At 37.4% G+C, this 72,089-nt stretch overlaps 1 protein-coding gene, 1 long non-coding RNA gene and 2 other non-coding genes across 4 annotated transcripts; all 4 read left to right on the top strand.

The window, feature by feature from the left end:
• The first annotated feature begins 27,933 nt into the window (after nucleotides 1–27,933).
• Nucleotides 27,934–28,037, top strand: LOC130462258 (small nucleolar RNA R71). The gene has a single exon (XR_008922358.1). It is a non-coding gene; the product is annotated as a small nucleolar RNA R71 (small nucleolar RNA).
• A 23-nt stretch (nucleotides 28,038–28,060) lies between these two features.
• Nucleotides 28,061–28,167, top strand: LOC130462180 (small nucleolar RNA R71). The gene has a single exon (XR_008922311.1). It is a non-coding gene; the product is annotated as a small nucleolar RNA R71 (small nucleolar RNA).
• An 8,606-nt stretch (nucleotides 28,168–36,773) lies between these two features.
• On the top strand, nucleotides 36,774–38,603 carry LOC130461046 (uncharacterized). Its single transcript, XR_008921348.1, has 2 exons — nucleotides 36,774–36,820; nucleotides 38,377–38,603. It is a non-coding gene; the product is annotated as an uncharacterized lncRNA (long non-coding RNA).
• A 9,684-nt stretch (nucleotides 38,604–48,287) lies between these two features.
• LOC110796436 (multiple RNA-binding domain-containing protein 1) lies at nucleotides 48,288–69,395 on the top strand. Its single transcript, XM_022001496.2, has 16 exons — nucleotides 48,288–48,478; nucleotides 48,926–49,037; nucleotides 49,435–49,542; nucleotides 49,669–49,783; nucleotides 55,966–56,633; nucleotides 56,724–56,855; nucleotides 57,300–57,389; nucleotides 59,672–59,792; nucleotides 63,178–63,501; nucleotides 64,934–64,998; nucleotides 67,004–67,169; nucleotides 67,603–67,707; nucleotides 67,794–67,895; nucleotides 68,016–68,186; nucleotides 68,782–68,913; nucleotides 69,089–69,395. Coding segments are annotated over exons 2-16 (2,439 nt in total). The 5' UTR covers nucleotides 48,288–48,478; nucleotides 48,926–49,035; the 3' UTR covers nucleotides 69,227–69,395.
• The last annotated feature ends 2,694 nt before the right edge of the window (nucleotides 69,396–72,089 follow it).

The following is a 72,089-nucleotide window of genomic DNA, read 5'->3' as shown; positions in this document are numbered from 1 at the left end:
CAAAAAAAATTAGTTGGCGAGCATAAAAGCATCATCAATATACCCCTCAGTCCCTCACCACTTTGGTCAAAAGTTGGCTCGGAATCAACAACAAAGCCAGCTCCTCTTTCTGTTTCGGCATAAGCTGTTTGTAATAGCTAAAGCTATGTTTTTGAAGAGTTGCGCTAACGCGTCGTGTAACACCCCGACAATTCTCCCCTTTCTAGAATAACCTTTTTAATAAATATAACTATAGAGAATTATCAAAGTATTATCGCCCGTGTGAAAACGTAACGGTTTATTCAGAATTTTGCAGCGGAAAACATAAAATAACTTCAAATTTATAAATAGTCGACTACGGAATTAGTTCCAAAACCAAACAACGAAAATAAAGTCGAAGTAACTAATTCAACAAGTTTAAAGTCCAATTAAACAAACGAAAGTTGCTTTAGCAAATCAAAACTAAACTACAAGCTCTCCAATCCCGAACCCAATGATGCATCATCTTCAAACTTGTAGATGGACAATGCTTATTGATCCTTAGAGACTGCTCACCAAAATGGGTCATCACATGATCAATAAGGCATAGTCATGATCAACACACACAAACAAAGCACGTAATCAGCAAAGCTGAGTACTACATACTAAATCAATGAATAGATATTCCTAACATGATACTAATAAAACATAAGTAAGGACAAACAAAACAAAATAGAACGAGGTACGGGCGCGAGTAGACTTTTACAACATGACAACTTGAAGATCACACTTGACTAAACAAACAAACAACTTGAAGATCACACTTGACTAAACAAACAAACAACTTGAAGATCACACTTGACTAGACTAGACTTTTACAACATTAATATTATTTTAATTGGAATAGTCAATGGACCGAGTTGTCTAACTAGAAGCCTTCACTAAGGAAGACGAGGTACGGGCGCGACTCCGTAACCCAAGTGACCTGCGATATCGATGAACCTTTTAAATAAAATAGAACGCGGTGATCAATCCGGTCGCAGAAAAAGCCATGGGCTACCACCATGAACCCCAACTCCTTATTGTTCGTCACTTCAGACGTGCACAGTCTAAAGCTATTGCTATTCAGTTTCACTTTACATGATTTACCAATTAATACTTTGTTACGACTCGTCAATCACATCAATCATATAATCAATAAGTATTCACAATTGTATTTATCTTGGGATTAAATAAGTGATCACAAAGCTATTAATCAAGAACTCATTCCAATTAATTCAACATTTCCTTTACAATGGTTAACCACCTTTATATAGGTGTAAAGTATCAACTTACTAAACAAGGTCCTTGACCCTCATAAAGTAGTGAAATGCTAAAAGGGAACAACGATCAATCGTTCTAAACCGATATATAAAATAATATGAAGTTCCCAACTGACATGCTTGCACCAATCATCCATGCTAACATGTTATAATTCTTATAATAAAGTTCTATGTGAAGGAAATAATGCCCTTGGTCCAAGTATGCATTCAATGTTAATTCTAATAAATGCGGTTCAGTATTAATTAACAAGTTAATAATTCAGTGAGATCAACTGAGCTGAATGCCTAGCTAGAGGCCGCTTCAGTTCAAGTGGAATTAATGATATTAATCCACAACTTGCTCTTGACTGAACCCGTAGGGTCACACAAATAGTACGTAAACGGATCAAGTATTTAATGGCATTAAATACTCCATCTATGGATATTCGGAATCGACGGATCTTGATTTCAGTGGGAGCTGAGATCGTCACAAGCAAGAAATGAATACTCCGGAAACGATGATATTGCCGGAAACGGAAATATGGATCGTATCGGAAATATAAATATTATCCAAGTCGTAGATGTTGCCGGAAACAGAAACATGGTACGTATCGGAAAATATTATCGGAAATGGAAAGATTGCCGGAAACGGAAATATTGTCAGAATCGGAAATATTATCGGAATTGGAAAATAATTCCGGAAACGGAAATATTAAATATTTGTTCGAAACGGAAATTAATTCCGGAATGGGAAATATTAAATATTGTTCGTATCGGAAATGAATTCCGGAATCGGGAATTTAATCGGAAGCGTATCGTACGAATTAGCATCGGACGAGGCCCGCTAGACGAAGGCCCAGCACGAAGCCAGGCCATCGCCCAGCGAGCCACACGCACCATCACACGCCAAGCCTCGACCATGCCCAGCGCAAGGCCAGGCCCAGCCAAGGCCTGGGGGCGCGCGCGCGAGAGCACAGCAGCAATGGGCCGAGCGCTGTGCGCCTAGCGTGGGCCGCAAGGCTTGCGCGGGTGTACGGTGGTCGTGCAATGCTCGTGCGGGAATCCTAAAGCAATCGGGATTCGAAATATGATTAAATCCTAAAACTATTAGATAATGATTATTTAATAGAGTCCTAGCAGGATTCTAATTAAACTAATTAATATCCTAATAGGATTATAATTCCTTTTCCACACCTCTATAAATAAGTGCCTAGGGTCATAATTTATAGACATGATTGAAGTATTCAAAGGATACGTTTTTGAAAGAAAAATCAGCCATACACTTGCAAACACAATAGCCGAAATTCCTAGTAACCTTAAGGGCGATTCTAGTTGGTCTAACTTGAGGCGGATCCGGACGTACTGTGGACTATCTACGGAGGGACGATATTTGGAGTCCTAAAGACTTGTTCTTGTTCGGTTCGGGCGCAGCTAGGGAGGGCACGCTACAAAGTGTATGCTCCTAAATTATGCTAAATGATTATGTGTAAATAATATGTTTCCTGGCATTAAGGTTTTTCCGCATGATTTATGTATTGTCATATGTATCATAACCTAACAGTGGTATCACGAGCCTCTTATTATTTTCATAATCTAAATTGCATAAACATGGTTAAATTTTACAAATTTGCAAGGAATTAAAAGGGGTGATTAATTTTCGTAATTGTTAATTAATTGCAAATTGCGTTTATTTAATTATATGTACGCAGTTTTTCGGCAGTTTCTTCGTTACTCATCCAAATCGAGTGATTTTTGTGTCAATTCCGCATGTAAAAGGCATTCTAAATTTTTGACAAAATTACTATTTTTCGGCCGAACCCAGAATTCCCAAATTCGAAGCCTAACTATGACTTTTCGGAGGTTTTAGTTTTTCGAACGCAAAATTTTGTAAATTTAAGATGTTAAATTAAATATTTGCGATTCTTGTTGATAAATATTGAATTTTTGATTGACCTACTGTATATGTTTAACAAGTTTGAATGCCTAGCCTTGTTAATTATGAATTCTAATTTGTAATTATGATTAATTTGTTGAAAATTGGAATAATTTAGAATTAATTTGATTTTCATAATTAATTAATAATTTAATTAGATACCTATGGTTAAAAACCACCATAAAAATTGTAAATTTGTGTTAAATTTTAAATTTTTATGACCTAGACTTGAATCCATGTTAATCGGAAATCGATTAATTAATAAATTTTCTATTTTTCGCCCTAAAATTATGAAATTAATATGATTTATTAATTTGTCATTAATTTTGAAAATAAAATTTTTAATTTTTATGCGATTCGCTCATATAACTTGCACGCACAAAGCAATGGACGCTACGTGTTACCCTTAAGGGGTGTTGTATAGTGCGGGCATGCGACGACGAGCAAGGGAGCTCGTCGCCCATGCGGTACGAATGCAGCGAGCAAGGCCATGGTGCACGAGCACAAGGCAGCAGCCCTGCCTTGTGTCGTGTGCTATGTGCGATGGGCGAGTGGGCAAGGGCGAGGAGCAAGGCAGCGAGCAGTCGAAGCCTCGCGCGCAGCGAGCGCTGGCTCACGTGCGACGAGCGCTACGCCTGCATCGAAGCCTCGCGCGCAGCGAGCGCTGGCTCGCGTGCGACGAGCGCTGGCGCGCGTGCGACGAGCGCTGGCGCGCGTGCGACGAGCGCTGGCGCGCGTGCGACGAGCGCTGGCGCGCGTGCGACGAGCGCTGGCGCGCGTGCGACGAGCGCTGGCGCGCGCCCAGCGATGGTGAGCAGCGAGCGTGCTTCGATGATGCCTTGCGATGGTGAGCAGCAGCAGATGCGACGCAGCACATAGGCTGCGCGCACATGGCCAGCAATGGCTGTGTGCGTGTGGCCTATGGCTGTGCGTTGCGTGGTGTTGTTGCGTACCTTGTGTTACGATTAGATCGTTTTAAAAAAAATTAATTTGAAATTTTCAGTTTATGTAATTTTAATTAATTTTAAAATTAATAATTTAAATTGTTTTCTTGGATTTTAATTTTAATATTATAATTATAATAAATTTCATTTATTCTAATTATTTTACTAAAATTAAAATCATGAATTAATTTAAATACGACTGAAAATAAATTAAATAAGCGGATTCAATTATAAATTTATATGAGCTTTAAATTTTAATTAAATTTGTATGTTTCCGGTTAGACTAGAAATACTTTTTTATGTTTAAAATTAGTAAAGCATATGAATTTATTGGTTTTAGCGGGAGAATTTTTAGTCATAAACTCTTGATTAGGTCTACAAATCCCTTAAGGTTAAACAACTTGATTAGAATTAATAAGGACTGAATAATTGGTAGATTATTGGTGCCCTTGATTAATTGCTGCAAATATTTATGTGATGCATAACGTGTTTTACTAACCAGCTATGTGGGCCATTCATGATAATGAATGGGTGAATGGTATATATTGTATATGTACTGTTTTGCAGGTTATGAAGTGAATAGTATGGCCCAAATAGGATAGAAAATATGGTATGCGTACCATTAATTTGAATGTAATTGGTCTAAAGTACCAAAATTGTTTTTCAATTCAAATATGGTGTAATCCCCCGTAAATTTATAAATTTTATTAATATATTTTAACGTATATTATTTATATTTAAATAGAATTTATGAATTTTAGTAATAAAAATATAATTAACGTACATTTATTTTATTTTAAGTACGTTCTAAATATTTTACGATTTTTGAACTTTATTATATTTATATATTTAATGCATATTTAATTTTATTTAAATATATTCTAAATATTTTAACGTTTGTGCAATCAAGAATAATTTTAGAATTTTATGTTGAAAAGAATTTGAATTAGGAAAACTCGTTGAATTCGGAAAAACAATCCTATTCGGTTTGACTCAAACACTCAAATACTAAAACTAAATCCTAATGCTAGCCCAATTGGGTAAAGCCCAAATAATATGACCCAAAACATGTTACTCCTTTCCTCCCTTCCTTTTTTTGGTTATTTCTTAAACCCTAAGTAACTAATTATTTTAATTTTGTTTATTAAATTAATTTATGTTTCTTGAATTAAATTTATAATTTTTATGATTAAGTTATGAAATTTCAGATTATATGTTGTTGAAACTAATTTAATTATTTTCAGATTTGTTAATTACGTTAAGTTAGGGTTTTAATGGAGTTTTAATAATTTAATTCATGTTTCTTGAATATAAATTATAAGTTTTATGATTAAGTTAGATTTTCAGATTATATATTATGCTTAATTAATAATTTAATTTTCAGATTACATAATTGAATTGAAATAAGAGTTTTTAATTATTAAAGTGTGAATTTTTAAGGTTTTAATGATTTAAATCATAATAGAATGACTATATATTATTAAAGCTATTATTTTTAAGATTTTAAGAACGTGGATTATGTTTTGTGGACGTTTGAAATTATTTTATATTGCTGGAAATTTTAAAAAGGAACGTTTGTTGGAGTTTATGATAATTAGGGATCGTTAGGGAATTAATCACTATTCTAGGAAATTAATTAATTAAGTTTCGATATTGGGGAATGTTCTAAATATGTTTAGGATGTGTTTAGAGTACGTTAGTGTTGCTGTAAATTATTAGGAATTGATTTGGGTACGTTTCTTGATTATTTTAGGCGGAGAATTCTTTGTGGGCGACTTTTGAATTCGTTAAAGTGGCCTATCAGTTTGTTTACACAAGGTACGTACATACCTGTGTGCTTGGATGTGTGTTGTATTGAGAATATGATGAATGTATTTATGAACTTGTTTATGTTGGAATTTCATGTTCAATGTCGTTGAATTAATGCGTTGAGCATAGAACTTTATTTATAAGAATTGAATCATGTTAGCATGGAATATTGATGCAAGCATGTTGGTTTTGGGGAACTTTATATTATTTAATATTGGTTTAGATCTTTATTGATCGTTGTTCCTCTTTAGATTTTCACTACTTTATAAGGGCCGAGGACCTTGTTTGGTAGTTGAACCTTATACCTAATAAAGGTTTTTAAATATGGATAAAGGAAGGATTAAAATAGTTGGAATTGACTCTTGGTTGAATGTTGCGATCACTTGTTTAATTCAAAGATAAAATAAGTTGTGTTTATTTGTTGAATATAACATTTATGTTTGATGAGTCATAACCAAGTATTAAAAGTTAAGTCATGTAAAGTGAAAATGAGTAGCAATAGCTTTAGACTGTGCACGTCTAAAGTGACGGACAATCAGGAGTTGGGGTCATGGGTAGCCTATGGCTTTTTCTGGGGCCGGATTGATCACCGGTTCTATTTTTATTTAAAAGTCCCTCGATATCGCAGGTCATTGGGGTTTACGGAGTCGCGCCCGTACCTCGTCTTCCTTAGTGAAGAAGAAGAAGTTTCTAGTAGACAACTCAGTCCATTGACTATTTCAATTAAAATAATGTTAATGATACAAAGGTCTAGTTCAGTCAAATATAGTCTTCAAGTCAATATATCTTGATTATCCTTGCTTATGTTTTATTTAGTACCATGTTAGGATTGTTCGTTTAATAGAATCATGTTAGGATTTATTGATTTAGTATGTAGTACTCAGCTTTGCTGATTACGTGCTTTTGCTTGTGCATGTTGATCATGGCTATGCCTTATTGATCATGTGATGACCCAATCTTTGGTGAGCAGTCTCTAAGGATCAATAAGCATTGTCCATCTGCAGGTTTGAAGATGTTGCATCATTGGGATCGGGAATAGAGAGCTTGTATTTAGTTTTGATTTGCTAAGTTGACTTTGGTTTGTTAATTGGGACTTTAAACTTGTCGTACTATTTATATTTCTTTATTTTCGTTGGATGATTTTTGGGATTAAATCTGTAATCGATTATTTATAAACCTAAAGTTAGTTTTATGTTTTCCGCTGCAAAATTCTGAATAAGCCGTTACGTTTTCACACGGGCGATAATGCCTTGATAATTCTCTACGTTTTATATAAAAAGGTTATTTTAGAAAAGAGAGAATTGTCGGGGTGTTACATATGGTCTGCGTACCATCACATAGTTGTAATTAGTTTAATTATAGCTTATCCTATTTGAAGAAAATGGTGCCTCCCATGGAGATTTTCAAGACGAACTTTGAAGTTGAAGCTTCAAGATGAAGTCGGGCCATACTAGATCACATTTATCTTATGCATGTTTTAAGTTATTTATTGCTTTTAAATATGTCTTAAATATGCATGAGATCAAAGCTTGATTATGTTGCATGATTAAGGATTTTAGTTCACTTAAAATCTAACCAACATAGTAAGATCCTTAAGTTCCAAACTTAAAAATTGAGTTAAAAGGTGCCATGCCAAAATAACACTTACTTGGATATCCTTTCTTCATCGATCTTAGTAATAGTTTTCCGCCATAGCGAGGTGTTACTTATCGATACTAAAGGGGTAAGGTACACAAATAATTGTGAGTACATGTTAGTTTTGGTGAAACTCAACGACATAAGTAAGGAGTCCTTTTATGTCGTGGCAAAATCGATAGGTTTACCTAATAAGTTCTTAGACGTGCCTATCAACCAAGAATAGTTTCTAGACTATTAGCAAATGGCTTTTGCTTACCTAAAAGATTTTAGAATTAAGTCTAAATACATAATGTGCTTAATTCTTCGATGGATTTTAGGATCTTGGAATCATTTTATTCACACCTGCCGGAACACATAATTTGAATAAAATGCTTAATGAACATTGAATTATGCATGTATGCTAGAATTTAAGTTTATTAAGAGAAACTGTGAATGGTTATTTATTTGTTTATTCTTTTCAATTGTAGTTTTAACTATGGAAAACAACAATCAAAACATCATCATGGGTTCTGAGCTTATGGTCAAGCTGAACCTAGCAAATTTTCTTGAATGGGAAGCTAAGCTAGTTGAAATAGTCAGACTCAATGGACTTGAGTATGTACTGTTACATCCCATGCCAAGCTACTATGCCAGAGACATGACCCTTGAAAGATTTTCCGCCTGGGTTGCGGATCTCAAAAAGGTTATGAGTCTCATGCTGAACAATATCCCTGATGAATGGGCTAGAAGGTTTGTAGCTTATGAACCTTTTACGCTCATCAAGAATCTGAGGGATATCTGTCGTGGAAGCACGGAGGACAGGGACCTGAACGTCCATGAGTTGATTAAATCAATGTCTGGTCTAAAGGTTAGTTCTCCCAACAGGTGTTATAGGATGGAAGTCCAAGAAACACATGTTCAGCTCCTTCGCACTAAACAAAGGGTAGGCGTCCCACTAAGGTTCCATGTGGATCTTATGCTTTCATATTTTGATCGCCTAAGTCTGCTAGGAACACCAATAAGCGAAAGGATGGCAGTCTCTATCTTGCTCAATTCACTGCACAGTGGGTTTGGTCGCTTCAAGCAACTATACCTATGTGAACCAAGAGAAGAAACAGTTGCAGAATTTGTTCACCTTGTCAGAAAGGCTGAGATAATACTGGACTGTGAAGCCAAAGATTTACTCAAGGCTAAAGGGAGACCGTTCAAGAAATGTGGAAAGTCCAAGGGCAATGCTAAATCAAAGCAGGACAAGTCCACATCAAGCTGTCTTTATTGTGATGGAATAGGCCATTACAAAAGATGTCCAAAGCTAAAGGAAGATCAGAAGAACGGAACAGTTGTTCCATCTTTAGGTATTTTCGTTATAGACTGTACACTTGTTAATTCAACTTCTTGGGTATTAGATACAGGTTGTGGCTCACACTTATGTTCCAATTCTCAGGGACTAAGAAGAAGTAGAAAGTTAAGCAAGGGTGAAGTCGACCTACGAGTGGGAAATGGAGCACGGATTGCTGCATTAGCTGTAGGAACTTATTATTTGTCGTTGCCCTCTGGGCTAGTTTTGGAACTGGAAGAGTGTTTCCATGTTCCAAGCCTTACTAAAAACATCATTTCAGTTTCTTGCTTAGATGCTAAGGGATTTTCCTTTTTAATAAAAGACAATAGTTGTTCGTTTTATTTTAAAGAGATGTTTTATGGATCTGCTAGATTAGTCAATGGACTTTATTTATTAGATCACGACAAACAAGTTTATAACATAAATACCAAAAGGGCCAAAAAGGATGATTCAGATCTCACTTATCTGTGGCATTGTCGATTAGGCCATATTAACTTGAAACGCATGGAAAGACTTCAAAAGGAAGGAATTCTAGAACCATTTGACTTAGAGGATTATGGTAAGTGCGAATCATGTTTACTTGGCAAAATGACAAAGCAACCTTTCTCTAAAATTGGAGAAAGAACAACTGAACTATTGGGTTTAATCCATACAGATGTATGTGGACCAATGAGTACAAATGCTAGGGGTGGTTTCAGCTACTTTATCACTTTCACTGATGACTTCAGTAGATATGGTTATGTCTACCTAATGAAGCATAAGTCTGAATCCTTTGATAAATTCAAGGAATTTCGGAGTGAAGTAGAGAATCAATTAGGCAAGAAGATTAAAGCACTGCGGTCTGATAGAGGCGGTGAATATCTGAGCTATGAATTTGATGACCATCTGAAAGAATGTGGAATTCTATCAGAATTGAATCCTCCTGGAACACCACAATGGAACGGTGTGTCGGAACGAAGGAACAGAACTGACAGGCTAAATCGCACTCCTATCAAAGATAAACCTAACGTTCACCAACTAAAAATATAGCAAGGGAAGCAGGGATCGTATCCACAGGGAAACAGTGTTCTTTCTACTATTAAAAGACTAATCTAGACTATTGGTAACAAGAATTGGATTGGTTTGTATATTAAACTAAAGCAAATAATCAAATCGGAAGATAACAATATTAAAGGAATCTAGGGCAGCGGTTCACCATAAATGCAGACCGGGATTGGACAACGGACAATAACAATCAATTAACAATCATAACTAGGAAAACATGCATCTCTCGAATCTTATGAATTCCTTAGGATAGAACAACTAGCGGGCTCTCGCTACGTACTAGAAATAATTCCTATCTAATAGCCACAAACCAAAAACATCAGATTTATACCTCTCGGCGCATAATCTAAGGTTAATCAAACTCAAATCAAAATAGTCCGGCCGAACAGAATTGACGAGCAATAATAATAAGCTATAGAAATTAATCAATCAATCAAATATCACGTCCACATATAATCCCAATCATGCATTCATGGATCCCCTAAACCCTAGAAATTAAACTACTCACTCATGATAATAAATAACAAAGCAATTAATATAATAGAAAACATGATTAAAGCAATAAACTAAATTAGAACAAGAAGCAATACCTAATTGAAGAACAATGAATAATGAAAGCTTGAATTTTTGATTGAAAATAAAACTAAGTATTGGAACAAATTTGAGAGAATAATAAGCTAAGAAAATAAACTCAAGGTTCAAAACTAAAAATAAAAGGTGTCACTAAAAATATAAGGGGCTAGTATTTATAGTTTGCCCAAAATAGAGCCCAAAATCGGAAATAAAAACTCGCGAAATATGCTGGAGGTTGGCGTCGCCCGATCGGGCGACGCTTCGCCCGATCGGGCAATGTGCTCGATAGTCGGCCCGATCGGGCGGTTGCAAATTGCCCAGAACAGCGCCCAGAATGAACGCCCGATCCGGATCGGGCGAAGCCCGCCCGATCGGGCGCTTGTTGAAACTGCACGATCCTCTATCTTCAAAACGTCATATCTCCTTCGTTATTCGTCGGAATTAGGCGAGTGACCACTTGTTGGAAAGCTATTGAAGTCTAGAATCCAACCCAATTAGAATTACATCATTTAGGGTTGTAGAACTTGAGTTATGCTTAAAATAGTGGACTATAGTCATTTTTGTACTTCCTTCGTTATTCGCTTTGCTTCAAAACTCTTCAAACTTAATGTTTGTGCTCTCGAAAGTACATAATTTCTTGTATTGATTCAAATGAGTAGGAAATGCACAAAAATATGCTAATTCCTTCAATGATGAACCTGAAACTACAAACACACTACAAGGAGCACATTAGTACTAAAAATCGCTCCGAAGAGCTCATTTGAGATCAAAAGTACTAAGGGACGGGGGTAAAAACTCTATATAAAACACACATATCAAACTCCCCCAAGCTAGATCCTTGCTTGTCCCTAAGCAAGAAAATCATCGATGAATACAAGACCAACTTCACCCCCACCATATTTCAAAATGAAAAACATAATTCAAGGCAAAATCTAACGAGCATGCATCAATGTCAACCAATCAAATCCACCCAACCACAAATCCTCCCTAACAATCGTCACGCAAAGCGAACCACAAGTGCACAATGGAATTCAAGACTAGTGCTCACACACTCATCACTCATTTATGTGGCGGGTAAAAGATGTACCCGTTCGCTCTCCTCCCAACATATAAGTGAACAATGCCCTCCCAAACTCACAACACTCGTGTGTCTAGAAAAACATACACTCAACCTAGTAGTCGACTTGAAATGTGTCATGTCATAACTTGCATTGATAAACAACTATTTTCACATAAGTACGACTCTATGCACAAAGGTCGGAAGGTCTTCAAAGCTTGTAATGTTAGGCTTAGGTAAGGGTGCGGTAAATTTGGGTATAATGTGAGCTTTAAAGCCTTGGCTTTGGGGAGCATAAATCCTAAAAACAACCGTGATCAATCAACATAATGACCCTAATCTCCCACTCAACACATGACAAAACAACAAATAGCCAACACCATACTTTCTTGCCTTTTTTCACAATTGTAACCAATCACTCATAAGGATATGAATTTGCAGAACTTGATTGAAACAACACTTTGAACTTTTTATGAGAGTAATAGATTTTTCTCTTTCTTTTCTTTTTCAATCTCTCTTTTTTTTTCTTTTTTCTTTTTTAGCAACCTTCACATTTGTTTTGTTCTTTCATCTCTTTTCAATTTCAACTCATTTTCAACAACAAACATGATAAGACGAACTCCATTTTCAATACCCACTTTGTGCTCAAAATGTAGCACACTACAACTCCCTCACCTCACTACTATTAGCTCCCCCAAGCTAGGCTTGGGACTAGTAACCAATGGGGTTTTTTCATGGGCTTGTAATATGGCTAGTCACCGAATAAAAGGGCACAAGCAACAACATGGGTAGAAAAGGAGGGGACAAATGTATCTAATTTCATCTGAAGGCTACCTAAATAGAAAAATGCCTTCGTCCTCCACAATGTGCATGTATATGAGTCATAAAACACTACTAATAGTTGCACATCAATACTCAAAATCAATGACACACCAGGAAGCTATCACAGATCCTAACCAAATCAACTAGTCAAGCACTAAGTCCACAAATAGTTAGTCGGAGTTGACTCATGTTAATGTAACACCCCAACAATTCCCATTTTCTAAAATAACCTCTTTTTAAATATAACTGTAGGGGATTATCAAAGTATTATCGCCCGTGTGAAAACGTTACGGCTTATTCAGAATTTTGCAGCGGAAAACATAAAACTAACCTTTAGGTTCATAAATAATCTATTACATATTAGGTCCAAACCAATTAACTGAATTAAGGAAATACGAATAGTACGACAAATTTCAAATCCAAGTTAACAAATTAAATCACTTAATTAAACGAATAGAACTACAAGCTCTCTAATCCCGATCCCAATGATGCATCATCTTCAAACCTGTAGATGTTAGGTTATGATTCATATGACAGTTCATAAATCATGCGGAAAAACCATAAAGCCAGGAAACATATTATTTACACATAATCATTTAGCATAGTTTAGATGCATACTCTTTGTTGCGTGCCTTCCCTAGCTGCGCCCGAACCGAACAAGAACAAGTCTTTAGGACTCCAAGTGTCGTCCCTCCGTAGATAGTCCACAGCACGTCCGGATCCGCCTTAAGATTGACCAACTAGAATCGCCCTTAAGGTTCTAATATTTTCGGTTAGGTAGGCAAGAATATTGGCTGATTTTTCTGCTTAAAAATCTTAGTTTTGAATACTTAAAACTTGTGTATAAATAATGACCCCTAGGCCTTTATTTATAGAGTTATGGAAAAGGAATCGTAATCCTAGTAGGATACGAATTAATTGAAATTAGAATCCTACATGAATTCTATTTAATTAATTTATCCAATTTAGGAATAGGAATTTAATCATACACTAACTCTTGTAGATTTAGGAATCACGCATGAGCACAAACTCACACACACACGGCAGCCACAAGGGCTGCCCATGCGCGTGCGAGCAGCAGCCCACGCAGCGCGGCCCACGCATCCGTGGCCTTGGCGCGCGCTGGGCCTGCCTTGCGGTAGGCCTGGGCGCTGCCTTGGCTGGGCTTGTGGCGCGCGTGCTTGCTGGGCGATGGCCCGGCTTCGTGCTGGGCCTTCGTCCGGCAGGCCTCGTCCGATGCTAATTCGTACGATACGCTTCCGATTAAATTCCCGGTTCCGGAATTCATTTCCGATACGAACAATATTTAATATTTCCGATTCCGGAATCAATTTCCGTTTCGAACAAATATTTAATATTTCCGTTTCCGGAATTATTTTCCGATTCCGATAATATTTCCGATTCTGACAATATTTCCGTTTCCGGCAATATTTCCGATTCTGGTAATATTTCCATTTCCGATAATATTTTCCGATACGTACCATGTTTCCGTTTCCGGCAACATCTACGACTTGGATAACATTCATATTTCCGATACGATCCATATTTCCGTTTCCGGCAATATCATCGTTTCCGGAGTATTCATTTCTTGCCTGTGACGATCTTAGCTCCCACTGAAACCAAGATCCGTCGGTTCCGAATATTCATAGATGGAGTATTTAATGCCATTAAATACTTGATCCGTTTACGTACTATTTGTGTGACCCTACGGGTTCAGTCAAGAGTAAGCTGTGGATTAATATCATTAATTCCACTTGAACTGAAGCGGCCTCTAGCTAGGCATTCAGCTCACTTGATCTCACTGAATTATTAACTTGTTAATTAATACTGAACCGCATTTATTAGACTTAACATAGAATGCATACTTGGACCAAGGGCATTATTTCCTTCAGTCTCCCACTTGTCCTTAGGGACAAGTGTGCATTTCCTAATTCCTTTGTCGCTCGATGCTTGCTCTTGAACATAAGGTAAGAGTTGTCATCCTTATTATGTCCAGAGGCGTTCCTCGGTTTCAGAGTTTAACTGATCAAATAAACAGATAATCATAGCCTATGATTCATCCGAGCACGGCCATGCATTTCACAGTTTCTAGCTCTCCGAGTGGCCTTGTACAACTTTTAAGCATCTCATCCCGATTTATGGGAGGACAATCCCTAATCTTGCGATCTTGAGATTAGACTTCGTTTGATAGGTGATTACCTGAGCGTTGCCTTTATAGCCTCCTTTTACGGTGCGACGGTTGGTCAACGTCAAAGCAACCAGTTCTCAAACAAGTAATCTCAAATCACTCAGGTATTGAGGATTTAGTGTCTAATAATTTAATGAAATTTACTTATGACAGACTTTCATCTCTTACAGTAAAGTTTCATAGGTCTTGTCCGATACTAGTCTTCCCAAAGTAAGTATCTATGCAAATGATTATGACATTGCCATGTCCACATAGTTCAAGAAACAGAACTACTAGTCATCTTGCATTCTAATCGTCTAACGTTTTCTATGCGTCCAATTTTATAGAAAACTCCGATTAGGGACCATTTTCAACCTTTGACATTCAAGTTCACTTGATAGACATTTCTTAGTCACAGGACTGGTCCTGACAGTCTATCTTGAATATATCGTCAAGTTGAAGGGACTCATCATTTAATAAACCACAAATTAAATGGAAAAATGAATTCCTTTCATTTATTGTGAATGATTAACCAATAATGTTTTACAAAGATTTAAACTCTAAAACTTTAAAACATTAAACAGAGACATCAAAGCCATTCTCCAATATGCTTGATTCCCATAGCTGCAGTGTGCGAGTTGTGCTTCGCTTGCGGCAGAGGTTTAGTTAATGGATCTGATATGTTGTCATCAGTTCCAATTTTGCTTATCTCGACTTCTTTTCTTTCAACGAACTCTCGTAGAAGGTGAAATCTACGAAGTACATGCTTGACTCTCTGGTGGTGTCTAGGCTCTTTTGCCTGTGCAATAGCTCCGTTATTGTCACAATACAGGGCTATTGGTCCTTTAATGGAGGGGACTACACCAAGTTCACCTATGAACTTCCTTAGCCATATAGCTTCCTTTGCTGCTTCATGTGCAGCAATGTACTCCGCTTCAGTTGTAGAATCCGCAATGGTGCTTTGCTTAGCACTTTTCCAGCTTACTGCTCCTCCGTTGAGGCAGAAGACAAACCCAGACTGTGATCTGAAATCATCTTTGTCGGTTTGGAAACTTGCGTCCGCATAGCCTTTAACAATTAATTCATCATCTCCACCATAGACCAGGAAGTCATCTTTGTGCCTTTTCAGGTACTTCAGAATGTTCTTGGCAGCAGTCCAATGCGCCTCTCCTGGGTCTGACTGGTATCTGCTCGTAGCACTGAGTGCGTACGCAACATCCGGGCGTGTACATATCATAGCATACATTATTGAACCAATCAATGATGCATATGGAATCCCATTCATTCGTCTACGCTCATCAAGTGTTTTTGGGCACTGAGTCTTGCTTAGAGTCATTCCATGAGACATGGGTAGGTAGCCTCGCTTGGAGTCCGCCATCTTGAACCTATCAAGCACCTTATTGATATAAGTGCTTTGACTAAGTCCAATCATCTTTTTAGATCTATCTCTGTAAATCTTGATGCCCAATATGTACTGTGCTTCTCCTAGATCCTTCATCGAAAAACATTTCCCAAGCCAAATCTTGACAGAGTTCAACATAGGAATGTCATTTCCGATAAGCAATATGTCGTCGACATATAATACTAGGAAAGCAATTTTGCTCCCACTGACCTTCTTGTATACACAAGATTCGTCCGCGTTCTTGATGAAACCAAAGTCACTGACTGCTTCATCAAAACGTATATTCCAGCTCCTGGATGCCTGCTTCAATCCGTAGATTGACTTCTTTAGCTTGCATACCTTTTTAGCATTCTTTGGATCCTCAAAACCTTCAGGCTGTGTCATAAACACAGTTTCTGTTAAAACGCCGTTTAAGAAAGCAGTTTTGACATCCATCTGCCATATTTCGTAATCGTAATATGCAGCGATTGCTAACATTATTCGAATAGACTTTAGCATTGCAACTGGTGAAAAGGTTTCATCGTAATCCACACCGTGGACTTGCCTGTAACCTTTTGCAACCAATCTAGCTTTGAAAACTTCAAGTTTCCCATCCTTGTCCTTTTTCAGTTTGAAAACCCATTTGCTTCCAATGGCTTGGTAGCCATCTGGCAAATCGACCAAATCCCATACTTGGTTTTCAGACATGGAGTCTAATTCAGATTGCATGGCTTCTTGCCATTGCTTGGAGCTAGGGCTCGTCATAGCTTGCTTGTAAGTCGCAGGTTCATCACTTTCAAGTAATAGAACGTCATAGCTCTCGTTCGTCAAAATACCCAAGTACCTTTCCGGTTGAGATCTATATCTTTGCGATCTACGCGGGGTAACATTTCTAGATTGATCATGATTCTCACCAGATTCTTCTAAAGATCTCTGAGTTTCATCCTGAATGTCATCTTGAGCATTCTCTAGAGTTTGTTGTTCGACTCGAATTTCTTCGAGGTCTACTTTTCTCCCACTTGTCATTTTGGAAATGTGATCTTTCTCCAAAAAGACACCATCTCGAGCAACAAACACTTTGTTCTCAGATGTATTGTAGAAGTAATACCCCTTTGTTTCCTTTGGATAGCCCACAAGGATACATTTGTCAGATTTTGGATGAAGTTTGTCTGAAATTAATCGTTTGACGTATACTTCACATCCCCAAATCTTAAGAAAAGACACATTTGGAGGCTTTCCAAACCATAATTCGTATGGAGTATTTTCGACAGCTTTAGACGGAGCTCTATTTATAGTGAGTGCAGCTGTATTTAGTGCATGTCCCCAAAATTCTAATGGAAGTTCGGCCTGACCCATCATTGACCTGACCATGTCTAGCAAGGTTCTGTTCCTCCGTTCTGACACACCGTTCCATTGTGGTGTTCCAGGAGGAGTCAATTCTGATAGAATTCCACATTCTTTCAGATGGTCATCAAATTCATAGCTCAGATATTCACCGCCTCTATCAGACCGCAGTGCCTTGATCTTCTTGCCTAATTGATTCTCTACTTCACTCTGAAATTCCTTGAATTTGTCAAAGGATTCAGACTTATGCTTCATTAGGTAGACATAACCATACCTACTGAAGTCATCAGTGAAAGTGATAAAGTAGCTGAAACCACCTCTAGCATTTGTACTCATTGGTCCACATACATCTGTATGGATTAAACCCAATAGTTCATTTGCTCTTTCTCCAACTTTAGAGAAAGGTTGCTTTGTCATTTTGCCAAGTAAACATGATTCGCATTTACCATAATCCTCTAAGTCAAATGGTTCTAGAATTCCTTCCCTTTGAAGTCTTTCGAAGCGTTTCAAGTTTATATGGCCTAATCGACAATGCCACAGATAGGTGAGATCTGAATCATCCTTTTTGGCCTTTTTGGTATTTATGTTATATACTTGTTTGTCGTGATCTAATAAATAAAGTCCATTGACTAATCTAGCAGATCCATAAAACATCTCTTTAAAATAAAACGAACAACTATTGTCTTTTATTATAAAGGAAAATCCCTTAGCATCTAAGCAAGAAACTGAAATGATGTTTTTAGTAAGACTTGGAACATGGAAACATTCTTCCAGTTCCAAAACTAGCCCGGAGGGCAACGACAAATAGTAAGTTCCTACGGCTAATGCAGCAATCCGTGCTCCATTTCCCACTCGTAGGTCGACTTCACCCTTGCTTAACTTTCTACTTCTTCTTAGTCCCTGTGGATTGGAACATAAGTGTGAGCCACAACCTGTATCTAATACCCAAGAAGTTGAATTAGCAAGTATACAGTCTATAACGAAAATACCTGAAGATGGAACGACTGTTCCGTTCTTCTGATCTTCCTTTAGCTTCAAGCAATCTCTCTTCCAATGCCCCTTCTTCTTGCAGTAGAAGCATTCGGATTCAGAAGTGGGTTGACTGACCTTTCTCTTTGCAGATTTGGCGCCAGTTTGCTTAGTTGGGCTGGCCTTGTTGCCACCTTTCTTAGCATTCCTCTTCTTTCCAGATTTCTTGAACTTGCCCCCACGCACCATAAGCACATCCTGCTTATCACTTTTGAGCGTCTTTTCAGCGGTTTTCAGCATACCGTGAAGCTCAGTGAGCGTTTTGTCCAGACTATTCATACTGTAGTTCAGTTTGAACTGATCATACCCGCTATGAAGAGAATGGAGGATGGTGTCTATAGCCATTTCCTGAGAAAATTGCTGATCCAGCCGACTCATATTCTCAATGAGTCCAATCATTTTGAGAACATGTGGACTTACGGGCTCGCCTTTCTTAAGCTTGGTCTCAAGAATTTGCCTATGAGTCTCGAATCTTTCGACTCGAGCCAGATCTTGGAACATGTTCTTCAACTCACTGATGATTGTGAAAGCATCTGAGTTGATGAACGTTTTCTGCAGATCCGCACTCATGGTGGCGAGCATTAGACATTTCACATCCTTGTTGGCATCAATCCAACGATTGAGGGCTGCCTGAGTGACCCCGTCGCCTGGAGCTTCGGGCATCGCCTCATCTAGGACATACTCCTTTTCTTCCTGCATAAGAACTATTTGCAAGTTCCTTTGCCAGTCAAGGAAGTTTTTCCCGTTCAACTTCTCCTTTTCGAGAATTGATCGAATGTTGAATGAATTGTTGTTTGCCATATTAAAAACTACAATTGAAAAGAATAAACAAATAAATAACCATTCACAGTTTCTCTTAATAAACTTAAATTCTAGCATACATGCATAATTCAATGTTTATTAAGCATTTTATTCAAATTATGTGTTCCGGCAGGTGTGAATAAAATGATTCCAAGATCCTAAAATCATTGAAGAACTAAGCACAGTTTGTCGACTTAATCCTAGAACATCTTAGGTAAGCAAAAGCCTTTTGCTAATAGTCTAGAAACTATTCTTGGTTGATAGGTACGTCTAAGAACTTATTAGGTAAACCTATCGAATTTGCCACGACATAAAAGGACTCCTTACTTATATCGTTGAGTTTCACCAAAACTAACATGTACTCACAATTATTTGTGTACCTTGCCCCTTTAGGACCAATAAGTAACACCTCGCTGAGCGAAAACTATTACTAGATTGATGTAAAGGATATCCAAGCAAGTGTATATTTTGGCATGGCACCTTTTAACTCAATTTTTAAGTTTGGAACTTAAGGCTCTTACTATGTTGGTTAGATTTTAAGTGAACTAAAATCCTTAATCATGCAACATAATCAAGCTTTTGATCTCATGCATTTTAAGACATATTTAAAGCAATAAATAACTTAAAACATGCATAAGATATTTGTGATCTAGTATGGCCCGACTTCATCTTGAAGCTTTGACTTCAAAGTCCGTCTTGAAAATCTCCGTGGGAGGCACCATTTTCTTCAAATAGGATAAGCTATAACTAATTACAACTATTTGATGGTTCGCAGACCATATTTGAATTGAAAAATAACTTTGGTACTTTAGACCAATTACATTCAAATTAATGGTACGCAGACCATATTTTCTATCCTATTTGGGCCATACTAGTCACTTCATAACCTGCAAAACAGTACATATACAATATATACCATTCACCCATTCATTATCATGAATGGCCCACATAGCTGGTTAGTAAAACACATTATGCATCACGTAAAGATTTGCAGCAATTAATCAAGGGCACCAATAATCTACCAATTATTCAGTCCTTATTAATTCTAATCAAGTTGTTTTAACCTTAAGGATTTGTAGACCTAATCAAGAGTTTATGACTAAAAAGCGCTCCCACTTAAACCAATAAATTCATATGCTTTACCAATTTTAAACATAAAAATGTATTTCTAGTCTAACCGGAAACATACAAATTTAATTAAAATTTAAAGCTCATATCAATTTATAATTGAATCCAAAAATTTAATTTAATTTCAGTCGTATTTAAATTAATTCATGATTTTAATTTTAGTAAAATAATTAGAATAAATAACATTTATTATAATTATAATATTCAAAATTAAAATCCAAGAAAATAATTCAAATTATTAATTTTAAAATTAATTAAAATTACGTGAACTGAAATTTTCAAATTAAACATTCAAAACGATCTAATCGTAACGCAAAACACCCTACGCGTTGCACGCCCATGGGCCGTACGCACACAGCCATTGCTGGCCATGTGCGCGCAGCCCATGCGCTCGTCGCATAGCTGCTGCTTCCCTATCGCAAGCCTCCGCACGCATTGGTGCTCGCTGCGCGCGCCAGCGCTCATCGCACGCGAGCTATCGCTCGCAGTGCGCGCGCGCGACATCGCTCGCTGGGCGCGCGACATCGCTCGCTGGGCGCGCGAGCCATCGCTCGCTGGGCGCGCGACATCGCTCGCTGGGCGCGCGACATCGCTCGCTGTGCGCGCGAGCCATCGCTCGCTGGGGCGCGACATCGCTCGCTGGGCGGGCGACATCGCGCGCTGTGCGCGCGAGTAATGCTGGGCGCAGCGCTCGTGGCACGCGAGCTTGCGCTCGCTGCGCGCGAGGCTGCGCGCTCTTGTGCGAGGCAGCGCGCGTTGTGGCGCAGCTCGCTTGCTGCCCACACGCGACTGCCTTGGCTCGCCCTTCGCCCATGCCCATTCGTTCATTGCTCGTGGCACACGACACAAGGCAGGGCTGCTGCCTTGTGCTCGTGCACTACGCCCTTGCTCATTGCATTCGTGCCGCACGGGCGACGAGCTCCCTTGCTCGTCGTCGCATGCCCGCATTATACAACACCCCTTAAGGGTAACACGAAGCGTCCATTGCTTCGTGCGTGCAAGTTTTATGAACGAATCGCATAAAAATTTAAAATTTATATTTAAAATTAATGACAAATTAATAAATAATATTAATTTCATAATTTTAGGGCGAAAAAATCGAAAATTTATTATCCAATTGATTTCCGATTGTTATGGATTCATGTCTAGGTCATAAAAATTTAAAATTTATCGTAAATTTACAATTTTTATGGTGGTTTTTAATCATAGGTTTCTAATTAAATTACAATTAATTATGAAAATCAAATTAATTCTAAATTATTCTAATTTTCAACAAATTAATCATAATTACAAATTAGATTGCATAATTAACAAGACTAGGCATTCAAACTTGTTAAACATATGCAGTAGGTCAATCAAAAATTCAAGATTTATCAACAAGAATCGCAAATATTTAATTTAACATCTTAAATTTACGAAATTTTGCATTCGAAAAACTAAAACCTTCGAAAAGTCATAGTTAGGCTTCGAATTTGAGAATTCTGGGTTCGGCAGAAAAATACTGTTTTTGTCAAAATTTTAGAATGCCTTTTACATGCGGAATTGACACAAAAATCACTCGATTTGGATGAGTAACGAAGAAACTGCCGAAAAACTGCGTACGTATAATTAAATAAACGCAATTTGCAATTAATTAACAATTACGAAAATTAATCACCCCTTTTAATTCTTGCAAATTTGTAATATTTAACCATGTTCATGCAATTTAGATTATGAAAATAATAAGGGGCTCGTGATACCACTGTTAGGTTATGATTCATATGACAGTTCATAAATCATGTGGAAAAACCATAAAGCCAGGAAACATATTATTTACACATAATCATTTAGCATAGTTTAGATGCATACTCTTTGTTGCGTGCCTTCCCTAGCTGCGCCCGAACCGAACAAGAACAAGTCTTTAGGACTCCAAGTGTCGTCCCTCCGTAGATAGTCCACAGCACGTCCGGATCCGCCTTAAGATTGACCAACTAGAATCGCCCTTAAGGTTCTAATATTTTCGGTTAGGTAGGCAAGAATATTGGCTGATTTTTCTGCTTAAAAATCTTAGTTTTGAATACTTAAAACTTGTGTATAAATAATGACCCCTAGGCCTTTATTTATAGAGTTATGGAAAAGGAATCGTAATCCTAGTAGGATACGAATTAATTGAAATTAGAATCCTACATGAATTCTATTTAATTAATTTATCCAATTTAGGAATAGGAATTTAATCATACACTAACTCTTGTAGATTTAGGAATCACGCATGAGCACAAACTCACACACACACGGCAGCCACAAGGGCTGCCCATGCGCGTGCGAGCAGCAGCCCACGCAGCGCGGCCCACGCATCCGTGGCCTTGGCGCGCGCTGGGCCTGCCTTGCGGTAGGCCTGGGCGCTGCCTTGGCTGGGCTTGTGGCGCGCGTGCTTGCTGGGCGATGGCCCGGCTTCGTGCTGGGCCTTCGTCCGGCAGGCCTCGTCCGATGCTAATTCGTACGATACGCTTCCGATTAAATTCCCGGTTCCGGAATTCATTTCCGATACGAACAATATTTAATATTTCCGATTCCGGAATCAATTTCCGTTTCGAACAAATATTTAATATTTCCGTTTCCGGAATTATTTTCCGATTCCGATAATATTTCCGATTCTGACAATATTTCCGTTTCCGGCAATATTTCCGATTCTGGTAATATTTCCATTTCCGATAATATTTTCCGATACGTACCATGTTTCCGTTTCCGGCAACATCTACGACTTGGATAACATTCATATTTCCGATACGATCCATATTTCCGTTTCCGGCAATATCATCGTTTCCGGAGTATTCATTTCTTGCCTGTGACGATCTTAGCTCCCACTGAAACCAAGATCCGTCGGTTCCGAATATTCATAGATGGAGTATTTAATGCCATTAAATACTTGATCCGTTTACGTACTATTTGTGTGACCCTACGGGTTCAGTCAAGAGTAAGCTGTGGATTAATATCATTAATTCCACTTGAACTGAAGCGGCCTCTAGCTAGGCATTCAGCTCACTTGATCTCACTGAATTATTAACTTGTTAATTAATACTGAACCGCATTTATTAGACTTAACATAGAATGCATACTTGGACCAAGGGCATTATTTCCTTCAGTAGATGGGCAACGCTTATTGATCCTTAGAGACTGCTCACCAAAGATGGGTCATTACAGGATCAATAAGGCATAGCCATGATCAACACACACAAACAAAGCACGTAATCAGCAAAGCTGAGTACTACATACTAAAACAACAACAATCCTAGCATGATACTATCAAACCAACAACCCTAACATGATGCTAATAAATATAAGTAAGGACAGACAAAACATAATAATTTGACGATTATACTTGACTAGACTAAGCTAGGCTTAATAACCATAATATTATTTTAGTTGAAATAGACAATGGACCGAGTTGACCATCCAGAAGTCTTCACTAAGGAAGACGAGGTACGGGCGCGACTCCGTAACCTCAGTGACCTGCGATATCGAGGAACGTTTAAATAAAAATAGGACACGGTGATCAATCCGGTCCCAGAAAAGGCCATGGGCTACCACCATGAACCCCAACTCCTGTTTGTCCGTCACTTCAGACGTGCACAGTCTAAAGCTATTGCTATTCAGTTTCACTTTACATGATTTACAAATTGAGATTCCGTTATGACTCAACCATTACCTAAGACAGACAATTCACATTTGTTCATAACTGCTTTTATCTTGGAATTAAGTAAGTGACCATAAAAGCATCAATCAAGACTCATTCCAACTTAACCAACCTTTCCTTTAACCATGAGCAACCCTGTATATGGGCATAAAGTTTCAACTTACTAAACAAGGTCCTCCGCCCTCATAAAGTAGTGAAAAGATAGAAAGGGAACAACAACCAATCGATCCAACCCAATCATATAGAATAATCTAGTGTTCCCAACCAACATGTTTGTATCAATCATCCATACTAACATGTTACAGTTCTCATAATGCAAAATAAGTTCAATAAGTTTGTCCAACAGTATTAAACATGCACATTCAATATAACCCAGTTCGTCCATAATATCAACATCACCAAGTTCAACAATAATATCAACATAACCAAGTTCAACAACAAGATTCAACATGGTTTCAACAATTAGCACACATTCCAAGCACACAGGTATGTACGTACCTTGTGTAAACAAACTGATAGGCCACTTTAACACTTTCAAAAGTCGCCTAAAGAGAATTCTCCGCCTAAAACAACCAACAAGTAATCCCAATCAATTTCTAATCATTGGCAACCATAATAAAGCATTCTAAATGCATCCTAAACATGTTTAGAACTTTCCCCAATATCAAAACTTAAGCATTTGATTTCCTAGCATCATAATTATTGAACTAGTGATTGAAATTCGTTGAAATCTTTTTGCAAACATCGTACTTTAAATTTTCAGCAATATAAATTCATTTAAAAGCTTCACCAAGGTCAATCTACGTTCCTAGTATCTCAAAACAACAAACTTAATAATCCATACTCAACCTACCATGATTTATAATCATAAAAACCTTGAATTTCATACTTTAAACAATCAAAATTAATATTTCAAAGTAATTTGATAATCTGAAAATTAATAACTTTATTATTAATTTGCATAATCTGAAATTTATAACTTAAATTACAAAACCATAACTTTAATTCAAGAAAACATAATCCAAATTAATAAATCATAAATAAGCCATAATTTATAATGGGGCATCAAAGCAATCGAATATCAAATCATGGCTAACACATCTACATTGCCCATCATCAAATACCAAGAATCAAAACAATTTTCGTTCAAGGGGCACAGGGAAGCATGATATTGTATTCATCGGAACGTATTTTTGTATTTTTTTTTTTTCAAAGCAATAAACTACTCTAGAAAACATTAAACACACCAAAATAAACACACAAAAATAAGTAAATGCAAAAATAAAAGGAAAAACATACCTAATATGTACAAGTGAGTGAAACACCCCCCAAGCTAAATCAGACAATGTCCTCATTGGCTCAAGGGGTATCATGAGGAAAGTGAGCAACCCGTGGCTTATTTGTCGCTGAGTCGCAAATCGCCCGATCGGGCAGCAGATCGCCCGATCGGGTGAATTTCGAACCTTTTCGTTGAATTTGTGCGCGCCCGATCGGGCGCAACGCAATGCCTTGTTTTATTGACTTTTCTCAGCCCAAAATCCTTCCTTGACCTTTCTACGACGTCATCATCAACCGCCCGATCGGGCGGAATTTCGCCCGATCGGGCATTTCACTCGCCTTTTGTGTCGATCGGGCCACTTTCGCCCGGTCGGGCGATTTCCCAAATTTTTCTTTGTATCGACACGCGCCCGATCGGGCGCACTTCGCCCGATCCGGGTCGGGCGAAATGCAAGCTACTCCGTTTGGCTTTGATTCAACTTTTTCGAGCTTGGGGCCTTAGACCTGCATAACATTAAACACCAAAACCGTAAAATACACTCATCTCGCCTCTCCAATACCAAGGACTACACTGAATCACACACTTGATCAAAAATTATACTAAAACACACAAAACGAAAGCATAAAGTACACTACGGAAAGCAATAAATGGATAGTTAAGTACTCATCCCCTATTAGATTGGTTTAATGTCCCCATTACACAATCTCAGTTTATGCACAGACAACGAAAGGAAGGGGATAAGAGCCACGACAACTCATCGAATGGGGGCACCAAAGATGGTGCCATCTGGTGTCAAATCAATTGCCTTGGATGAGCTATGTGGCGCGGGGGGTGACAGACCACGACCCCGATCATGAATGCGATGCCCACCGTTCACCGAACTTTCGGCCTTTCGGGTCTCAACATCATCAAATCGTGCTTCCCTTCGAACCCATGCCGAAGAGTTCATACTCCGATTACCTCCACCTGCAAAACAATTTGAAACATGCTCTTTTTCCGAAGGATTGTTGGAGTTAGTATGAGTCAATTTAGTATTAAAATAATCATTAGAAACATTGACTCCAAAACATGACTCCTCTACCATAGGGCTCTTAGCAACATGGGTTAAATTGAAAGTAACCTTGTCATCCCCCACATTTAAGGTCAGCTTGCCATTCTTGACATCTATGATTGCCCCCGCAGTGTGTAGGAAAGGTCGACCTAAAATAATAGGAATCTGCCTGTCCTCTTCCATGTCCAACACAACAAAATCAACAGGGATAAAAAATTTACCTACTCTAACAGGCACATCTTCTAGAACACCTAGGGGGTATTTTACAGATCTATCAGCCATTTGCAGAGTTATGTTGGTAACTTTTAAATCACCCATGTTCAACTTGTACATACAGACAGGGGCATGACACTAACACTGACACCTAAATCACATAAGGCTTTGTCAATAAAAAGGTTGCCAATATTACACGGGATAGAGAAACTCCCAGGGTCCTTCAACTTGGGTGGAGACTTATTCTGTAGTAAGGCACTACATTCTTCAGTAAATGCAACAGTCTCCACCTCACTAAATGCTCTCTTCCTAGTCAAGATGTCTTTCATGTATTTAGCATATGCAGGTACTTGAGTAATTAATTCAGTGAAAGGGACCGTTACCTGCAGATTCTTTACCACTTTTAAGAACTTACCAAACTGCTTGTCTAGCTTGTTCTTTAGCTGACGATGAGGGAAGGGAAGTTTGATAGGTGGAACTTGTATCTCAACTTTCTTCTCAACCCTTGTGTCAGCTTCCTTATCCTTGACCACCTTCTCACTTTCTCTTGGCACAACACCACTAACAGATACTTCAACCCCTTCCTCTATAGTCATGGGTGGCCCATCATACTCATATCCACTCCGCAAAGTGACAGCATTTGCAGACTCTCTGGTCACAGGCTGTGAAGGGAGTTGACCCTTCGGTCTCTCTGCAAGAGCAGTAGCCATTTGTGCCAACTGTTTATCCATGATCTTGTTATGAGCAGTGAGGGCATCGATTTTGGCATCCTTTTCGCTCAGAGATCTCTGCAATTCCAACATCATATTCCTCATCTCTACAAGCATGGGATCAGGTTATGTGGGTTGAGGTTGTGGAGGAAAACCAGGTGGTCCACTAGGCTGCGGGTTGTAGTTACTCCGCGGTTGGTAGGGTTGTTGTGGTGGTGGTTGGTAAGGTTGTTGTGGTGGTGGAGGGTGTTGAATCTGGTGGGGGTTCTGAACATTAGTACTCCTATATGATAATAGGGGGTTGTTTTTATACCCCTCATTGTATGAGTTGGAGTACGGATTGTTCTGCTTGTAGGCCTGGAATGCATTGCATTGTTCAATAGAGCTCCTACATTCCGGTGCATAATGACCTTGAATCCCACAACTATTACAGACATTGGCCAACTGAGCACTCATTGCGGCGACACTAGCTTGTTGGGTGGCTTGGGAAGATGCGATCTGTATATTGTCCAGCTTGTGATGTAGGGCAGTTAGCTGAGCAGTAAGATGTTCAATAGAGTTCATCTCATGCTTAACACCACGATCGGCAAAACCTCTAGGATTCCCATATTGGGAACTATGGATGGCTATCTCCTCAATCACCTCTAAAGCTCTAGGCACCTCCAGTTGCATAAATCTCCCACTGGCAGCTGAATCCAAAAGACACCTAGACTCATTACCCAGACCATTATAGAACTGCTGAACCAGGAACCAGTCCTCCAAACCATGGTGTGGGCACTCTCTTTGCAAGTCCTTGAATCTTTCCCAAACCTCGAACAAACTCTCATCTGCTTGTTGAGAGATACCTAATACCATTATAGAACTGCTGAACCAGGAACCAGTCCTCCAAACCATGGTGTGGGCACTCTCTTTGCAAGTCCTTGAATCTTTCCCAAACCTCGAACAAACTCTCATCTGCTTGTTGAGAGATACCTAATATCTGTCCCCTTAGACGAGCTGTCTTCTCAGGTGGGAAATATTTAACATAGAATGCAAGGGCCAAAGAATTCCAATCGGTGATTTTCATAGCTGCGCGGTTGAGACTGTTAATCCATAGCTTGGCCTTCCCACTCAATGAAAATGGAAAGAGTATCTCCATAGTCTGCTCCGGTGTTAAATTCTTCTGCTTAATGGTGGCACAATACTGAATGAAAGACTGAATATGGAGATTGGGATCTTCACCCTTTTCCCCACCGAATTGGTGTCTCTCGATCATGTTTATCAGCTGGGGTTCAATCTTGAAATTCTCGACCGCAATGGAAGGCATGATTGCCTTGGGAAGCATAGACAGACTTGGTTTAGAATAGTCTGTAAGCCTTGGCACAAGTGGGGGTGGTGGTGCTTGGTCACCCATCTCTAAATCTGTATGGAATAGATTGCTAATCAGATAGTCGGATTCAGAGTCAGAATAGTCTCTCAACTGTTCAACGAATCTACGCCGTCTACGAAAGGTCCGTTCAGGTTCAGGATCGAACGAAGTCAGATCGCTGGTATGGAAAGTCCTGGGCATAAACAAGCAAGAACTAGAAAACAGTCGTGAGATCCGGTCTCAAGGAACGGGAGTCCCTTTAGAAGTGACAAACAATAATCTAGAAAAACAATTAATAACAGAAAATAAAACCGTTTCCCCGGCAACGGCGCCAAAATTTGACAGGCTAAATCGCACTCCTATCAAAGATAAACCTAACGTTCACCAACTAAAAATATAGCAAGGGAAGCAGGGATCGTATCCACAGGGAAACAGTGTTCTTTCTACTATTAAAAGACTAATCTAGACTATTGGTAACAAGAATTGGATTGGTTTGTATATTAAACTAAAGCAAATAATCAAATCGGAAGATAACAATATTAAAGGAATCTAGGGCAGCGGTTCACCACAAATGCAGACCGGGATTGGACAACGGACAATAACAATCAATTAACAATCATAACTAGGAAAACATGCATCTATCGAATCTTATGAATTCCTTAGGATAGAACAACTAGCGGGCTCTCGCTACGTACTAGAAATAATTCCTATCTAATAGCCACAAACCAAAAACATCAGATTTATACCTCTCGGCGCATAATCTAAGGTTAATCAAACTCAAATCAAAATAGTCCGGCCGAACAGAATTGACGAGCAATAATAATAAGCTATAGAAATTAATCAATCAATCAAATATCATGTCCACATATAATCCCAATCATGCATTCATGGATCCCCTAAACCCTAGAAATTAAACTACTCACTCATGATAATAAATAACAAAGCAATTAATATAATAGAAAACATGATTAAAGCAAATAACTAAATTAGAACAAGAAGCAATACCTAATTGAAGAACAATGAATAATGAAAGCTTGAATTTTTGATTGAAAATAAAACTAAGTATTGGAACAAATTTGAGAGAATAATAAGCTAAGAAAATAAACTCAAGGTTCAAAACTAAAAATAAAAGGTGTCACTAAAAATATAAGGGGCTAGTATTTATAGTTTGCCCAAAATAGAGCCCAAAATCGGAAATAAAAACTCGCGAAATATGCTGGAGGTTGGCGTCGCCCGATCGGGCGACGCTTCGCCCGATCGGGCAATGTGCTCGATAGTCGGCCCGATCGGGCGAAATTCCGCCCGATCGGGCGGTTGCAAAATGCCTAGAACAGCGCCCAGAATGACCGCCCGATCCGGATCGGGCGAAGCCCGCCCGATCGGGCGCGTGTTGAAACTGCACGATCCTCTATCTTCAAAACGTCATATCTCCTTCGTTATTCATCGGAATTAGGCGAGTGACCACTTGTTGGAAAGCTCTTGAAGTCTTGAATCCAACCCAATTGGAATTACATCATTTAGAGTTGTAGAACTTGAGTTATGCTTAAAATAGTGGACTATAGTCATTTTTGTACTTCCTTCGTTATTCGCTTTCCTTCAAAACTCTTCAAACTTAATGTTTGTGCTCTCGAAAGTACATAATTTCTTGTATTGATTCAAATGAGTAGGAAATGCACAAAAATATGCTAATTCCTACAATGATGAACCTGAAACTACAAACACACTACAAGGAGCACATTAGTACTAAAAATCGCTCCGAAGAGCTCATTTGAGATCAAAAGTACTAAGGGACGGAGGTAAAAACTCTATATAAAACACACATATCAAGAACCTTGCTAGACATGGTCAGGTCAATGATGGGTCAGGCCGAACTTCCATTAGAATTTTGGGGACATGCACTAAATACAGCTGCACTCACTATAAATAGAGCTCCGTCTAAAGCTGTCGAAAAGACTCCATATGAGTTATGGTTTGGAAAGCCTCCAAAAGTGTCTTTTCTTAAGATTTGGGGATGTGAAGTATACGTCAAGCGATTAATTTCAGACAAACTTCATCCAAAATCTGACAAATGTATCCTTGTGGGCTATCCAAAGGAAACAAAGGGGTATTACTTCTACAATACATCTGAGAACAAAGTGTTTGTTGCTCGAGATGGTGTCTTTTTGGAGAAAGATCACATTTCCAAAATGACAAGTGGGAGAAAAGTAGACCTCGAAGAAATTCGAGTCGAACAACAAACTCTAGAGAATGCTCAAGATGACATTCAGGATGAAACTCAGAGATCTTTAGAAGTATCTGGTGAGAATCATGGTCAACCTAGAGATGTAACCCCGCGTAGATCGCAGGGATATAGATCTCAACCGGAAAGGTACTTAGGTATTTTGACGAACGAGAGCTATGACGTTCTATTACTTGAAAGTGATGAACCTGCGACTTACAAACAAGCTATGACGAGCCCTAGCTCCAAGCAATGGCAAGAAGCCATGCAATCTGAATTAGACTCCACGTCAGAAAACCAAGTATGGGATTTGGTCGATTTGCCAGATGGCTACCAAGCCATTGGAAGCAAATGGGTTTTCAAACTGAAAAAGGACAAGGATGGGAAACTTGAAGTTTTCAAAGCTAGATTGGTTGCAAAAGGTTACAGGCAAGTCCACGGTGTGGATTACGATGAAACCTTTTCACCAGTTGCAATGCTAAAGTCTATTCGGATAATGTTAGCAATCGCTGCATATTACGATTACGAAATATGGCAGATGGATATCAAAACCGCTTTCTTAAACGGTATTTTAACAGAAACTGTGTTTATGACACAGCCTGAAGGTTTTGAGGATCCAAAGAATGCTAAAAAGGTATGCAAGCTAAAGAAATCAATCTACGGATTGAAGCAGGCATCCAGGAGCTGGAATATACGTTTTGATGAAGCAGTCAGTGACTTTGGTTTCATCAAGAACGCAGACGAATCTTGTGTATACAAGAAGGTCAGTGGGAGCAAAATTGCTTTCCTAGTATTATATGTCGACGACATATTGCTTATCAGAAATGACATTCCTATGTTGAACTCTGTCAAGATTTGGCTTGGGAAATGTTTTTCGATGAAGGATCTAGGAGAAGCACAGTACATATTGGGCATCAAGATTTACAGAGATAGATCTAAAAAGATGATTGGACTTAGTCAAAACACTTATATCAATAAGGTTCTTGATAGGTTCAAGATGGCAGACTCCAAGCGAGGCTACCTACCCATGTCTCATGGAATAACTCTAAGCAAGACTCAGTGCCCAAAAACACTTGATGAGCGTAGACGAATGAATGGGATTCCATATGCATCATTGATTGGTTCAATAATGTATGCTATGATATGTACACGCCCGGATGTTGCGTACGCACTCAGTACTACGAGCAGATACCAGTCAGACCCAGGAGAGGCACATTGGACTGCTGCCAAGATCATTCTGAAGTACCTGAAAAGGCACAAAGATGACTTCCTGGTCTATGGTGGAGATGATGAATTAATTGTTAAAGGCTATACGGACGCAAGTTTCCAAACCGACAAAGATGATTTCAGATCACAGTCTGGGTTTGTCTTCTGCCTCAACGGAGGAGCAGTAAGCTGGAAAAGTGCTAAGCAAAGCACCATTGCGGATTCTACAACTGAAGCGGAGTACATTGCTGCACATGAAGCAGCAAAGGAAGCTATATGGCTAAGGAAGTTCATAGGAGAACTTGGTGTAGTCCCCTCCATTAAAGGACCAATAGCCCTGTATTGTGATAATAACGGAGCTATTGCACAGGCAAAAGAGCCTAGACACCACCAGAGAGTCAAGCATGTACTTCGTAGATTTCACCTTCTACGAGAGTTCGTTGAAAGAAAAGAAGTCGAGATAAGCAAAATTGGAACTGATGACAACATATCAGATCCATTAACTAAACCTCTGCCGCAAGCGAAGCACAACTCGCACACTGCAGCTATGGGAATCAAGCATATTGGAGAATGGCTTTGATGTCTCTGTTTAATGTTTTAAAGTTTTAGAGTTTAAATCTTTGTAAATTATTATTGGTTAATCATTCACAATAGATGAATAGAATTCATTTTTTCCATTTAATTTGTGGTTTATTAAATGATGAGTCCCTTCAAATTGACGATATATTCAAGATAGACTGTCCGGACCAGTCCTGTGACTAAGAAATGTCTATCAAGGTTGAAAATGGTCCCTGGTCGGAGTTTTCTATAAAATTGGACGCATAGAAAACGTTGGACGACTAGAATGCAAGATGACTAGTAGTTCTGTTTCTTGAACTACGTGGACATGGCAATGTCATAATCATTTGCATAGATACTTACTTTGGGAAGACTAGTATCGGACAGACCTATGAAACTTTACTGTAAGAGATGAAAATCTGTCATAAGTAAATTTCATTAATATTATTAGACACTAAATCCTCAATACCTGAGTGATTTGAGATTACTTGTTTGAGAACTGGTTGCTTTGACGTTGACCAACCGTCGCACCGTAAAAGGAGGCTATAAAGGCAACGCTCAGGTAATCACCTATCAAACGAAGTCTAATCTCAAGATAGCGAGATTGGGATTGTCCTCCCATAAATCGGGATGAGATGCTTAAAAGTTGTACAAGGCCACTCGGAGAGCTAGAAACTGTGAAATGCATGGCCGTGCTCGAATGAACCATAGGCTATGATTATCTGTTTATTTGATCAGTTGAACTCTGAAACCGAGAAACACCTCTGGACATAATAAGGATGACAACTCTTACCTTATTTTCAAGAGCAAGCATCGAGAGACAAAGGAATTAGGAAATGCACACTTGTCCCTAAGGACAAGTGGGAGACTGAAGGAAATAATGCCCTTGGTCCAAGTATGCATTCAATGTTAAGTCTAATAAATGCGGTTCAGTATTAATTAACAAGTTAATAATTCAGTGAGATCAAGTGAGCTGAATGCCTAGCTAGAGGCCGCTTCAGTTCAAGTGGAATTAATGATATTAATCCACAACTTACTCTTGACTGAACCCGTAGGGTCACACAAATAGTACGTAAACGGATCAAGTATTTAATGGCATTAAATACTTCATCCATGGATATTCGGAATCGACGGATCTTGATTTCAGTGGGAGCTGAGATCGTCACAAGCAAGAAATGAATACTCCGGAAACGATGATATTGCCGGAAACGGAAATATGGATCGTATCGGAAATATAAATATTATCCAAGTCGTAGATGTTGCCGGAAACGGAAACATGGTACGTATCGGAAAATATTACCGGAAATGGAAATATTGCCGGAATCGGAAATATTGTCAGAATCGGAAATATTATCGGAATCGGAAAATAATTCCGGAAACGGAAATATTAAATATTTGTTCGAAACGGAAATTAATTCCGGAATCGGAAATATTAAATATTGTTCGTATCAGAAATGAATTTCGGAATCGGGAATTTAATCGGAAGCGTATCGTACGAATTAGCATCGGACGAGGCCCGCTAGACGAAGGCCCAGCACGAAGCCAGGCCATCGCCTAGCGAGCCACACGCACCATCACACGCCAAGCCTCGACCAGGCCCAGCGCAAGGCCAGGCCCAGCCAAGGCCTGGGGGCGCGCGCGCGAGAGCACAGCAGCAATGGGCCGAGCGCTGTGCGCCTAGCGTGGGCCGCAAGGCTTGCGCGGGTGTACGGTGGTCGTGCAATGCTCGTGCGGGAATCCTAAAGCAATCGGGATTCGAAATATGATTAAATCCTAAAACTATTAGATAATGATTATTTAATAGAGTCCTAGCAGGATTCTAATTAAACTAATTAATATCCTAATAGGATTATATTTCCTTTTCCACACCTCTATAAATAAGTGCCTAGGGTCATAATTTATAGACATGATTGAAGTATTCAAAGGATACGTTTTTGAAAGAAAAATCAGCCATACACTTGCAAACACAATAGCCGAAATTCCTAGTAACCTTAAGGGCGATTAAGGTTTTTCCGCATGATTTATGTATTGTCATATGTATCATAACCTAACACTATGCTCAACACATTCATCCAACGACATTGAACATGAAATTTCAACATAAACAAGTTCATAACTATATTCAACATGGTATCCATAAAAGTACACATCACAAACACACAGGTATGTACGTACCTTGTGTAAACAAATTGATAGGCCACTTTAACGATTTCAAAAGTCGCCTACATAGAATTCTCCGCCTAAAACAACCAATAAGGATTCTCAATCAACTTCCAATAATTCACAGCAATAATAAAGTTTTCTAAATACATCCTAAACATATTTAGAACCTTCCCCAATGTCAAAACTTAGATATTTAATCTCCTAGCATAATAATTATTGAATTAATGATTGAAATTCATTAAAAACTCTTCAAAAACATCATCCTTTAAATTTCCAGCAATATAAACTCATTTAAAACTTCGCCAAGACCAAATTAACATGCTTAGAACATCGAAACCATAATTTTAATAATTCATAATCGTCATACCATGATTTAAAACCAATTAAACCTTCAAATTCATACTTTAAATAATTAAAATTCTTATTTCAATCAAATTCTATAATCTGAAAATTAATAACTTAATTATGCAAACACATAAATATGAAATTCATAATTAAATCATAAAAACTGTAAATTTAATTCAAGAAAACATAATTTAAATTAATAAAACATAATTAAAACATTAAATTAGCTTAGGGTTTTTTAAGAAATTAACCAAAAGGAAGAGAGGAAGTGGATGGTCCGCGGACGAGGTGGCGTGTGGCAAACAAATCCAAACGCATAAAAAAGTGGTTTAACTTCTTATCTTATTTAAATTTTTTAATTCACGTAGGATGTGATACTCAGGTAGGGTTGACGAGAATCAAGCGGGGCCGGTGGGGATGTAATCCCCCGTAATTATATACATTTTATTTATATATTTTAACGAATATTTAGTATATTTAATATATATTTAAACATAAATTTCGGATTTTAGAAACGAATATATAATTGAAATATAATTATCTTATTTCATTTCGAATACTTTTAATGATTATGAAATCAAAATGTATTTTCGAGTTTTACTTTAAAACGAATTCGAATTGCAAAACCACGTTCTATTGAAATTAGAAAACAAGTCCTAACCCTTTCGGATTCAACTACCTAAATTCTACTCCTGGCCCAATTGGGCAAAGCCCAAACCAATAAAAACTCCAAAACTATAACCCCTCCCCTCTTTTGTGATAACTCACGTAAACAGAAAAAGAAAAGAAAAGAGAGCAGCTTCTTCAACCTCTCGACCCGCAGCCGTTCAACACCTCCACCCGCGCCGTCGTCCCAGCCACCGACCACCACGGTAATCTCATCCTTCTCTCTCTCCTCCTTCGATTCTCCTGCCTCCCTTGCTTTCGTTCCTTTCCTCCCCTCTGTTTTTCGTCCATTACCTTAGCTCTTTTCGTTTTTCGCAGCATCACCGCGGCCCAGCCACCGTCGCCGGTAGACCTTGCCGCGAGCCACTGTCGTTCCGCCGTCCAGCTTTTCTCTCTCCTTAATTCGTGGTTATTTCTTAAACCCTAAGTAACTAATTATTTTAAATAAAAGTTGTTAATTTAAATTATGTTCTTGATATTAAATTTATAATTTTTATGGCTTGAACATGATTTTCAGTTTTGGGTTGCTAATTATAAACGAATTATTTTCAGTTTTGGTTAATTAAAAATTGAGTTAGGGTTTATTCATGATTTATTAGTTTGAGTTAAGTTTTCTTGAATTAAAGTTATGAGTTTTGTGATTTAAATTATAAATTTGAGATTATATGAATTTTATAATAAAGTTATTAACTTTCAGATTATCTAATTATATTGAAATATTGGTTTTTGATTGTTTAAAGTATGAAATTCAAAGTTTTTATGATTATTAATCATGATAGGTGAGTATGGATCATTGAATTGGTTGTGTTGAGATACTAGGAACGTAGATTGACCATGGTGAAGCTTTTAAATGAATTTATATTGCTGAAAATTTAAAGTACGATGTTTGCAAAAGTTTTCAACGAATTTCAATCACTAGTTCAATAATTATGATGCTAGGAAATCAAATGTTTAAGTTTTGATATTGGGGAAGGCTCTAAATATGTTTAGGATACATTTAGAATGCTTTATTATGGTTGCCAATGATTAGAGGTTGATTGGGATTACTTGTTGGTTGTTTTAGGCGGAGAATTCTCTTTAGGCCACTTTAACATAGGCGACTTTTGAAAGTGTTAAAGTGGCCTATCAGTTTGTTTACACAAGGTACGTACATACCTGTGTGCTTGGAATGTGTGCTAATTGTTGAAACCATGTTGAATTGTTGATGAACTTGGTTATGTTAATGTTGTTGATGAACTTAGTCAGGTTGAAATTGCATGTTTGATACTGTTGGATGAACATATTAAACCTTTATTGCATTTTGAGGATTATAACATGTTAGTATGGAAGATTGATGCAAACATGTTTGATTGGGAACACTAGATTATTCAGTATATAATTCAGATCAGTTAATTGTTGTTCCCTTTTAGCTTTTCACTACTTTATGAGGGCGGAGGACCTTATTTAGTAAGTTGAAACCTTATACCCATATTCAGGGGTTGATCAGTATTAAAGAAAAGATTGGAGTTAGTTGGAATGAGTCTTGTTTGATGCCTTTGTGATCACTTACTCAATTCCAAGATAAAAACAGTTGTAAATAAATGTGAGTTGCATGCCTTATGTGATTGTTGAGTCATAACAGGGTGTCAATTTGTAAATCATGTAAAGTGAAACTGAGTAGCAATAGCTTTAGACTGTGCACGTCTAAAGTGACGGACAAACAGGAGTTGGGGTTCATGGTGGTAGCTAGAGCTGTCAAAAATCGACCCGACCCGAAAACCGACCCGAACCCGACCCGAAAATACTGGGTCCTGAACAAGATTTTGTGACCCGTAACCCGATTTTATCCGAACCCGAACAACCCGAAAAGGAATGGGTCAAAACCCGACCGAACCCGTTTTAGACCCGACCGATTGAAAATCATTGTATTTATAGCAATAAATGAGATTATGAGAAAATTTAAGCATAAAAGACACGTTGTTTTTACTATTGTTCTGTGTAATATGATTTTAATTTGAATTATACGCCATTTTATGATTGAATTTGACAAAATATAAACTTTCGTAGGAAAATTTGTTAACTTGTGCCAATATTTTGTATATTTTTCACCTAAATTAATGAAAATATAATGCGCGTTTTAAAATCTCTCAACCCGTTGGGTCGACCCGAACCCGAAAGTTTTGGGTCTTGAACAAGCATTTGTAAACCCGAACCCGAAAGTGACCGACCCGATTCAACCCGAACCCGAAAGTAAATTTTTACAACCCGACCCGACCGACCCGTTTGACAGGTCTAGTGGTAGCCCATGGCCTTTCATTCGGACCAGATTGATCACCGCGTCCTATTTTCAGTCAAACGTTCCTCGATATCGCAGGTCACTGAGGTTACGGAGTCGCGCCCGTACCTCGTCTTCCTTAGTGAAGACCTCTAGCTAGAAAACTCGGTCCATTGCCTATTTCAATTAAAACAATATTATTGTTATAAAAGTCCAGTCCAGTCTAGCCTAGCCTAGTTAAGTATGGTCGTTAAATTACCATATTTTGTCTGCCCTTGTTTATGCTCATTAGTATCATGTTAGGGTTGTTCGTTATTAGTATCATATTAGGATTATTATTGTGTTAGTATGTAGTACTCAGCTTTGCTGATTACGTGCTTTGTTTGTGTGTGTTGATCATGGCTATGCCTTATTGATCCTGTGATGACCCATCTTTGGTGAGCAGTCTCTAAGGATCAATAAGCGTTGCCCATCTACAGGTTTGAAGATGATGCATCATTGGGATCGGGATTAGAGAGCTTGTAGTTATATTTTCTTTATTAAGTGATTTGGTTTGTTAACTTAAATTTGAAATTTGTCGTACTATTCGTATTTCCTTATTTCAGTTAATTGGTTTTGGACCTAATATGTAATAAGATTATTTATGAACCTAAAAGTTAGTTTTATGTTTTCCGCTGCAAAATTCTGAATAAGCCGTACGTTTTCACACGGGCGATAATACTTTGATAATTCCCCACAGTTATATTTAAAAAAAGGGTTATTTTAGAAAATGGGAATTGTCGGGGTGTTACAAAGTGGTATTTTTGAGCTAAAGGTTTTACTGACATTTCGTGTCTACCTTTTTAAATTTTAGGCACCTAACTAACTAATTAGTTACATAAAAAGAATTTCGTTGAAGTAAACTACAACTAGTGAATAAATTGAAAGTTATTAGTTAAAAATGTTTGAATTTATTTTAAAATTAACTCTTGAATTACATGCTTTGAAATACGTTCTTGTTTGTGTGACTTCATGTATTTCGTTCTTTTTTTTAAATTAATATTTTCGTAATTATATATATATATATATATAAAAATAAAAAAAATAAATAAAAAAAATTTACTGCTGCTACAGTACCGTAAAAAAAAAAAAAAAAAAAAAATATTGTATTTATTTATTAATTATTTGTCGTTTAAATAATTATTCGTTTAAACAAATTAATTCTTATAGATCATTCTCGTTTTATTCTTTTATGCTTCAATGTTTGATATACTATGTTTATTTTGAGAGATGGGTAGCATAGGAAAGGGCATATAGAATAGAAACATTGTGTCTGCATTATGTCAACATGATTGTACTTTTGTGCCTGCTAACTGTCGTGTCTTTCCTATGCTTTGCCATTAATACATATTCTTACTAGTTGTGTATTGTGGGATCATACGGTAAGCGAGAGTACTAATTACTAACATAGAAACTATGTTTAATTGTTATAGATCACTAATCATGTCTGGCATACAAGGAAATAGAATAGGGAGCAATTCTAACCCTATTGTTCTAAGAGATGATGAAAATGAAATGGATTACGAGTCTGACATTAACAGTTACACCAGCCATGAACTTGTTCTGCGTCGAGCTTTAAGAGCAGGAGAACCTGATAGTGATGATGAAGCCCTTCGTGAATTTGATCGTGCTAGAGGGCAAACTAGGGTCGATATTTATCAAGCTGTTTTGAGACCTGAAAGCGATTCGGAGCCTGAGTTTGAGCATGAATTTGGGTATGAGTTCGAACAAGAATTTGAGTTTGAGTTCGAGCATGAATTGGAGGTTGAACCTGAGTTTGAGTTTGAGCCTGAACATGAACCTGAACCTGAACCTGAGCCTGAGCCAGAGGAAGCTAATCATCAACTTCAAGGTCTACGAAGATCCTCTAGGCCAAGAAAAGAAGCTTATTATTTTGATATGGATGACGATGATGAACTTAAATATGAGTTATTCACCCTAGAAGGTTATAGCGAATCAAAGGACAAGTCTGATGATGTTTCCCTTTAGCTTTGCTTACATATTTAGTTGTGTGTGAGAAAAACGTTGGACAATCCGCCCAACCATAGTTTATGTTTATATCGTAGAACCTTTTTACTTTATTTTGAGAACAGATGTGTGTTAATATTTAGGATTGTTATTGACATTCTTCTGAGGAATAAAAGTTAGATTATTGACTATCTAAGGGATCAAAGTTTTACGGGCACGCAAGGGGAATGTTTTCTTCTTTATTCCAACTTATTATTCATGATGATTGAAGTTATTCCTTGTCTCTCAGTTGAATGTTTTGCATGATTGTTCATTTCGTGTGCATTTTGAATGTTAATGTGATATTGCATTGTTAGAGGATAATGTAAGTAAAGTTTTGAACCTGAATTAGAGCATATTAATTTCAGGTCGCGCTCTAGGATGGCCAATAATAGTGACCTAGCTGCTGCTATTCGCCTCTTGGCGGAAAAACTAACCCAGGAAAGAACTGAGCGTCCCGATTCTGCAGGGGACATGTTTGAAAGGCTTGCGAAAGTTAAGCCACCATACTTTAAGGGGCAGGCAGACCCTACCTTCCTTGAAAACTGGATTAGGGAATTTGAGAAACTATTTGGGGCGGTAAACTGTCCTGAGCATATGAAAGTAGGCCAAGCTGTCCTCTACCTGAAAGATGAGGCCGACCTTTGGTGGAGGGAAAATGGGACTAGACTAAGTGCTGCTGAGGGATTCAATTGGGATTCTTTTATTGTTGCTTTGAGGGGGAAGTTTTATCCTCCTTTTATGAGGAAGCAGAAAGCCCAGGAATTTATCAACCTTAGGATGGGGAATATGACCATTGCTGAATACTACAGTAAGTTTATAGCTTTGTCGAGGTTTGCACCTGAGGTGGTAGCTACTGAAGAACTAAAGGCTCAGAGGTTTGAGCAGGGGTTAACCGATGAGATCCAACTGGGATTAGGCGGGGAAACCTTTACGTCCTTAGACATTGTGTATGGAAGAGCTGCCCATATTTATGGCCTACAGACCAGGAGGGACAAAAAGAATATTGTTGTTGGGGATAAAAGGAAAGAGTTTAATGCTGGGGGAAGTCAGGGGAACTTCAAAAGGAATAGAAATGGAAATGGGAATGGTAATGGTAATGGTAACTTTCAGGGAAGAAATAACCAGGGGAATAACTACACCAACAAAAACCAGCCTAACTGAGTGCATCACTGTAAGATGTGCAACAACAATCACCCTGGGAAGGACTGTAAGGGGGAATTGGTAACTTGCAACTACTGTCGTAAGAAGGGGCATAGAGAGTATGAGTGCTTTACAAAGCAGAAGAGAGAGCAGAATGGTAGTGGGAGTAGTAACCAAGGGAAACCAGGGTTTAACCATTCGGGGAACCAAGGTTCGAAGCCTGCTGGGGCACCAAACAACCAGGGAAACCAAAACAAACCTGCCAATGGAAACAACAATAACAACAAGGCTCCCGGAAAGCTGTTCGTAATGAGTAGAAATGAAGCTGAACGTTCTGCAGACGTAGTTTCGGGTACTTTCTCTATCAACTCCTTACCTGTTAAAACATTGTTTGATTCAGGGGCAACATATTCTTTTATTTCGACCTCTATTGTTAAAAATATGAAGTTAGTAGATTTTGAGGCAATTGATTTACCTGTTAGTATGCCTAATGGTGCAACAATAAGGTGTACGAAATTATTTAAGAACTTGCCTTTGAAGATAAAAGATTGCACTTTTCCATCTAATTTGATAGAATTTAGTTTGGGGGACCTAGATGTGATTCTGGGGATGGATTGGCTAAGCTTATACAAGGCCATGATAGATTGTGAGATTCAGAAAGTAAGCCTAAAGAACCGTACTGGGAAATCAATATCATATAGACGTTTTGGGAAGTCTAGGAACTTTGGGGTGATCTCCGCATTACAAGTGAGGAAACTGGTCAATAAAGGGTGTGAACTATTTTTCTGTAGTGTCCAAGATGTAAGTAAGAAAGTTGGGGTAAAGATAGAGGATGTCCCAATCGTAAGAGAATTTGTAGATGTATTTCCGGATGAGATTCCGGGTATGCCACCGGCTAGAACCCTTGAATTTACCATAGAGTTAAATCCCGGAACCGCACCTATATCCAAAGCACCTTATAGGATGGCACCCCCAGAAATGAGTGAGTTAAAGACGCAATTGGAGGACTTGTTCGACAAGGGGTACATTAGGCCTAGTGCATCACCGTGGGGAGCTCCAGTATTGTTTGTCAAAAAGAAAGATGGGAGTATGCGGCTATGTATTGATTATAGGGAGTTGAACAACGTAACAATCAAAAATAAATATCCTTTGCCTAGGATAGATGACCTGTTTGACCAGTTGAACGGGGCAAGTGTATTCTCAAAGATTGATTTGCGTTCGGGATATCACCAATTGAGGGTAGCTGAAAAAGACATTCCTAAGACTGCATTTAGGACTCGTTATGGCCATTATGAGTTTACAGTAATGCCTTTTGGGTTAACCAATGCACCCGCCATATTTATGGATCTGATGAATAGGATTTTCCATGAGTTCCTAGATAAGTTTGTGGTGGTATTCATTGATGATATTCTGATCTATTTGAGGAATGAAAAGGAACATGACGAACATTTGAGGGTTGTCTTGGAGACGCTTAGGAAGAACCAGTTGTATGCAAAGTTCTCTAAGTGCGAGTTCCGTCTGGAAAAGGTAGCATTTTTGGGGCATTATGTGTCAAAGGAAGGAGTCTCTGTGGATCCTGCCAAGATTCAAGCTGTGAGTGAGTGGCCTACTCCGAAGAATGTGTCTGATATTCGGAGTTTCTTAGGTCTAGCTGGGTATTATAGGAGATTTGTGAGAGATTTCTCAAAGATAGCAAGACCCATGACCAACTTGATGAAGAAAGAATCAAAATTTGAGTGGAGCGAAAAATGTGAGGAAGCCTTCCAAATTCTCAAAGAGCGTTTAACCTCAGCACCTGTTTTAACCTTGCCTGATGGGAATGAAGGGTTTGAGGTATATAGTGATGCGTCGAAGAATGGGTTGGGGTGTGTGTTACAGCAAAATGGGAAGGTGATTGCGTATGCGTCGCGTCAATTAAAACCATATGAGGCTAATTACCCTACCCACGATCTATAGCTAGCTGCGATTGTTTTCGCTTTGAAAATTTGGAGACATTACCTCTATGGGGCAACATGTAAGATCTTCACAGACCACAAAAGCCTAAAATACATTTTCACCCAGAAAGATCTCAACATGAGACAAAGAAGATGGTTAGAGTTGATCAAGGACTATGATTTGAACATTCAGTACCATGAGGGGAAAGCAAATGTAGTTGCCGATGCATTGAGTAGGAAATCTAGCCATAGTATGAATGTCTTGGTAGTGCCTGAAGAGTTGTGTCGAGACATGCAGAAACTTAGCCTGGAAATAGTAAATCCTGGGGAAACCAAAGCAAAACTGAGTGCATTGTCATTGGGGTTGTCCATATTCGAGGAGATTAGAGAAAGTCAAGCTGGGGATGAGTACTTAGGGAAGATCAAAGAAAAGATGGGTCAAGGGAAGGAAGTGGATTTCAAGATTCATGAGGATGGTAGTTTGAGGTTCAAAGGAAGATGGTGTGTACCACAGAAGTGTGAAGAACTCAAGAGACGTCTTATGGATGAGGGGCATAATACTCCATATTCTGTGCACCCTGGGGGTGACAAGTTGTACAAAGACCTGAAGCAAATCTATTGGTGGCCTAATATGAAACGGGAAGTTGCCGAGTTTGTGTCTAGATGCCTAACCTGTCAGAAAGTCAAAATAGACCACAAAAGACCCATGGGGAAAGTTCAACCTTTAGAAGTGCCTGGATGGAAGTGGGATTCCATTTCTATGGATTTTGTTACTGCCTTGCCTAGATCAAAGAACGGAAATGATACCATTTGGGTTATTGTGGACCGTCTAACAAAATCAGCCGTGTTTATTCCGATTAAAGAGACATGGAAAAAGAAACAGCTCGCAAAGACTTACATTAAGCATGTAGTGAGGTTGCATGGGGTCCCAACCGATATTATCTCAGACCGTGATTCAAGATTCCTCTCGAAATTTTGGCAAAAGGTCCAGTTGAACCTTGGGACAACTTTGAAAATGAGCACTGCTTTCCACCCTGCAACCGATGGTCAGACTGAGAGAACTAACCAGACTATGGAAGATATGTTGAGGGCTTGTGCGATTGACTTTAAGGGTAGTTGGGAGGACCATCTAGACTTGATCGAATTTTCATACAACAATAGTTACCATGCAAGCATTAAGATGGCACCTTTTGAGGCACTATATGGGAGAAAGTGTAGAAGTCCCACCTGCTGGAACGATTTCAGTGAAAATATAGTCTTGGGAACGGAATTCATTGAGGAGACTGTCAGGAATGTAAAAATGATTCAGGCTAGAATTCGAGCTGCCCAGGATAGGCAAAAGAGTTATGCTGATTTGAAAAGAAGAGATGATGAATTTACAGTAGGTGATAAAGTGTTCTTGAAAGTATCACCAACCAAGGGTGTGATGAGATTTGGGAAGAAGGGCAAGCTAAGTGCCAAGTATGTAGGACCATATGAGATTCTGCAACGAATAGGGAAAGTAGCATACAAGTTAGCCTTGCCAATGGAGTTCGAAAAGATGCACAACGTGTTTCACATTTCCCAACTAAAGCGCTATATCCCTGATGAGCGTCACATCTTAGAGCCTGAGAGAATCCAGATTGATAGTAGCCTCACATACGAAGAAAGGCCTGTAAAAATCCTTGACAGAAAAGTGCGTAGTACACGCAATAAGGACGTCAGCATAGTGAAAGTTCTTTGGTCAAACCACGAGTACGAAGAGGCAACGTGGGAAGCCGAAGCTGAAATGAAGATCAAGTATCCAGAGTTATTTTCTGAGGTGAGTTACGAGGGTGTAACTCGTTTTCTTTAAGAGGGGTAGAATGCGATAGAAATTCGCGCTTTTTACCTATTTTTATGGTATTTTTATGCGTTTTATGCTTATTTTTAGCAACCTTTACATGTTGATGCAAGTAAATAGATTCTCCGTATAAGAAAATGTGTTCTCGAGTATTTCAAGTAACTCTTAGTTGGCAAAAGAATGCACAAGAGTGGTACAAAGTACTTCTACAATTAGAATAAGTTGAAAAGTTTGGAAAAAAAAAATGTGAATTTTCGTGCCAAGTTTCGGGACGAAACTTCTTTTAAGAGGGGTAGATTGTAATCCCCCGTAATTTTATACATTTTATTTATATATTTTAACGAATATTTAGTATATTTAATATATATTTAAACATAAATTTCGGATTTTAGAAACGAATATATAATTGAAATATAATTATCTTATTTCATTTCGAATACTTTTAATGATTATGAAATCAAAATGTATTTTCGAGTTTTACTTTAAAACGAATTCGAATTGCAAAACCACGTTCTATTGAAATTAGAAAACAAGTCCTAACCCTTTCGGATTCAACTACCTAAATTCTACTCCTGGCCCAATTGGGCAAAGCCCAAACCAATAAAAACTCCAAAACTATAACCCCTCCCCTCTTTTGTGATAACTCACGTAAACAGAAAAAGAAAAGAAAAGAGAGCAGCTTCTTCAACCTCTCGACCCGCAGCCGTTCAACACCTCCACCCGCGCCGTCGTCCCAGCCACCGACCACCACGGTAATCTCAGCCTTCTCTCTCTCCTCCTTCGATTCTCCTGCCTCCCTTGCTTTCGTTCCTTTCCTCCCCTCTGTTTTTCGTCCATTACCTTAGCTCTTTTCGTTTTTCGCAGCATCACCGCGGCCCAGCCACCGTCGCCGGTAGACCTTGCCGCGAGCCACTGTCGTTCCGCCGTCCAGCTTTTCTCTCTCCTTAATTCGTGGTTATTTCTTAAACCCTAAGTAACTAATTATTTTAAATAAAAGTTGTTAATTTAAATTATGTTCTTGATATTAAATTTTATAATTTTTATGGCTTGAACATGATTTTCAGTTGTGGGTTGCTAATTATAAACGAATTATTTTCAGTTTTGGTTAATTAAAAATTGAGTTAGGGTTTATTCATGATTTATTAGTTTGAGTTAAGTTTTCTTGAATTAAAGTTATGAGTTTTGTGATTTAAATTATAAATTTGAGATTATATGAATTTTATAATAAAGTTATTAATTTTCAGATTATCTAATTATATTGAAATATTGGTTTTTGATTGTTTAAAGTATGAAATTCAAAGTTTTTATGATTATTAATCATGATAGGTTGAGTATGGATCATTGAATTGGTTGTGTTGAGATACTAGGAACGTAGATTGACCATGGTGAAGCTTTTAAATGAATTTATATTGCTGAAAATTTAAAGTACGATGTTTGCAAAAGTTTTCAACGAATTTCAATCACTAGTTCAATAATTATGATGCTAGGAAATCAAATGTTTAAGTTTTGATATTGGGGAAGGCTCTAAATATGTTTAGGATACATTTAGAATGCTTTATTATGGTTGCCAATGATTAGAGGTTGATTGGGATTACTTGTTGGTTGTTTTAGGCGGAGAATTCTCTTTAGGCGACTTTTGAAAGTGTTAAAGTGGCCTATCAGTTTGTTTACACAAGGTACGTACATACCTGTGTGCTTGGAATGTGTGCTAATTGTTGAAACCATGTTGAATTGTTGATGAACTTGGTTATGTTAATGTTGTTGATGAACTTAGTCAGGTTGAAATTGCATGTTAAATACTGTTGGATGAACATATTAAACCTTTATTGCATTTTGAGGATTATAACATGTTAGTATGGAAGATTGATGCAAACATGTTTGATTGGGAACACTAGATTATTCAGTATATAATTCAGATCAGTTAATTGTTGTTCCCTTTTAGCTTTTCACTACTTTATGAGGGCGGAGGACCTTATTTAGTAAGTTGAAACCTTATACCCATATTCAGGGGTTGATCAGTATTAAAGAAAAGATTGGAGTTAGTTGGAATGAGTCTTGTTTGATGCCTTTGTGATCACTTACTCAATTCCAAGATAAAAACAGTTGTAAATAAATGTGAGTTGCATGCCTTATGTGATTGTTGAGTCATAACAGGGTGTCAATTTGTAAATCATGTAAAGTGAAACTGAGTAGCAATAGCTTTAGACTGTGCACGTCTAAAGTGACGGACAAACAGGAGTTGGGGTTCATGGTGGTAGCCCATGGCCTTTCATTCGGACCGGATTGATCACCGCGTCCTATTTTCAGTCAAACGTTCCTCGATATCGCAGGTCACTGAGGTTACGGAGTCGCGCCCGTACCTCGTCTTCCTTAGTGAAGACCTCTAGCTAGAAAACTCGGTCCATTGCCTATTTCAATTAAAACAATATTATTGTTATAAAAGTCCAGTCCAGTCTAGCCTAGCCTAGTTAAGTATGGTCGTTAAATTACCATATTTTGTCTGCCCTTGTTTATGCTCATTAGTATCATGTTAGGGTTGTTCGTTATTAGTATCATATTAGGATTATTATTGTGTTAGTATGTAGTACTCAGCTTTGCTGATTACGTGCTTTGTTTGTGTGTGTTGATCATGGCTATGCCTTATTGATCCTGTGATGACCCATCTTTGGTGAGCAGTCTCTAAGGATCAATAAGCGTTGCCCATCTACAGGTTTGAAGATGATGCATCATTGGGATCGGGATTAGAGAGCTTTTAGTTATATTTTCTTTATTAAGTGATTTGGTTTGTTAACTTAAATTTGAAATTTGTCGTACTATTCATATTTCCTTATTTCAGTTAATTGGTTTTGGACCTAATATGTAATAAGATTATTTATGAACCTAAAAGTTAGTTTTATGTTTTCCGCTGCAAAATTCTGAATAAGCCGTACGTTTTCACACGGGCGATAATACTTTGATAATTCCCCACAGTTATATTTAAAAAAAGGGTTATTTTAGAAAATGGGAATTGTCGGGGTGTTACAGGGGATGTGTCGGATCCAACACAAAATCCACGTCCGCCCTATCATCCATGGCGTGTATGATTTTATATCCATCCCTGATCCATCACCTGTCAAACCTCCCTCCATCCCCGCCCCACTGACACCCTAAGTACAAGTGGTTATATAATCGATGGGTAACATCATTTCCAGTTGAGATTATTTTCATACATAAGACTCGAACTCGAGACCTTAGTTAAAGAGCAAGAAATCCTTAACTACTCATGCAACTTCAATTGGTGACCTAATATGAATGTATAAAAAACATATCAGCTCATTTGCACCGTCCGTACCTACCATATCGAGTAAAAAATCCCGCACGTGTAAGACACTTGACTTTTAATGAGTTCCACTTTTTTTATTTTAACTTTTTATTTTGCCGATTTCCTTAATCCCCTCTGCAACTCCTTCCTCTTTCTCCCGCATCCTCCTCCTCCTCCTCCTCCTCCTTAAACCCTAACAACAAAACCAACATCTTGTACTTGTAGTTACAGTTGTATCTCTATTCTCTAGTCGCCGGTGCCTCTGCAAACCACCATCCTTTCTCGTCTGCTGCTATTCTCGGTACTTATTATCTACAACTATTTTGTATCCATTATTCTGTTGATTTTATTTGTATTTTTATTGATTCTGTAATGTAATTTTCTAAATTGTTATCCTCTTGTTTTTTTTTAGCTTCGTTTTCATATAATTCGATTTTTCTGATAGGGTGAGTTCAAATTGTTAAACATGTTCTTTTGGGATTATTTTGGTGTTGTTTTATGTCTAATTAGTCTATACCCACTTCATAATTCTACTTGAAGTTCATATTATCTTTTCAATTTTGTTTGGTCAAATACTATGTTTTGAAGGACGGAGCAGAGTAGAAAAGAGCAATACGTTAAGGGAATAGTGAAGTTTATTGAATAATAGTCTATACCCACTTCATAATTTAACTTGAAATTTGTATGATCCTTTTTTGATTTGATTTGATTTTACTGACAATCACTGTTCATCTCTCTTTGGGAACAGGGCGGGCGCTCCTCCTGCTCTGGCTCAGGGTCGGGCCTGAAAATATCTTGTAGGTTATAAGTATTCTGGACGCCAAGTGCTCTGCTATATCAGTATAACTGCAACGCAAAATGTATGTTTGTTACTGCATTTCAGAAAGGCGTTGGAAGTAGTAGTTACTTACATTTTGTAAATAACATCGGACACCGTCTTTAATTGTTCATTTTGTGTAAATACTTTTGATGTGGAGTTATAAAACTTTATTGTTCATATATAATTCTTATGGACACAAGGAACATCCCCGACATGCTTCAGGCTAATTGAAACTTTGCCATGGTTTTAATTAGAAAAAATTACTAAAAGCTGATCAAAGTTGTCCTCTTCCATGAGGTTCTTTGTATTCCCTTTATTTAAAATAGACGGCTTTCTTCTATTCAAGTAACTTGTTTCATATTTCATGCTATATATGTAGTATGCTATCTTATGGATTTTGTGTGTGTGTGTGTGTGTGTGTGTGTGTGTGTGTGTAGGTCTCGAATTATTGTGAAGAATTTGCCCAAATATGCAACTGAGGATCGTCTTAAAGAGTTCTTTTCTGAGAAGGGTGAGGTTACCGATGCCAAGCTCATGCGGACCAGGTTGATTTTCTTTTCTGAGGTTAATTGGTTCCCGGTTTCATGTTGATGGCTCTATGGTTTCCTTTTTTAATTTTCTTTAAAGTTTTTTATGCAAAGCTGATTGATTGAATATAATGCGAATTGCAGGGAGGGTAAGAACAGACAATTTGCTTTTATTGGGTACCGAACTGAGAAAGAAGCCAAGGAGGCTATTAAGTATTTCAACAAATCTTTTATGGATACATCGAGAATAATATGTGAGGTTTGTTGCATAATTTAGTCCCTTCCTTTATTTTATCTCTTGAAGGATGACTTGAGACAATAATGGGGTATTGATAGAATTAACTGACTCTCGCTAGACTAGGGTGTTTCTAAATTGAAATGTTGAATGCATCCAAGACTAGGCTGATCTTCTCACAAAAGAAGTCAAGAGACTTGTAATTTTCATCAACTCAATATCAATACACTGCTATTTAGGAAATTCCTATCCTAGGCACCGAAGGATCATAATAAAATTTCATTTTAAGTACCTTCATCAAATTTTGTTTCATTCCTTGTAATTAAATGATTCGATTGTCTGGCCATAGTTCTATAATTCTTACTCGTAGACTACTTTCAAGTTATTACAAGCTACTCAAGTATAATGATTGGGTAGATTTTTGACAAACTCGGGCCGCTGGAATGCTGGATCAATATACCATTGTCTTTGGAACACCTGCCTTAGTTGTGTTGCGTTTTTAAATGAAGGAGTGACCTCTATGTAGGGAGGTTTTTGAAATGAAACCACTTGATAAAACTTGACACCTAAAGTGGGAATACCCCAAATAGAGGTTACTATATTTGAATAGCGTCAAACTTGTGGCACTTATTATGTTAATCGAAAATACTCAAAGAAACAAGAATCTGAAAACAAAAACAAAAGAACCAAGTTCGGCCACCTAAAAAGCTCCTAAGACATAATCTAACTAGAAAAGATGGAATTTAAGTTCAAAATGAGTAAATAATTTATTCTTGAAAGTTTGGAGTTTGGAATTTGGACACGTAAATAAACAAATACAGGTACTTTTGATAGAAAGAACAAGTTAAGAAAATAAAATTAAAATTAAAGAATTGGGATAAAAGCAGAATAAGTTTTTGTGTTTGAGAAATCGAGAAAGAAGATTGAGAAATCGAAAAAAGATGGAAAAACAAGAAAACATATATGAACATTCGTCAATTTCCGGCAAGGTGCTGGACGGCGGGAGAAATCTGGCATCAAGAAGTGGTTGGACGGCTTGAGAAGTCACACTTAGGGTTCCTCCAAACTCCCCAAATATGCGACTGATTTTCTCTCTCTCCTAAAGCTACTATTCTCATGGGCTTTGACTAAGTAAAAAGCCAAAAAATAATTAAATATTCACCTGTGTATCACGTGTTACAAATTTTAAAAAGCATATTTCTTGTTCCTAAGTGTGGAGTAAAGTGTGTGCATCCCTTGCCCGCACCTCCTGTCGCGTGCCTCTTGTAGTTCGTTATGCAAGTTGGATCCCTTGCCTCTTGCTTTAAGACACTTTTTAAAATTCAGCACATGACTATAGTTTCCCTTACAAATAAAAGTGCGTGCTAATAATGAAAAGTCAAAATGGTGCAAAGTATCTTTTATGAAGTTTATCTCACTTCATGAGGTGCACCATGGTGCAAAGGGTGTAGACTGTAGAGGGATCTCTATCGTAACCTTTTTATACGTTGGTACAACAAACATGTAAATCCCATAATCTTGCTTTTAACTGAATTTGCAAGTTCGGAAGAACATGCACTTGATGTAATCATAATAACCATATTTTTTAATCAACCCCATTTTAGTATTATATGGCATTGGATAGACTCTCGGTTCATGCAACTGATTCCATCTCTTCGAAAACAAGGCCATGGCTTTGTTGTTGTTGCTGCATGGCATGATACCAATCTCACTTTAGCGGGTGTATTTAGATAGCAAGACAAAAGGGAAAGGAGGGGGAGGGAAAGAGGAGGAAGATGAGCTTCATTTTCCCTCTAAATCTTTTGGAGGGATGGTGTTTATTAAATAGGGAGGTAAGATGGATCTTTCCCTCTCTCTCCCCTTTCTTCCCCGATATTTTATCCAAGCAATGGAGTTTGTTCCCCTCAATTCCTCTTCATTTTTCTTATCCAAACAAAGTGTGTATGAAAACTCGTTGCACGTACTGGGGCATACACTATTAGAGCTAATAATCTGCATCATCATCTTCAAGCCATGTGTCTTTGTCATCCCACATACAATATGCCACAATACAATTAGATGTTGCAGGTCATTCTTGCCATTATCTTGTACATCCATGGGACTCCTCCACTATATTCCTTTGATGAAGAAATGTAAAAAAATAATATATTCCAATTGCAATTCTTACATGCAAAAATAAACTAAACCCAAAAATTAAGAATTTTTATTGATAAGTAATCGTTCTGATGGAGCCAAAGATTCATTTGTTCTTGGGATGTAATGGACCAAATCAAAATGGCTCTTAAAACCTCTTTGCTTCCATTCCACGAAGTTGATGGTCGTCCCGTTGTCGTCCCGTTATCGCTTTTGGGTCAATTGGAAACAACCTCTCTGCAATTGCAAAGCTAAGGTTGCGTACATCCAACCCCCCCTTACCCCGCAAGATGCGGGAGCCTCTTTGAGGCAATGAGGTAATGATAATGAAAAAAATATTCGTCCTATCGGGCTTCCTCCTCCTGTGTTTCTATTATAATTGTGGTGGTGTAGTTTATGATGGTCATCATACTAATTTAGAAAAATTGAGCGCCTAGTTTCCATTGTATAGAAAGTTGTTTATGAAAATCAGAAAAGGGAAGAGCATACTAAGCCTCTTGGCTTCGGAAGGGACGACCTGACAATTGGAATGATCTGAGTTAGAATATTTGGAACTTGCGTTTGTTATGTGCAAAAGTTGCTTTTGTAAGAGCACAAAATGGGTGGAAAAGGATAGTTAGTAACTTAGTATCTAATTCAAATGCCTTATGGGTTTGTATGCTTGATGAATATAAAATAAAGGAAAAGCTGATAAGCATTTTCATATTTTTTTTACGGTTTTTTCAGGAAATGCCCCTGAGGTTTTACGGAACGTACCAATTACCCTGCGCGTTTCAAATCACATAATATACCCCTATTTAAACTTATTTGCACCAAATGCCCCTAAACTTAACGGAATAACGCCGTTAGTGATTAAATGCTAATCTGTTAATTAAAACCTAATTAATTAAAAATTAACCCCTAATTAACCTCTTCTCCTTTCTTCTCTTCCTCCTTCCCACCATCACTCAATTCAACACCACCACCCACTTAACCACCCTTAGCTTGACGCCACCCTCGACCTGCCCTCACTAACCTCGCCTGGACTACTCCCGCCACTTCTGCCACAGCCCCAAACCCTTCTCACCGATCTCACCTGACTCGTTGCCGCCCCAACCCCCAACTCACCCACCCTGAGCCCATTGTTTTTCCCAACCCTATTCTTGCTCTATTCTTGCTCTGATGCCCAACAACCACAATAAGCCCATAATTTTTGAGAAAATGTTATTGAATTTAAGCAAAATTTGAATAATATTGGTGCGAATTGTTTATGAGTTTGAATATTTGTTTGGAATTGTAGCATATGAAATCAAAATTTGCATTCAAATTAAATTGGGGGAAATATTTTTAGGGTTTATGTTCTTGGTTAAAAAAGAAATTCGAATTAGGAATTAATCGAGTATTTCATTGTCGAATTTAGTCTTGAATCAGATCAAAGGGGAGAGCTGAGTGAAACGAAATCAACACAAGAAAAAATCGAAAGAGGAGTGTTGGAAGAACAAATCGAGGATGGTGGGATGGTGCTTCCATGAAAGAGAAGGGAAAGGGGGAGAACAAGATGGAGGATGGTTGTTGGCGCGGAGGTGGGTCCAAGCGTCAGCGAGGGATACCATTGAAGTCGGTGCTTTGGATGGTGAGTGGTTGACTAGCGTGGTGGGCGGCGCAGGGAGATAAAAAGAAAAGGGTTTGTGCGTGGAGGTGTGGCTCCGTGGCTGCGTAAAGAGAGAGCAAGGGAAGAAGGCGGTGAGGTGCGCGACGACTCCAAACATGTCGAGCGAGGGAGCCGGTGTGCTCCGGCGGCCCCAGTGTCGGAACATGGTCTGCGCAAGTGTATGCAGGTATGGTGGTGTGGTGGTGTTGGTTGTGGTTAAGTAGTAATTAGGTTTAATTAGGTTGTTAATTAGGGCAATTAGGTTGTTAATTAGGTCAATTAGGGGGTTAATTAGGCCAATTATGGGGCTAATTAAGTTAATTAGCAGTTAATCACTAACGGTGTTAGAGTTCCGTTAAGTTTAGGGGCATTTGGTGCAAATAAGTTTAAATAGGGGTATATTATGTGATTTGAAATGCGCAGAGGTATTTGGTGCGTTCCGTGAAACATCAGGGGCATTTCATGAAAAAACCATTTTTTTATAGAATGTCTCATGTAAATTTCTACGGTGATGTACTCCAATTGTATATTTTTATGTTTCTTTAGTTTTCATTACCATTTATGCTCGAACCTTTAGGTCTAAAGGGTGGTTGTGGAAATATTTAGGAAACACATACTGGCACTTGGTTGTAGAGATGTTTACATATGGAGATTCTCATGGGGCATTTCTTGAAAAGAAATACTGAAATTGTCATTACCGTTTCTTAATTTATGACCCCCATAGGAATAGAGAGCTGGAAACGTTAATCACATTTTGAATTGTTCTAGATGTTTTAATGTTGGCCATTTTGATGCTTACATGTCCACATGGAAGTTGTCTTTTTTTTGTTTATTAAGGCACCACTGCAAGGTTTTCCACTATCATTATTTTAATCCTGGTATACTTTGATGCTATAACCTAGACATGGCATATCTACAATCTAACACGGTTATGGGTATTGAATAAGGGTCATATAGATCTTGGAAGAGAGAGACCAACGAGGAAAAAGAGGAGGATGGTACCTTAAATTGCTGTCACACGTAATCAAATCTCTCTAGTTAACAATATTTGAACAAAATTTCAGATCTTGGGTTTAATCCTAAATTTAAATGTCCATAGAGTATATAGGAATACACTAAGTTTCTGCTGAGGTGTTGAGGCTTTTGCTAAAGAGATCGAGTTGGTGTCATTCATCTTGGGCTGGTTACAGACAGAAGAGAGTAGGAGAAATCCAACTATGTTTTGTGCGATGGTGACCAGAAGATGCACCAATGTGGAAAGTGGATAGTTGGGATCAGAAGATTTTTGGAGAAGCCTGGGGAAGGAAGCCACAATTTACTTGGATATGCACGTAGCAGTAATTAAAAGTGATTAAAGGAAGTGGATCTTCGTGGACCACCACATGCATGATATAAGATTTATTCTTGGTTCATGCAACTACCCCATCCTTCTAAGGTTAGGGCTTTGGGATTGATGTCGTCATGTAGTGGGAAGGGTATTGGTGGAAATGCACGTCGACTACAACCCCATCCCTTTTTCTCTCACCGGTCTAACTTGTTTTTTGTGATGTAAAAAAGGTGTTGTGGCTCGTGGCTGTCTAACAGTTGGTGCTTTATTTAATATTTCGTAGGAAGTTTTTCTTTGTACTTTGCCTAATTTTATCTAAAACTTATTCTGTATTTCCAAACCAGAAAGAAGTAGGGCTTATTGTACAAATATATACAATTTCTTTCAAATAGTAAACGTAAGTTCTTTTCTGATAATGATAAACTTTGTAAATAACGATGCTTTTAATTGAGATATTCTTTGTAAAATGTTAAGGACATGTTTCTGTTTGTTAAATGTTGTATCTGTGCAGCCTTATCCAAATTAAGATTGATGTCCCTGTATCTAAAATTTTCATGCCCTGCACATGGAGCTGTGCCTGTATTTGATACTGATAACCGAGTGCATTTAGCATAGGTTTTTGTGAGATAGCTGTTTAATGTCCCTGTTTTTATATTTTTGGTAATTCATGATGCGGACAATTTTTGTTGGATTATTTCAATTGAACTCTTGCCATAGAATTGAGAAAAAGTTGAGCCAATGGGAGCAGGGAAGCTTAAGTAGGTAATGATGTAAATAGCTCACAGGCAAGAGGGTAAGGTTTCAAGAGGGTCTTTTCTGAATATTTAGTTCCACACTTTCATCCTTAATGCCTATGGAGTATGGACCCATTTTTTCTTTATACAGCTGTCATGTTTTCCATATGCTTTCTCCAGTCCACATGCAACCAAGCTTTGCGGGAAATAAACTTGGTCAAGTTACATTGACTTGTGAGAAAATGATGTTTGAGTAGCCATGTGGCTTTCCTATAATTTATCTAAATGCTGTAGAAGAAAAGAATTAACATACCTTCTACTTACGTTTAAGTCTTTTATTTATTTATTTGGGATATATTTACCAACAGTTCTATATGTTAAGGTTGCTTGGAAAGTTGGGGCTATGGATATTCCTCGTCCTTGGAGTCAGTATTCTAAGGAGAAGCAAGACATAAAGCCCGAGAAGAGCAACGAAGTTTTTAGTGGCAAAGCTAAGCCAGACAAGAAGAACTCCAAAATGAGTAATGCAAATAATGATCCTCAGCTTGAAGAGTATCTTGAGATTATGAAGCCGCGGAGCCAGTCAAAAATGTGGGTGAATGATCTAGTAGTTCCTACTGTTAACCAAAGTGGCAAAGGTAAGGAGGAGCGTGGTAAGTTAAAACAAGATGTTCCCAAAAAGCTCAACAGGGATGAAAGTTCTGCAAGGCAGGTTGAGATGCCTGATGAAAATCAAGTTCTTGGAGGGGATGTGGCTCGTGATGAGGATGTCACAGATATGGATTATATTAAAAGTAGGGTAAAAAAAGAATGGTCTGATTCAGAAAGTGTTAGTGATGACGAAAATGAAATTGATATTGATCAGGATGACAAAGATAATGATGATGCTTCCCATGCTAATTTGGATAAAGACGACGTTGACGAAAGTGGTTTTGAAGAAGCTGGTGGTGAATTAATGAACTCTGAAAATCCATCATCTAATCCAGAAGACGCTAATGAAGTTCTTAAGTCTGGTCGCCTTTTTGTCCGCAATCTTCCCTATGCTGCAACGTATGCATTTTTTTTATGTGTAGTATTAATAGTCAGTTGATCATTGAATTTTATCTGTGTTCTGAGTTGTTTTACTTGCATATTTCACAGTGAGGATGAGCTCGCGGAGCTCTTCAGTAAATTTGGAAATGTTGCAGAGGTCCATCTTGTGATTGATAAAGAGACAAAGCGTTCCAAGGGTTTTGCTTATGTTCTTTATAGAGGTCCAGAAGATGCTCTCAGGTAACTAATTTTGAGCCTTGATATGCTGCTTCTCTGTTGATTTAATTAATCATTTGATGTGGGGATCTTGGAAATCTCAATGTGAATGATTGCAATGAACTTTTCATAATATGTTATGTTAGAGCTCTTCTTACGGGTGGAGAAGCTCATGGATAAGTTGGTTTAGAAACTCTTTGAAAGTAAATGGTAAAAGCAGAAAAACTCAAAAAGTGCCACTGCCTAGAACTAATTATTATCTCATACGATGATTGGACTACGGATTCTGATTCTTTCTATTTTTTTTATAAGAGATTTATGTCTTCGAGTTTAACAAATAGATAAATTTGATTAAGAAAATAAATCTGCAACAATTTATTGAGTTATTGGATGGCTAAATTAGTAGAATTTTATGTTAGATGTTTTTTCTTTGTAAAGTTATAATGACATTTCTGTTTTTATACTCAGGGCGTTGGAAGAGCTGGATCATTCAATCTTCCAAGGTAGATTATTGCATGTTATGCCAGCAAAAGCAAAAGACCTGTCATCTAATCAAGGGTAAGCGTCCTGTAGTGTTTTCCTTTTTTTTTTTTATCTGATTGTTACCAAATCCAAAGAGATGATTGCATGTCATGCTTGGGTAAGCAAAAGATTCTTTACGAATCATAAGGAAGTGTTACTTTCTGGGTTGTTCAGAATCCACATAGCCTCTTTGGGAACATTTTGGAAATGGAAAGTTGGAAGCACAGAGAAACACGTATGACTGTATGGGATGCCTTCAATTTAAGAGGACTAAGAGAAGGCCAAAAGTAACCAAAAGCGGAGCACTTGTCTTTCCGAGTGCTTCAATTCTCCCACAAGAAAAGTAGAGGGAGGGAGGGGGGCTCAAGTTTCTTTTCTCCTCCCTCTCGGCAAACCATAGCAAACTGTAAGTCAAAGTGTTTCCATTAAGATCTAGGTATTATACCCAAATACCCTGACACATGTGACAATATTACACTTCGATTTATAAGGACAGTAGGGCTTTCCTTGTCATTGTTTGTGGTCAGTCTTTGACCAGATTTAGATTTATAAGTCATCAGATGCGAAGCAAATATGTTTTTGAGTAACTGGAGAGGGAGAGAGGCAGGGATGGACCCGAAAAGGAAAGAAGAGGGATCAGCTGCACTAGTTAATGGAAGATATTGGTGATTGTTAAGTATTACCTTTTACCTGTCAGTTAGAACTTGTTGTATTTTTTTTTTATTATCTTTTTTTTTTGGAAAATTTGATAACAGTCATCCACCTTTGGGTAGTCTTCTTAAAACAGTCCTAACTTTGAATTATTTGGAAATAATCCAACTGGGGTCCTCTTCTCAAATTGATCCTTAACCTTTAGTAACCGGTATAACAGGTAAAACATAACAAGTGCAACACTCTTATGGTATTTTTTTTTAAAGCTGGGTAAAATAAAATTTAACCCCTCCCACTTTCTTTTCTCATCCTCACTATTCAGCCTTCTTTTCCTTCCTCCTCGTTGGCATCTGCTCCACAAATCATCATTATTCTAACAACCAACAAGATAACTAACTCTGTTTCTTTTCCTCACATCTATACATTACCATGTATATATTTTAAAATTCTTTTATTCAAATCATATGTAAAGAAAAGATCTGTAAATATTAGCTAATTTTCATGTAATCCATATTTTCTTGTGGGTTTTGTTGATTTAAAGTTAAATCTCGATTAATTGGTCTCATTTATTTGGGAATTGATTTTGTAAGTTAAATTTTAGAGGTGAGAAATTTGATTGGCTTTAAGGGCCTGGAATGGTGGTGAAGAAGGGGGTGTTGACGGTGTTCAGGGAAGTAGTACTTTGGGCGATGGGTTAGTTGGGGAAGGATAGAAATACCCGTTAAGGAAGATGGTGGGTGGCGGTAGGGTACTAGGCATGGTGAAACAAGGAAGGGTGGGTGGACCAGTGGACAGGTAGTGGGCATAGTAGGGTGGAAGTGGATGACAAAAAAGTCCGGTTCTTCAAGTTGAAGGTTATTAGAGACCAATTTGAGAAGACAATCCCTAAAAGTTGTATTATTCCTAGTTAAAGTAAAACTGGGTCTGTTTAAAGAAGATCGCTCAAAGGTGAGCTTATTGTTATCAAAAGTTTAAAGAAGATCGCTCAAAGGTGAGCTTATTGTTATCAAAATTTCATCTTCTCTTCCTCTTCTTCCAAAGGATTTTTATGGGGAAAGGTTTTTTATATCTTGGGCAAGAATCACAAAATTCGGCTGAATTGCCCAAATTATTTCATTAAGATGAGAGAAAGAATTTTGTTTCTTGATAATTCATTCAATTTCTTTTCTTGTCAAAACACGTGTGCAAACTTCAGAAAGTACTGCAATCAGACTTTTATTTTTTATTTTCTTTTGCAAACTTCTCTTTTTCTTAAGAAAAAACATCTTTGTGCTTCTTCTTTAAACCAACCTTGTTTTCTTGTTCCCTATTTCTCGTTCCTCGTTACCCTCGCCTTCACTTTCTTAATTTTGCGTGTTTTCTCGCTTTAACATAATCTTCTGATTTTCTTGCTTCACGTTTCACGGACGGAATTTTATGGCGGTTCATGTTAGCTAACCCAAATCATTTTGGGACGAAAGCTTTGTTGTTGTTGTTGTTGTCTAAAACATATGTGCGCGTGTGTTGCTATTTAATTAAATGTTTGAAATCTCTACCTCACGTTCTACGGTAATTATTCATTCTGTCTCTCTGCAGCATATATTATTGGATTTTGGTTGTCATTAGTAGGTTTTGTTGGAACAATTTTTCATAGTACGAAATTGATTTTTTTCAAAATTAATATTCAGAACTCTTATTACTGAGGGGAAAGCCAAAACATTGAAGGAGCTGAGAGTGGAAGAGAAAAAGGCATCAGAAGCTGATGGCAATACTCAAGCTTGGAATAGTTTGTTTATGCGCGCTGACACTGTATGTCCCTATCTCTTCTATTATCATTTTTGTTTTATAAATGTTGGGCTTATAAAACATGAGAATAGAGGGTGAATAGAATAGAAAATAGAAACTGAGCATTGCTCCATTCATTCCACTTAACAATGTACTCCCTCCGGGTTTTTTAAAATCATTTGGGCCCACAGGTTTAGGAGACCCATGTAAAATTATTATTAAATGGACAAATGGGCAAGTAGATAATTTATTTATTCTAGTAAAACAACAATGGTGACCATGATAGAGAAGCATGTGAGAGATGGTGGATTTTTAACTTTTGAGTGGATATTAATGAAATAAAATATTTTGAGTGGATATTACTGAAATAAAATATTTGAGTGGATATTAATGAAAGAGAGAGAAATAATAAAATATTGTAGAAAGTTACCAAATGTAGAAGTGATGCATTTAATTATCATTACCCCATTGCCTCAAAGAGGCTCCCTCAACAACCGGGGTAAGGGGGGGGGGGGGTTCGGACGTACACAACCTTAAAATGTAGAAGTGCTGCATTTAAAAAAACACCCATAAGAAGCAAGTGATGGATTAAAAAGGCGGAGGGAATAGTATATGTATAGTCAAAGATAAAAAAAACCTAAGTAAAAATAAGGAACTGTATCAATGATGCTGATCATGCCTAACCTACTATTATTTCAACAATGTGAAACATTACTCCGTATTAATGTATAACGACAAATACTAATATTCCTTAAATTTGCCATTTATATTTGAATTAATCAACTAAACAAACACATGTTTATAAACTTTGGTCAATACTATACTTTGAATCAATAATCCAACATGCCTGCTCCTGCCTGCCCCTTTCTTTGCCCAGAATTGGTCTCTCTGTGCCCATACATCTTGCAATATCGACACTCACCATCTAATCGAACAGGTCCTCTATTATGACGACAATCTCCTTCATTTTTTCACTCATTTGACGTAGTTCTCATCAAATTTCACATCCTCTTGCAGAACTTGATTTTGTGATGCACATCTCTTCACCTTGTTGATTGCTCATTATCACTAACACGGAAACTACAAATTGTTACTGCTCTCCTTGCTCGATACACCACAAGACCCTTTTAAATAAAAAATATCCTTTCCACAATTCTTGTGAAAAACTTCATCATCAATTGCCGAAGGGATGAACATTAGATCCTTTGCATCCTTCGTTCACCATTGTAGCCATTAAATTGTCACTCAATTTTGGGTTAACTCTCTCTTTGTCTCCCATACACTACCTTCCCCCGTTAGTGGAGAAACGGTAGACTTAAAACCTGGATTTTGCTTAGATACCATATTGGACTTATAAGGTATGATAAGAGAGGGGGAATGGAATAGAAAATAGCTACTGATTATTGCTCCATTCCTTCCATCGTATATATATATATATATATATATATATATATATATATATATATATATATATATTAGTCATAGATAAAAAAAAACCTAACAAAAAAAAAGAACTATATCCCATGGTGATGATTATGCAACCCACTGATATTTCAAATATCTTAAACATTTTGACGTAAAACTACAAATACGAATATCCTTGTAAATCTGCCACTTACATTTGAAAAATCAACTAAACAAACACATTTTCCTAAAAATTTGGCAGTACTATTATACTTTGAATGAAAAATTCAACAAGTTCTCTTCCCCATCTGTTATGTTTACACTTGTGACTTCCTTTATGCTTTAGGGGTCTGTTAGTTGTCGTAGTTTGTACCTGATGCGTAAAATCGTAATATGTCTTGGTCTGTTTGAGTTCCAAAGTGTCTGTGTCGTAAGAAGTATACCATTGTTTGTGATTTGTGTTGGAGATGGTGTTATTATGGGGTTTGCTCAACTTTTGAAGCTGTGTCCTATGATGGTGTTTGCATGGCTCTTGAGTCTTAGGCCATGTTCTGTTCACCTTATTTTCACTTATTTCAGGAAAAATAAGTTCAGATAAGTTCAGTTAAGTTCAGATAAGATATGTTCAGGAAAAATAAGGGTTGGCCAAGTACAATTTATAACTAATATAAGTTTTGATAAGTTCAGATAAGTTCAGATAAGATAAGTTCAGAAAAAATAAGTGGAAATCAGGTGAATAGAACGCAGCCTTAGGTGTCGTAATGACTTCTAATAGACTTTTTTTTCTAGGGGTTGGGTCTTGGGAGAGTCTTCTTTGATTATGTTATGGGAACAAGTGGTGTATTTAGCTTCTGGTTGGGCTCTCACTCATGGGGATTCCCTAAAGTGCCACTTTTTGATGTATATCCTCTTTTTCCCTCAGCCAATAGCCAAGCATATCATATACTTTTTTTGTTGTTGTCAATTACTCAGATGTGAGATATTTTGTCTTCTGAACTCTAGCCATCTTAAGTGGCGGTTAAATACCACTAGCATGGAGTCCTGAGTGATTTCCATTTTTACGAATGAATATGGCGTGCGACTTCAATCTCCTTTGTGAAAAGCTAGACCCCATGAACGTCACACTACCTACTCAAAATACCAAACAATCGTCTATTCTCTTTCACACAATCCATCTCCTTTTGGTCGTTTTGGTTCCAAGGAATTTGGAGATCATCAACTGTATGAGTCGCACGAATTTTGGTTGCTTGTTTAATATTTATAAAAGGGTCCTAAGACATGATGGAACTAACCATTGGTCTTAATGAAGGTGTCGTTTTGATGATCGGTACACCTAGTTCCTTTAAAAAATCACGGAGGCAGAGATGGCTGTTTTGTTGGATATGTGTATGTTGTGACTTGCTCTCATGTCTTGCTTCATTATGAGTTGGAAGTATTGTTTGTGGGCTTTGGAAGGGCAAAGGAACAGAATATATTGTGGTGTAATGCTTTTATTTTGATTTTGTGGTATTGGCTAATTTTCTTGATTTGTTGCCGGATATAAACACTTCTTTAGCATCTTTGCGGGCTAAGGCATGCGGGAGCTTTTCACAGTTACTCAGTTTGGGAAGTCTTATGGAATTGGGTTAATGCGTAATCTGAATCTGGCGATCCGAGGACAATTTTTCCTCCTTTTATTATCTTTGCCGGCTGTTCATTTTTTTCATAAAAAACTATAAATAATAAACAGGGAGAAATGGTAGGAAAGAGAGAGTTGTGGGGGGATTTAAGGGGGGTAGTTTTTTAAGAAATAAATATATAGCGCAAATAAAATGGCACCGTGTGTCCACATTTGGCTGTGTTACCAGATTATTTGGGAAGGCAACTTTAATGGTTGAGATTACTTTGGATCAATTCATAGAGATCATTCTTGTGAATAGTTTTTTAGCATTGATTAATGGCGAATTTCTCTGGTGGTTCTAGATTTTAGCATTGATTTATGACTAGTTGCTCCCCATTTCCGCAGATTGTAGAAAATATCTCTAGGAGATTTGGAATCAGTAAAAGTGACTTCCTAGATCGTGAAGCTGATGATCTTGCTGTCCGCATTGCTCTTGGAGAAACTCAAATCATCGCAGAGACTAAGAAGGGTCTGACAAATGCTGGAGTAAATGTTGCTTCCCTGGAAGAACTTGCTTCTAAGAAAACTGAAGGTGTAAAGAGAAGTAACCATGTATTACTTGTAAAAAATTTGCCTTACAGTGCAACAGAAAGTGAACTCTCAAAAATGTTCGGCAAATTTGGTAGCATTGACAAGATTATACTTCCTCCAACAAGAACGTTGGCCTTGGTATGTTGTTGAGATGCTTAGGAAATAATTTTGTAGTTGTGTTAATGTCATTTTATTTTCTCAGTTAACGTTTTTGAAATCTTTATTTATTCGACATTAACATGGTCCTTGTGTAGTCCATGATGAAAGCCGGGCTTGTTGAATGGTAATCTTTGTTGTCTAGCATATGTTTCCTTGTTTCTTATCAGTATGATTGTCATTATCATGGCCGTGTTCTTTTGGGTTAGGATGAAGGGAGGGTGGGATGGGGAATGAAATATTGGAAATGGCTACAAGAAAATGGAATACCACAATGAGTGCAAACCTTTCTATTTCAGCTGTGAATGCAAAATCTTTTTGTATTTTGTGCCCAGAAGTTTCATATGGGTTACAAGAACGAAAGAAAAATGGATTCTTCATTAAGGGTCTACACACACCATATATATCCTGTAAAATTCTGTCCTTTTGGAAAATGGCAAACAAAAGAAGAAATATCTTCATTTAAACCATTTCAACCGAGTCAAGAACAAATGAGTAAGTTAACGTCCTTTTCGATTGAAATTATAATGATGAAAGAATTGGCTTAATTTGGATTCGATATTTGAATTTTTAATAACTATGAATCGGTAGAGAGAAACTTTTCACCTTCGGATTTTCTGAATAAATCAAATACTTACCCATGTTCTGTTTCTTATCTTTTTAGCAGAGTAGGTATCAATGGCTTTACTATTTTAAGTCTTAATCCTTGACCTTGGTGGTAAAATGGTTGACGTGGAAATGTACAAATTGACTCTTTTGGGAAGTAGGTTACTGTGGAGTTATTTGGCTAACAAAAACACACCCGGTGCAACTAAACGTGATAGGTGTCTCTTTATAGGTGATGAGGCAATTGTATTTGAGACTTAATGAACTTGGGAGTAAATTAATGTTTTGTAGGATTATGCATTTTACACTTCTTTTTAAGTGCCTAAGAACCCAGGTGAGTCGGATGGTGTAAGTAGCCGGTTGCATCATGGTGTAGCGGTAATTTCGTACTAGTAATCCTATCACAATTGTTGTTGTCTAACACATTTGTGGTTGATGTTGCTGCTAATTGTCGTTTTAATATAATGTTGTGACAAAGATTGGCTTTTTTAATGCATTATGTGGTGTCTAATTATCTTCACACTTTGGTTCTATTATTTTTCAGTGTGACAGGTTATTTATGGTAACTCTCTAGCTAGGAGCCTAGGATGCAAGATGATAATTTATGTTCTGTTCAAATTTCATGCATTATTTGTCAAATGAGAAGTGTAGCGTACCACCAACTATTTTCAGTTCTATCTTATTATCAAGTTTCTGCAATATTTGATAATAGTGATTTTTAACATAATGATATGCTTGTTCGATCTTGGTTGTAGTGGTTCCTAATTGCAGTTATTTTTTCTATCTGTTTGGGCGGATATTTTTTTAGGTAATTTTTCTTGAACCAGCTGACGCCCGTGCGGCTTGCAGAGGCCTGGCGTATAAGCGTTACAAGTAAGTGCTATATTATGTGGCTTGTTTTTGGTTATGCATGTTGTAGCAAGTTTTAATTTGGGTGGAGATTTCGCTCATCCCCTTTGGCAAGCAAAGTTATTTTCACACTCACAATGTCCTTTTCTTCAATTACAATTGATGCAATTAACCTTTTTCAAATGATTTCAGTTCTTTTGCTATAGGTGTCATTTTTTTAGGCTTTTGAAAAGCATTATCGTGTTGAATTTACATGTGATTGTGTCTTAGCGGAGATTATCTTATGCTCCATTGAGGATGTTGCTCTTGCCTGTATAAACTACTCCCTCCGTCCCTAAAAGACTGCCCCATTGCAATTTTTGGGTCAAACTTTGAAAACTTTGACCATGAATTCTCATTTGCCTATAAGAAATAATATTGTCATTTGAGGTTTTGTTAGATTCGTTTTAATATATATTTTTGGAATATCAATTTTTTTTTTAAATTTCACGCGTGTAGAATTAGAGATATTTACGTTTTAAGTCGTATCTTGGAGACCGTGAAAAGTCAAATGGAGCAACCTTTTAGGGACGGAGGGAGTATGTGATTGTGTCTTAGCAGGGATTATCTTATGCTACATTGAGGTTGTTTCTCTTGCCCCTATAAACTGGCATCTAACTTGGTAGTTTTTTTTTTATGGAGGATATAGTTCATGGAGGATATAACGTTCAGGAGGAGGGAAGGTTTAATAGCGGAGAGAAGGAGAGAAAAGGGGAACAAAGGAGTAGGGAATGTCATAGATAAAATTAGAGGGAAGCTTTCTAGATAAAATTAGAGACTATAAAATAACTATTTACTAATCTTCTTCCAAAAGCATACCTGGTCAAGGGATACAAAGCAAACATTATTTGGGGCATTATGTTCGAATATCCAATAAAGGGGTATTGTTTTCGCCGGATGAAACTTGAACTTATCTGAACTTATAGGACATAATCAAACCTGATTGAGGTATTGGAACTTATGTGACCCGATCAGACCTGATTGCAGGAGAGTTAACTTATAGGGCTGATTGGAACTTACTGATCTGGTAGGACGTGATTGCAACCTATCTTAACTTATTAGACATAAAACTTTTTTTTAAGGTGAAGAGAACGTATCCTAAAACTGGAGATGATTCTTTGTGTTTGACATGGTGAAACGTTGGTGTGGGGGGGGGGGGGGGGGGGGGATGACCTATATAAGCATAAGGGAGATGCGATTGGGCTTAACCTTTTGGTGGCTAGAAACATTGCGTGAGTGGGGGAATGGTGAAAGTCGGTTTTCGTTAGAAACTAAATGCGTGTTACAAAGATTGTTTCTTTAGAGGACACACACTTTGAGAGGGATGAGGTCCAAAGACGAGCATTACTTCATGAATGGAAACTTTTCTATCCAGTGGGCCACTATATATGAGCTGGATATGGGTGGAAAATTTTGGCACCTATTAGTCTTACCTTGAAGTAAGCCTGTAACTTTGTGCTTCTACGCCCTCTTATTTCTTGCTTGTTACTTCATTCTACTTTCGTCAATCTTTGTCTCTCCTGTTCCCTTTGTTCTGATCTGTTAATTTTGTAAAGGTTTCCGCAGTTGATGTTGGAAATTTCCACTTATTAGTCCTGATTGTAAAATCCTAGACCACCATCTAGTGGGTGATACAATCAGGAACATGATCGTGAAAAGTGATGTTGTGGTCGTGTAAGTCAAGCCTGATAGCATCGGGAGTAAGCAGAATTATCTGGATCAACTGGCCCTCTTTAGTAAACGATTGTGCCTTAGTAACCTTTCCTTAATTAATCATATCATTGTAGCTAAAGGGTTGCTAGGGAAGGTGATGAAGCCTTTGCCACTTCTACTTGGTCCATATAGATTGTGTTTATAAAGTTGTGTACCCACTACCACTGACCATCAATCCACGATCCGTCAATCTTGTCGTGTTGCAACCTGTTTATTTATTGTGCTGCATGTTGTTCACTAAATGAAACATTGGTCTTATTATGCTTTCTGGCTTCAGAGATGCCCCACTGTATTTGGAATGGGCTCCCAGCAACATCCTTAGTCAAGATTTGGATATTGACAACAGTGATATGATCGTTGGTGAACAAGACGCTAAGAAGGTTTCAATCGAACAGCAAGTTAAAGAGATATCAGAAGCTGAATTGGATCCTGACCGTGTTGAGGTTTGATGACTTACTATGCGTTTTGGCAAATTAGTTCTCATTTGTTTTTTTTAATATTTTTATTGTTTTATATTTTTAATTATAACGCATTAACTATGTTTAACTCTGTTGGTGAATCGAAAAGAGGTTCATCTGTTTCGTAATCTCACTGATGTGCCCAAGGGGAAACCTTGTTTTGCATCTCAACAAAAATTAGCATGCCATGAAAATGAATTGGCTAGTTTCTTATGGCGTATGATCTCTAGTGGCCTGGAAACACATCAATGAAGTTGTAAAATATATCTTATTTGTGTGAATGCTAAGATTGTGGTTGTTAGTGTAGTCATTGGCATAGGACTATCAATTGTGGTTGAAATCTGGTCTGCTGTCTATTCTTCATGTGTTTTTTCCTTTGATTATTTGTATTTCTCAATTCCATTTTGTTGTATTTCAGTCACGCTCTCTATTTGTGAAGAACTTGAACTTTAAGACAGCTGATGAAAATTTGAGGAAGCATCTCAGTGAAAACATGAAAGGAGGAAGGATTTTAAGCGTCAAAGTAAGCATGTCATACTCTATTACAATTTGAATTCTTTTACTTGAGGTTTAGCTTATCGAATATTCACTTTATTTCCCCCCCTCCAGATAAAAAAGCACTTGAAAAATGGGAAGAATGTTTCGATGGGATTTGGATTTGTAGAATTTGATTCTGTCGACACAGCAACAAATGTTTGCAGGGACTTACAGGTAAAGTATTTATTATTTATGGCACGTTTATCATTGTTAATAACATCGATTATTAGTTACAGAGAACTGCAGCTTAAGGTGATTCCAATTGTTTGTTTATTCGTTTGTTTTTTTTAACAGGGAACTGTGCTAGATGGTCATGCTTTAATTTTGCAACTTTGCCATGCTAAGGATGAAAAAGTTCTGAAGAAAGCTGGTAATGATCAAAGTTCAACAAAAATAATCGTAAGAAATGTAGCATTTGAGGCAACGGAGAAGGATCTTAGACAGCTGTTTAGTCCATTTGGTCAAGTAAGTTGGTATTCCATATCATCTAGTAATTTTGGATTTTAAGACACTATGCTGATTGAAATGTCTCTATTTCGTTTAATTGTTTGTTCCTGTTGTGGTTTTATTAATCATATTGCTAGGCCTGCTGACTTCCCCCTAACCCCTCCAAGTCTCCAACCCCATCCCCACACACACACAAACTTGCTTACTTTTCTTGGATGCCTCTATGATAACATACAAGAATCTCTGTTTCTATGATAACATGCAAGAATCTCTGTTGGGATAGAGTCAGATTCATGGATTGATGTTACTAAGTTGGTTAGTAGTTTCATTGTTTCTTTTGAACTGTACACGTTGGGCTGGGTTGTCGGGATGGCCCCACATATTTCAGGTAAGCAACTCCAGCCCATTACTATACCCCCTCTTCCTTGAAGTATTATTTTTTGGGTCAGTATTATTAGTTGGGGTTATATTGTGTTTCAGTTATGATCTATTCTCCTTAACTGTTAATCATATTCAGTATCTGGCAACAGAACCTCCCTTGCTTGATTAAGTGTCAGGTTTTGTTTTACGGGAAGTTACAATTTACAGGAAAAACTTTTTGTATATTTGACAGATAAAGACCTTGAGGCTTCCAATGAGAATGGGCAAACACAGGGGATTTGCATTTATTGAATTTGTCACCAAGCAAGAAGCTCAAAATGCTCTCAATGCTCTATCCAGTACTCATTTGTATGGGAGGCACCTTGTAAGTCTATATTTTTGTTCTTTTTCATCTATATTCTTTAGCTGTTGCTGTAAATTTTTGTCGAGAAGAGGTATGTCGTAAACATTTGTGGCCAAATTTTGTGCTAGAAATGTAATTGCGCATTGAATAGAGGTATAATTTTGTTGCACTGATTCTAAACCAATTTTACTCTTAGGTACTAGAAAGAGCGAAAGAAGGTGAAACTTTGGAAGAACTTAGGGCTCGAACAGCTGCTCAGTTTGCTAACGATGAAGATGGGTTCCAAAATGCAACCAAAATCTCTAAGAAAAGAAAAATTACAATTTCTGATTAGTAGAGATGGTTTTCATCTGAAAATTTTGTTTCTTTGTAAGCTTTTGTTTTTGTTTATTTATCTATTTTGAATAGCTTATTTAGCCTGATATAGTTTCATTAATTCATCTACACGGCGGTACAAGGATTTATTCTAATTTTTTTGGTAGTATAAATTTTATAATTTTGAACTCGGGTTATCGCACATATAATTTAAATTAACAATATTACACCAATGAATCAATGATAATTAGATTATATAAAAGGTTTGGACCGTTCTCACCTCTTACTAAAGAACTTAAAGTTGAATTATGCGGTTGAGCCCTTTAAGAAAATTATTTGGAGAAATGATCGTCATTTATGGGCTCATACAAATGTTGAAATTTGCAAATTGGCAATTGTTTAGCTCATATCGACAGTCGACAGATGTTGTATGATGACTATTAGGTCCTGTTTAGTACATCTTATTTCAGGATTTTATTACTTATTTTAGATTTAATTAGACCATATTAGATTAGAAAAAATAAGTTTAAATCAAATTAGATTAGAAAAAGTAAGTTCATACCAGATTAGATTATTTCTTTAATAAAAAAGAATGTTGTTGTCTGAGCAATTAAAATCTATTATTTAAGGTACAAAAAACATTAACAAAATATTCAAATTTATCATGTCCAAATTAAAACCATTAAGTACAGATCAGAAACAATATGATCAGATGATGTCCATATCATAACTGATTTTTACAGATCAGAACCATTATATATCCAGACTAGAACCAGTATGATCATATAATATCCAGATCATTCTAGATCATGTTCAGATCTGCAAAGATCTTGTCTAGATCAGAACCGATCCCTACAATCATGTACAATCCTTACAGAACTAATATGTTCAGATCAGTACTGATTTGTACAGATCATGTCCAGATCAGAATCGATATGTCCATATTAGAACTGGTCTAGATATCGACTATGTACAGATTATTTTCTTATCAGAATTGATCTGCAAAGATCATGTCCATATCATAATTGATTTGGATAGATCATGTCCAGATCAGAACTGGTATGTCCAGATCATAACCAGACCAGAACTGATCTTACAGATCATGTCTAGATCAAAATTGATTTGTACAAATCATGTCCAGATCAGAATTTATATACAAAGATCATGTCCAGATCAGAACCGATCTGTTTAGATCAAAATCCATACGTGTAGATCAGAATCTATATATTCGGATCGATCTATCTAGATCATGTTTAAATCTGTACTGATTTGTCAAGATCAAGTCCATATCAAAACCCATATACCCAGATCATGTCCAAATTTGAATCGATCTATTTCGATCAAAACCGATATGCCAATATCATGTCCAAATCAGAACTTGTCTGTACAGATCATGTCTAGATTATGTCCAGATCAAAACTTCTCTGTATAGATCATGTTCAGATATGTACTGATCATGTCGATATTAGAACCGATCTGTCTAGATCATATCCAGATCAGAACCATATTTGTACATATCATCCCCAAGTCAGAATCGAGCTGTACATATCATATCCAGATCACAATTGATATATCCAGATCATAAACGATATATCTAGATCATGTCTAGGTCTATCTAGTATAAAGAATAGTTGAATCATGAGCAAAGTCAAATAAATAATAACAATATATCTATTACTATATACTAAAAGACACATCAGGAATGACACGTGTCACATCTTAGTGAGTCCTTAATATTTTTTCTTAAAAAAATATATAAATTTAAGAATATTTTAAAATATCTGATTACCTGATTTTTTTTTTCGTATTCTTTCCTTCTATTTAATATAATAGAAGTATATATGAAAAAATAAATTATGATTTCATGTATTACGACAAGGATAAAAGAAATATATATTATTACGGATTTGAAGAACATATGTGTTGGGAATGGAAAAAAATCACAGTTTTTTTTTTGATATTACTATTTCTATAATATACGTAGTAAGCTATTAGGGAAACTCCGTAAAAGCAAAATAGCAAAAAACTAAAATGATTTTCATATAAAATAAAATAAAAAGTATTATATTCTTAGCCTACAATAGTTAATAAATAAATAAACAAATTACGTACATTGAAATGTGTTATTATACGACCATACCCAAAGAAAAAACATTTTTTTTTTTTTTTGTAAAACAAGTGTTAAAAAGTGGGTCCAACAAAATTACTTATAAACCTGAAATTCTGTTACATACCCAGTCTAAAAAATAGGATATTTTAACTAATATGGTTAATACCATATCCAAAAATTTGGATAGATCGAGGGTACGGGTATCGTTACGGTTACGGATATTATTCAATTCCAAAAGAAAATGATATCTAATAATTGTCTAATAAGTTTTTTTTCTTATATTTTCCCAACTTAAGTATTTTTGTCGAAACGATAAACTCCTAAACTCGCACTAATCACTTTACAATCAAAATAAATAATAATTTTCTCTGATTTTCCAAACAACAGTTGATAAAAATTGATTTTATGTTATTAAAAACTTCGTTTAAACAAATTATTCATAACAGAAAAAAAATATTTTGGTACGTTCTATTCACCTGATTTTCACTTATTTTTTCTGAACTTATCTTACCTGAACTTAACTAAACTTATCTGAACTTATTAGAACTTATCAAAACTTATTTTAGTTATGAATTATATTTGGTCAACCCTTATTTTTCCTGAACTTATCTTATCTTAACTTATCTGAACTTAACTGAACTTATCTGAACTTATTTTTCCTAAAATAAGTGAAAATAAGGCAGGTGAATAGAACAATTCGTGCGTTGCACATGACCTAACCTAGTATTATAAATTTGTGTACCATTTATTTTACACATAAGTCGTTTAATAT

Source organism: Spinacia oleracea, chromosome 5, assembly GCF_020520425.1.
Source record: "Spinacia oleracea cultivar Varoflay chromosome 5, BTI_SOV_V1, whole genome shotgun sequence".
In the NCBI taxonomy this organism is placed as follows: domain Eukaryota; kingdom Viridiplantae; phylum Streptophyta; class Magnoliopsida; order Caryophyllales; family Amaranthaceae; genus Spinacia; species Spinacia oleracea.
This window is presented reverse-complemented; position numbering and strand designations above follow the sequence as displayed.

Coding starts and splice junctions, on each gene's coding strand:
- LOC110796436 (XM_022001496.2), top strand. Junction 49,784..55,965: donor CATCGAGAATAATATGTGAG/GTTTGTTGCATA, acceptor CTATATGTTAAG/GTTGCTTGGAAAGTTGGGGC. Junction 63,502..64,933: donor CAACAAGAACGTTGGCCTTG/GTATGTTGTTGA, acceptor ATATTTTTTTAG/GTAATTTTTCTTGAACCAGC.